This window comes from Apteryx mantelli, chromosome 9 (assembly GCF_036417845.1).
Source record: "Apteryx mantelli isolate bAptMan1 chromosome 9, bAptMan1.hap1, whole genome shotgun sequence".
In the NCBI taxonomy this organism is placed as follows: Eukaryota; Metazoa; Chordata; class Aves; order Apterygiformes; family Apterygidae; genus Apteryx; species Apteryx mantelli.
Genome location: NC_089986.1, coordinates 33,141,333 through 33,212,747, shown reverse-complemented (window position 1 = coordinate 33,212,747; position 71,415 = coordinate 33,141,333). Strand labels below are relative to the sequence as shown.

At 49.6% G+C, this 71,415-nt stretch overlaps 1 protein-coding gene across 1 annotated transcript; it reads right to left on the bottom strand.

Annotated features, from left to right (window-relative positions):
• Window positions 1-51,410: 51,410 nt before the first annotated feature.
• On the bottom strand, window positions 51,411-52,856 carry LOC136992616 (olfactory receptor 6C3-like). Its single transcript, XM_067301511.1, has 2 exons — window positions 52,732-52,856; window positions 51,411-52,239 (listed from the first exon to the last, which is right to left on the bottom strand). Exons 1-2 carry the CDS (start codon window positions 52,854-52,856, stop codon window positions 51,411-51,413), a joined length of 954 nt encoding a protein of 317 aa, XP_067157612.1.
• Window positions 52,857-71,415: the final 18,559 nt, after the last annotated feature.

Below are 71,415 nucleotides of genomic sequence, written 5' to 3'. Positions count from 1 at the left end.
GGAGCTGGGAGGTAAGGTTGAGGGGTGGCAGGACCCAGGAGCAGCCGTCCGAATAGCATGGGGAATGGAAGGATTTGGGGGATTTGGGTCTGCTACAGTATGAACGCGGTTGTGGATAAGTAAATTAGCCTACCAGGTAGAACTTTTAGCCAACGCCACGCGAGACAGCTTGTCCTTGATCAACACACAATTGCAAGCTACGACTAAGATGGCTCTCCAGAATCGCATGGCACTGGACCTGATGTTACTGCACCAAAATGTACTGTGTGGCTACCTCAATCTCTCAAGCACGGACTGCTGTGTTTACATTCCAAACGTCACACAGGACCTCAACACCCAACTAGAAACCATACGACAGGTGGCCAAAGATACTCGCGAGCTCCGAGAGTCGATGAACAACAGCTGGCTGTCGAAACTGTTCGGCTGGTTTGGACTCAGTGTCACCGGATGGATCCAAAGCTTGTTACAGACTGGGGTTATCATTATCATTGTGGTAATATTACTATGCATTACTGTTAGCTGCCTAAAAACCTTCATAAGCCGTGCCCTAGAGTTGCGTCCACTCACCACTTCCTATACCCCATTAGTGGAGGTCAGTCCAGAAACATACGCATCACCCTTCCAACAAGTTATCGATACACCTGTGACTGAGAGTGGGATGTGAAAGTGGCAGCAGCCACGGGGTGGATGATGTGGGAACAAGAGAGAATTCAGGGAGAAAGATAAGGGGGCACACGGGAAAAACAGTACGTGGCAGCCAAAGCACATCACCCTTTTGCAACATGAGTAACGAACTAGCTGGTGAAGGCCAGACAGTTTGTTCCAGCTGCATGGCGGAGGAGGGAGCGATACGGAGGTATCACGGTCCTCCCCTGACCACAAAGGGTTGCATCCCAAAAAATAATTGCTGCTCACAGGCTAACTGTTGACCTATAGTACCCCCAGCCTCATTATCCCTGCTTACCATATTAAAAATCACGTCCTTTGCTGCATAACGACACGTAAATAAGGGGGGCATACCCCCAACAACCGCGCAAATGGCAATCTGGCCAATGAAGTATGTCTGCCGCACTTCCACATCCCACCTTCAGCAACTATAAAACAGAGGATAGCTCACTAAAGTTTTTGGAAGGGAAGAAAACTGAACCGCCGACCTGTTCACCGGAGATTGCTGACGAGCAAGCCTCCTTCTCCCCTCCCCCAAACAGGGACGCCTCTTTGGTAAGACTTGCGCCTCCGACAAACGTCGGACGTTACCCGGGAAAATATATTATTATTGAAAGCGCTTAATTGTTAGTTTGAGCTCATAGAAAGAACATTTGTAGCAGCAAGTGCATTTATCAACGGCAATTCCGAACCTGTTGTATCTGTCGCTTTAATAAAATCTTATTCTTTTTACTTTGTGAAACTGACCCAGAGAAAGTCCTCAAACAGGGGGGCTCTGGCAGGCAAACGTAAATTATAAAGATAAGGAAGGGCCTTCCGCCCCTCCCTTTCACGCGACACTCTGTTACATATGTATGCATTAAATTTCCCAGAATGACTATACATATTCATTCTATTTCCTGGAACTAATTACCATATTTACATAGTCATTACGCATGCGGTCTGAGTCTCCGGGGGGCTTCTATGGGGGTATCTGGTGGTCCCTGGTGGTCTCTGGTGGTCCCTAGTGGTTGCTGAAGAGGTGCCTTTTCCATGAACTCTGAGCTCCTTTTCCATATATGGTCTCGGCTTGGCTCATTTCTTTGCTTGACAAAGCTGTCTTGTTCCTAACCTTGGTTTCTACTGGTTTCTGCTGGTTTATCTGTACTCCTTTTGGATGTATCAGTTACAGTTGTGAGAACTGTGTCCTTGGGTGCATTCTTGTCTGAAGCTCCTGGTAACAGTTCCCCCCTTTCCCTCCCGCTTTTGAAAACTGCTTGTCTGAGGCCCCTGGTAACACCAGGGCTGCCATGGGGAGGGGGCCGGGGCAGGAGGGGCAAGAGGACACCGCCCTGCCCTGGGGACGCTGTCCCCGAGCTCCGGCGCCCTGGCCATCCCCAGTGCCCCCAAGCCGGCACCAGGGCTGCCACCAGCACAGGCCCCAGCGCTGCCCCCCCATGCCCGTCACAGCCCCCAGGGTGGAGGGCAGTGAGCAGCACCGCGGGGCCCCTGCCGCAGAGCCCAGCCCAAACACGGCAGCGGCCGCGCCCTGGGGCCCCGCACTGCCCAGCCACAAGATGGCGCCCGACCACGGGAGGAGGGAGCAGAGCGGGCCGCCAGGGCAGGAGGGCCGATGTTGCCACGGCACCACCCCAGTGCAGCCTCGCATGAGGAGGCAATTGGCTGGCATGAGGAGGAGGGTGGGGCTGGATTTCACTGATGGCTCTGCCAAGCCAATTGGAGTCCACCATGGGGAAAAAAAAAAGACATGAAAGAGGTGAAAGAGGAGCAGGAGCAAAGCAGACGAGGAGCGAGCAGGGGAGAGAGAGAGAGGGTGCGAGTGGGTTTGGTGGGGGCTGCGGATGCGTTCAAATGCTGGCGGGTGCCCTCCTGCCAGGGCAGGGGCAGCGGTGCTGGCGACGGGGCTGCTTTCCTTCAGGAGCTGCAACAGGGGCTGGTGGGGCCGTGAGCACGGGACAGAGCGACCTGGGACAGAGGGGGGACCTGCCCTGCAAGCCATGTCCTTTCATGTGCCTTGAAAGTTGATGAATGACCAGTCCTTGCACTTGCCGTTGTTATTTCCAGACTCCTAGGTCAGGGTGAAGAGTTGCTAAATTGTGGCTCTGCTGGTTTCACCAAGTCAGGCCAGGATGCCCTGGCCTGAGTCCTTCCACGTGTCTCAAGCTGTCAGGGCATAAAATAGGAGAATGCTGGTTGCCCTTGATGCGTAGAGGATTTTCTGGGTTTGTTCAGCACTGGGGAAGGAGCTAGACTTCTGGGTTGCAGGAAGTCTTCTCCCTCTGCCTGGGACATGAGGCCCTGCTGTCTTCAGGCTCGTAATTGCTGCTCTCATGCAATCCTCCCACTAGAAAATGTTGCTAAGGATTACTTGTAGGCCTTTCTGCCATTCCTAAGTGTCCTAGGCTAGGTGTAGGTGTTACCTAGGCAAAAGCTAATCTTTTTGGGGGGTATTAACTGGTCTGCAATGGGTGTTTTGCTGCACTGTGAGCATTGAGAAGAGCACAAAGTGAATGAGGGTGGCCGTTCAGTAGGTGGCTCAGGCTTGGGGGAGGGCATGGGGAGCTACAGGTGGCAAGAGGCACATGGTCAGGGTGTGGGTAGTGAGGTCATGGGTGTCTACAAGAGCTATGCTAGAAAATCCCCAGTGTCAAATCAATTCTTTGTAAACTGCTGATAGGCCTGGAGGAGGCACATGACTCAGCCATTGCCGATGAGGTCACTTCTGTCAGAGTACCTGATAGGCCAGCTGGAGGAAGAAGGCTTGGCCGTTGATTGTGAGGTCCCTTCTGACTGCTGAACCGATTGGAGAGCAGCAGAGATGTGGCTGGAAAGGTGACTGTGAGGTGATCTCTACCTGAGCAGTTGATGGGGCAGCAGCAGGTCCATGGCTGGGATCTGTGTTTTTGAGCTTATTTCTGTGTGAGGTGCTGCTAAGGCAGGATTTGTCTCATGGCTGGGGAAGTTCTAGTGAGGTAATTTCTGTCTTAGAGGCTTCTAGGCCAGTGACAGAGACATGGCTATGAAGGTGACTGTGAGGTCATGCCTTTCTGAGTCCCTGCTAGGCCAGCAGCAGGCAGTTAGGCACAGGTGTTGATTGTGAGGTCTCTTTTGTCAGGGTACCTGGCAGGCCAGCAGCAGTTCATGGCTGGGGAAGTTACTTTGAGGAAACTTCTGCCTCTGAAGCCCATAGGCCAGCAGCAGGCACCTGGTGGGGGCATGCACTTGTGAGGTCACCTCGATGTGAGCAGCTGAGAGGTGAGGAGAAGACACATGGCTTGGATGCTGGTGGTGAGGTCACTTCTGGGTTTGCTGAGTGTGCTCAGAGGAGGGCTTGACCCCTGCAGAGCTCTACAGCAATACAGAAATGCACCTAATCAGTCAAGCAGGAGTAGATGTTTCACATCATCTGACACAAATTTTCTTCCACTCCTTCATCATGAGTTAGTACTGCTCCATTGAAAATGCGGCTGATGTTCTGTGGTGAACACGGGCATGGAGTTGGCCTTTCCACTTGTTGCTAAGTAGAAGCTTGCAGCCTCCTGCCGGTCAGCTCGGGAGTGCAAGTAGCCTTTTTCAGCTGCTAAATTCATCTAGTGCTTGTGTGAGCAGTGGTGTTAGTAATCTCTTATTGCCAGGGGGTGTGTGCTTTAGAAATTGCCCCTGTCAAAAGAGCAGGGAGCTTGTGAGATTTTCCTGCAAGGTCTGAATGCTGTGTCTGTCTTTGAGGTGTCCACCTGCTTTTATGACACATTTGGAACTGTAACACGTTAGAGGTCTCTGATTTTCTGTCCACGTACGCAGTCATTGGAGAATAAGTGCAAAGGCTGTTGGAGGAGACAGAAGGAACGTCACTCCACCAAAAATGGTATGTGCTATATGTTTTCCAAGAGATTTCTTGTCCAGAGAAGTTGAGGCACAAGCGAGAAGCAAGAGGTGGCCTGATGAGCTGCTGTGAGGGCACTTGTTCTCTGCTTCCTGGAGGTGGGAAGGGAGCAGGCCCCAGGCTGTGAGTGGATGTTCAGAGGTAGTGCCTGTTGCAAGGCCTTGGAGGCCTAGAAGGGAATGGGCGGGCTGGAGAGTTGGGCTTTGTGCGTTGTGGGGCGCTTGGGGTGCCCTGTGTGCTGCCATGTGTAGTGCTGTGGCCTGTGTGTCACTGATGCAGAGGCACGTGTTGGCTGCGAAGCCTCTGTGAGGTGCGGGGGTAGCGGCATGTTGCAGTGTGAGATGCCCTGTGGTGGAGCCAGGTGGTGGCACCAGTGTTTTGCTGCTCAGCATGGGAGGAGGTGGCTGGAGAGAGCAGTGCTCTGCTCCTGGAGCCCAGCATGCCATCACAGTGTCCTTCTGGGAGACGTGGGTGAGGACTGTTGGTGACCGTTTTCCCTCCTTGGAGCATGCTCGCAGTTTGGTGGTTTCTGTTAGGTGAGGTTCAGGCTTGCAGTTTCTGAAGGTGTTGATGCTTCCGCGAGTCTTTGGGATTTTACTGACTGCCCTGGAGAAAGTTCTCTTCTCCCTCCTTAAAGGCTTTCTGTTGAAGCTGGACCGTCATTGCATCTTCCCATCTCAGACCCTAATGCATTCCGATCCCTCAGAGAGATGGGTAGTTAATCAAAGCGGTCAGAGGCATTTCTGCAGTTTGTGTCTACGCAGAGCCTTGCCGAGAGAGATGCCACCTCACAAGAATTCAGGCCTCTGAGGGCGATGGGTGGCTCTGAGACAGCCGTCCTTGGTCAGCAGTGGAGGGGGCAGCTGCAGAGCCGCTGGCGCCTTTGGAAAGAGTCTCAGACTAGCAGATTCCTTGAGGCTGCAATGGGGGAGATGTGGAGGTAGGGATCCAATGCCCTGGTCAAAGCAGGTCGCAGTAGAGGAGGTATCTCTGGGCCTTTTCCAGTGCAGTTTTGATTACCTCCAGTCTTTGATTATCTTGGAGATCTGAGAAGCCTCTCTGGATCCCTGTGCCACAGTGCAGCCACCCTCCCAGAGAAAAGGGTTTCTTCTTAACATCGAAGAAGAATTTCCCATTGTGCAATTTGTCCCGGTTGCCTCTCATGCTATTAGTGTGCACCTCGAAGAAAATCTGTCTCCGTCTTCTCTCTACCCTCCTTAAGGTAGCTGTGCACAGCATGAAGATTCCCCTTGGCCTTCTCTTGTCTAGGCTGAACAAAGCCAGCACTCGCAGCCTCTCCTTGTGTGCCCCATGCTCCAGCCGCTGACCGTCTTGATGTCCCTGTGCTGGACTCCCTGCTGTGTATTAGTGCCTTTGCAGAACTGGAGGGCCCATACAGGAGCCGGTATACAGACATGGTCTCCCCTGTGCCAAAAAGTGGGGTAGACTGTCTCGGTGGCCCTGCTGGCTGTGCTCTCACCAATACAGCTCAGCATCGAGGGGAGACATTTGTCCCTGACTGTTGCGACTATGTAAGACCAGCAGAACTTATAGTAACACTCCAGTTCTCTCTCTCTCTCTTTCTCTCTCTCTCTTTCTCTCTCTCTCTCTTTCTAGGTTGCTGCACTCATGGAGGCTCCCAGTGCAGTCGTAGAGCCCCTGAGGCTGGAGGCAGGATGCCAGGATGTGTCTGTGTACCTGTCAACATCTTTGCCAGCATCGTGAGCCCTTTGTGAAAGCAGCTGCAAGTGAATGAGCTGAGGCTACGTGTGGATGCGAAGGCTTCCATAAATGCACCTGGCTTCCATGGGTGACTTGGGGTGTGGCTTCACCTCCTGGTACCTCTGCTGTGCTGCAAATTCCTCCTCCCACAACTGCTGTTCCTGCCAGCCCGCTCAGCAAATGCTCGTGCCCCCTCCTTTTCCTAGGAGGTTGCGGAGCCATACAGGACGAGTGCAAGACCCTTATAATAAATGCCAGCATATCTTGAGGGCCTTTGTGTGAGTGCCCCAAAGCGTCCGTAGCTTGACCTGAGGAAGTCTCAGAGCTCCTGGGCTCCTGGCTCAGCGAGGGGTGAAGATGTGGCCAGGGCCAGGTTGCCCGTGGCACCCAGGCCTCAGTGCTCTGTGAAGCCAGCTGTGGAGCCCGGAGGGCTACTGCAGAGCCTGCGCAGCCAGGACAGCTGTCATTTCAGCAGACCTGCTGTCTGGGGCAGTCTCATTGCTTGGGTCTCATGTCAAAGCCTCTGCACCCTTTTCCCCTTCAGAGGGGCTCCTTGTGCAAGTAACTAAAGGAAAGGAAGGGAGGGTACTTTGTGCTCAGGAGGTCTTCAGGACTCGCAAATGATTCTACATTGAATGTGTAACTTTTGCATTACTAAAGAGAATTCCCATCTGCCCATTCCTAGCTGGAGGTTCCTGAGGGGATGGAGGTGGAAAGCAGCAGCCTGCTGTGCCCAAAGAAAGCAGGATCCTTCCCTCTGAAAAGAGCAGCATCGTGCAAGGAGCCAGCTCTGTGCCTGATCTTGTGCTGCTCATTTGCACAGGCCTTGTGAGGCTAGAGTGCCTTGGCCACCTTGTGGTGTTACCGCAAGAGCCTGCCTGTGCGTCTGAGTTGAGGAGCCAATGGAAGGCAGCGAGCAGAGCAGTGCCTGGGGAGTGTGCAGGTGGCGGGTGTCCTGCATGCATCTCTTCGTGCTGGCACTTGGTTGTATCTATCAGAAGAGCCAGCTCTGTGGGGCAGAGACAGTGTGTTTGTAGACTAGCTGGCGCAGCAGCGGTCTGGCGTCAGGTTGATGGCTGTTGCGATGCTGAGCTGATCTGAGAGTGTCAGAAGCCCTTTCCCGTGGAGCTGCTCCCTCAGCTGGTCTCCGTACCTAGAAATGCAGTAGAAATGAAAGTGGCCTGCTGCTGTCATTGTGTAGGTGCTGCAGTGCAAAGGCTCCCAGCTCGGACTTGATGGTACTAAAGGAAAAGCAAGACCAATTGTTCCCTTTTGTGATTTGTGCGCAGGGCGACAGAGTGGCGCTGTGCCATGATCTGGAGAGAGTCTTGCCAGGAGATGAAAGCTGTTTTCAGAAGACTGTTCTGTACGGAGCGACAACAGCGTAATCAAGGGACGTGCGAGTGGCCCAGGTGAGCTTGTCCTCTGTGAAGGTTTGCACTTTTCAGATCCCTTGTGACTCGGTCCCAGATAGGGCAGCAGCAGGCACGTCGATGCCATTTGTGCTTGTGAGGTGAGTTGTGCCTCTGAATCTGGTAGGCCAACAGCATGCCCATAGCTTTGGTGATGCTGGTGAGGTCCCTTGTGTCTCAGTGCCTCATAAACTGGGAGCAGGCCCATTGCTGCTGTCTGTGTTTTTGTGGTCAGTTGTGCATCAGTATGTGACTGGCGATCAGCATGCACATTGCTGCTGTTTGTGCTTGTTTAGGTCAGTTGTGCCTCATTCCCGAAGAGGCCAGGAGCAGATATATGGCTTCATGGCTGCCTGTGAGGTCACTTCAGCCTCAGCACCTGACAGTCCGGCTCAATGCATATGGCTGCTGTTTGTGTTTGTGGAGTCATTCGGCCTCAGTATCTGCTAGGCCACGAGCAGCCACATTGCTGATTTTTGTACTTGTGAGGTGATTTTGCTTCAGCACCTGATTAGACAGCATCAAGCACATTGCTGCTTTTCTGCTTGTGAGGTCACTTGTGCCTCAGTGCCTGATAAGCCAGTTGATCATGTGGCTGCTGTTTGTGGTTGTGAGGTCACCTTTGCCTCTGTGCCTGATAGGCAGGTGCTGGTGATGGGGCTGCTGTTTGTGGTTGTGAGGTCACTTGTGCCTCTGTGCCTGATAGGCCAGTGCTGGTCATGTGGCTGCTGTTTGTGGTTGTGAGGTCACTTGTACTCCAGTGCCTGATAGGGCAGTGCTGGTCATGTGGCTGCTGATTGTTATTGTGAGGTCACTTGTGGCTCAGTGCCTGATAGGCCAGAGCTGGACTTGTGGCTGCTGTTTGTCATTGTCAGGTCACTTGTACCTCACTGCCTGATAGGCAAGGTGTTTTAAACTATCTTCTAGAATATTCTGGCATACAATTTATAAAGTTACCATCTAGATGGATGAACAACTAGATGGCTAAAGAACTGGTTGGATCATGAAGCTCAGAGGGCAGTGGTGAATGCTTAGTACTCTTCCTGGAGGCCAGGCAGAAACGGCGCACCACAGAGTCTCTTCAGGAACCTGTCCTGTTTAACATCTCTATTAGTACATGGAGGAGGCAATGCTTATCATGCTTGCTGAGGACTGCAAAGTGGAGGCACGGGACCAGACCAGCTTGAGGACTGCCATAAAGAGTGACATAGGCAGGCAGGAGGAATGGGCTGTCAGGAACCTCATGAAATTCAACTAGGACAAATGCATGGTCCTGTACCTGGGATAGACCCATACCCTGCAGTGTTGGAGGCTGGGGATTAAATGACCATGGAGCGGCTCTGAGGGAAAGGACCTAGGGATCATGGTGTACAGGAGGCCAAATATAAGCCCGCAGGGTGCCCTGGCAGCAAAGAAGGACAAAAGTGTCCAGAGTACAGCCAGGAGATAGAGAGAATGATTATCTGCTGTTCTTGGTATTTGGACAACAGATACCTCATGAAGATTTACAGGGAGAAGTGACAAGTCCTGCACCTTGGGAGGAATAACCCTATCCACAGGGGAGGCTAAAAGACCTGGCCCTCTTTAGCCTGGAGAAGAGAGGCTATGGGTAGTATAGTAGTAGCCTGTGGCTGCTTCAAGAGTGGTTTCAGAGATGATGGAGATTTTCTTGGTACAGTAGTGGGAAGCAGCATGAGAAGGGGAAACAGTCACAATCTTTAGACTGAGAGGTTCAGACTGGACTTTAAGAAGAGGAAATGCCGCTTGAAGGGTTATGTTGTGGTGACAGGTGGCCTGAAGAAAGTCTGTGGTGAACCCATGGCTTTGTGTTTAAAGGACCTGCCAGCGAGAACAAAGAGACATCAGTAAAGACTGGGAGATCCCGGTGTGAGAGCAAGGTGGGGAAGCAGGTTGGGTGTCCACAGGCTGCAGGGAGACAGGTGCAGGCATGGGACAGGATAGTGGTGGAGATGGCCAAAGGCACTGCCAAGGCTAAAAGCCTCCAACAGAACTGAGGTCTTTGTCCTCTTGGCTATGGCTGTTGTCTCTGCCACCAAGACCTATGAGAAGATGCCATATCCTTATGGCATCAGGACTTCATTGCTTCCGCATCCCCAGGGAGCCCAGGAGGTGCCATATTGTTTTCCTGCACTCACTGTTGCACACCCCCACCCTCACACTGCCTCCAGGAAGAGCGTGAGGGACAGGATCACCCTGTCCAGGGGCTGGGTGCCTGTGCTTGGCCGTTCTGCTTGATAAAACACATCAATGTTTACTTGGCATCAGAGACGTGCACATTGCCTTTGCCTACCTATAATCAGCGCCTCCAACTTCCTGCTCTAATTAGCCCCTGGGGAGGCTTTGTTGGTAATGGCCCTCAGTGGGACCCATTAGCGCACCAAGAAACTTTGGAATTTGCTTCTGACTTTAACTTCTTGAAAGGTTTGTTCAGTCTCCCCTCAGTATCTGAGGTTCATGGACTCAGCACCAAATACACCAGAGGGGCCATTAAAATGCAAAAAACCTGAACAAGCTATGTCACCCCCCCCTAATTTTCTTCAGTTCTTCAATTCTTGTATGGCTAATTGGAGAGGTTTCAAGAGTGTATTTACAAGAGGAAGATTTCAAAGAGCACCGAAAAAAAAAAAAGGATTTCTGCTGTCAAAGTTTTCTTTATTTTTCAGCTTACAGAATAAGTGATATCCACATTCTCTGACCTAGAGGGTCTCCTAATTAATCTTGATGTGTAAGAAAAGCAGTATTTTTGATAGGAGACTTTTATGGACAACTTTCCTCCTCACCTCCCCAACCCTGCCATTTCTCTCATCAGCCACTGGAGACTCTTGTTAAAATCTTACCTTTTTCCACTCGAGTCTGTAGCTGAATGTTACAGCTCCTATGCGTCAATTCCCACATGCTTTCCTCAGAGAACTACCTGCAAATAGACACAGAAAGATTTTTTTTTAATTGTGATTAAAAAAAACAGTTTAATGAAAAATAAAATACACCCCTCAGCTGTATGTCAAGTCCAAGCTGCCTCCAGTGAGGTCCACTTTCCACAAGGAGTAACCTTCCTTGAAATGCTTTAGACAGATAGATAGGAAATGATAGACAGAAACACTGTTAAGGAGTTGGCTAAAATGACAATTAGACCCCTGAAAGACAAGATAAGCTTTAGACTCCCTGAAGCTCAGAGCATCAACAAGACAGATGAGAGGGATGCGAGTGAATAAAGAGTAATGTTGTCCAATAATAAAGAGATGCTTTTAGAAATAATCAGTTTAATCAGGACATGGGGAAATATTTGAAAGATTACTGAGATTATATGCACAGCATAATAGAGCAGTAGTAATGTAAGTTTGAGGGCAGATAAATATTTTCTCTGCTAAGATTCATTCCCTTCCTGAAAATTTCCATTATTTCAACATGGGAAAACATGGACCTTTTTATTAAAAGTATTCAATCTTCTCAGCTGATGAAAATGTGCCCATGTTTTTTAAATGTTGAAAACAATTCTTCACCTTTCCAGGCAGAGCTCACGTATCTAACCACAAGCATCCAGTGGCACTTGTAGAGGTCCTGGTACATCTGCAGTACCTGCCTGGGCCTGGCAGCTCTCACGGGGACCTGTGGGAGACTGGAGCCCCCCAGAGCTGCAGACGGAGGCTGGGCAGAGGGGACCAGGGCACCTACAATGGCACCAGACATCTGTGACCCTGTGACTGCATTCCCTCTCCAGTTCTGAAAATTACTTTCCTTTTCAGACAAAAATATAACACATAATATGACCAACCAATAAACCTCTACAATGGAAGAAGGCTCAGAGAAGACGGGCAAGCCCATGAACCTCAACAATAGTGTAGGATGTGACTCACTAACCACAGCTGTTGCACAGAAAGCTGACTTTATCTCAACACAGAGGGGACTGGAGGGTGACCTTTGTTTTCAATAAGCAGCTATATCCATTGAGTGGATCAGCTGGTGCAAATGTTGCTCCCTGAGATAGCCAGACCAGCATGGGGGGAAGTGTATACGTGGCTCAGCCCAACATAGTGTATAAAACCTGAACAACTAACAAAAGAATTTCGAAGAGAGCAATGGGTTTGAGCTGCCTTCAACCCACGTATTCCTTCCCACAGAATCACAGAATTGCTGAGGTTGGAAGGGACCTCTGGACATCATCTAGTCCAACCCCCCATGCTCAAGCAGGGTCACCTAGAGCACGTTGCAGAGGATCGTGTCCAGTTTTGAATACCTCTAGAGAAGGAGACTCCACAACCTCTCTGGGCAACCTGTTCCAGTGCTCTGTCACCCTCACAGTGAAGAAGTTTTTTCTCATGTTCAGATGGAGTTGTCTGTGTTTCAGTTTGTGCCCGTTGCCTCACGTCCTGTCACTCGGCACCACTGAAGAGAATCTGGTCCCATCCTCTCGACACCCTCCCTTCAGATACTTGTACACATTGATAAGATCTCCTCTCAGCCTTCTCTTCTGCAGGCTAAACAGGCCCAGCTCTCTCAGCCTTTCCTCATAAGAGAGATGCTCCAGTCCCCTAATCATCTTTGTAGCCCTTCGCTGGACTTGCTCCAGTAGTGCCACATCCCTCTTGTACTGGGGAGCCCAGAACTGGACGCAGTACTCCAGATGTGGCCTCCCCAGGGCTGAGGAGAGGGGAGAATCACCTCCCTCGACCTGCTGGCAACACTTTTCCTGATGCACCCCAGGATACCATTGGCCTTCTTGGCCACAAGGGCACATTGCTGCCTCATGGTTAACTTGGTGTCCACCAGCACTCGCAGGTCCTTCTCCGCAGAGCTGCTTTCCAGCAGGTCAACCCCCAACCTGTACTGGTGCATGGGGTTATTCCTCCCCAGGTGCAGGACCCTGCACTTGCCTTTGTTGAACTTCATGAGGTTCCTCTCCGCCCAGCTCTCCAGCCTGTCCAGTTCCCTCTGAATGGCAGCACAGCCTCCTGGTGTATCGGCCACTCCTCCCAGTTTTGTATCATCAGCAAACTTGCTGAGGGTGCGCTCTATCCCTTCATCCAGGTCACTGATGAATAAGCTGAACAAGACTGGACCCAGTACTGACCCCTGGGGGACACCGCTAGCTACAGGCCTCCAACTGCTCTGCACTGCTGATCACAACCCTCTGAGCTCTGCCATTCCTCCCAAGTGGCCTGTCCCCCTTTCCACGTTCTGTATACTTCCTTCTTCTGGTTGAGTTTTTCCAGGAGCTCCTTGCTCATCCATGCAGGTCTCCTACCTCCTTTGCTTGACTTCCTACTCATAGGGATGCACTGCTCTTGAGCCTGGAGGAAGTGATGTTTGAATATTAACCAGCTCTCTTGAACGCCCCTTCCTTCTAAGGCCCTAACCCATGGGATTCCTCCAAGTAGGTCCCTGAAGAGGCCAAAGGTTGCTCTCCTGAAGTCCAGGGTTGTGATCCTGCTTAGTGCCCTGCTGCCTCCTCGCAGGATCCTGAACTCCACCATCTCATGGTCACTGCAGCCAAGGCTGCCCCCGACCTTCACATCTTCCACCAGTCCTTCTTTGTTTTTTAGTACGAGGTCCAGCAGCACACCCCTCCTCATTTGCTCCTCCACCACCTGTGTCAAGAAGTTGTCACCAATGCTCTGCAGGAACCTCCAGGACTGTTTGTGCCTAGCTGTGTTGTCTTTCCAGCAGATATCAGGGTGGTTGAAGTCCCCCATGAGGACCAGGGCCTGGGATCGTGAGGCTACTTCCAGCTGTCTGTAGAAGGCCTCATCAACTTCCTGTTCCTGATCAGGTGGCCTGTAGTAAACACCCACAACAGTGTCACCCATGCTAGTCTGCCCTTTAATCCTTACCCATAAGCTCTCAACTCGCTCTTCATCCACCCCTAGGCACAGCTCAATACATTCTCTCTCACATAAAGAGCAACTCCACCACCTCGCTTTCCTGGCCTGTCTTTCCTAAAAAGCACATAGCCATCCACAACAGCACTCCAGTCATGCGAGCTATCCCACCATGTCTCTGGGAATTTGGGAATAAATTTATCACAGGTATAACAAACAAAAGAAAAAAATGAAGAAACTTATTGTCATGGATGAGTGGTATAACGCACTTCACTCGTAAGAGAGAAGCAGCACTATGTTTATTGTGGTAAGATAGCAACTTAACAAAGTTCAATCATAAACAAGAATGATTTAACGAGGTTCAATTGGCAAGGTTCACTCAGTTATTTACTGCATGAAGGACAGAGTCAGATGCATGTGCAACGGAGACCCTCCTATTGAGTCACAAGGTTCAGAAAGGACCCCCTTGCTTTCTAAATTCCTTCTGAGAGGAGCCTAGGTGCAGCTGGATCCAATCCTAGTCCCAGACTTGGTCAACGGTTTCTGTACAAAGGAGTGTGTGCAAAGGAGATCCTGCCGTTGAGTCATGAGGTTCAGACTGGACGCCCTTGCTTTCTAAACTCCTTTCGAGAGGAGCCTAGGTGCAGCTGGATCCGATCCTAATTCCAGACTTGGTCAACGGTTTATGTCTAAGGGATTATGTGCACAATCAATCAGAGATATAATTCAGCAAAGTTTTGCAAAGTTCGCAAAAGTTCAGCATGCTATTAATCACTTACCAAGGATTTGTTGCGGGTAAGGAATCTCTCAACCTCGAGGAGTAACCTTGAGAGGCATCCCTGCTCAAGAGGAGGTTCTGCAGTGCAGCCTGCTGCCATGCAGGAGAGCTCAATGGGCTCTGGGCTGCCCTTATTTATGCAGGGGGGAGATGATTGACTCATAGTCATATTTGCATGCTAGATGAGTCTTAGCTGGCGCATGCTCAATTAGCCCTTGCATACGTGCTGTTTACAGGGAGGTCGTGTTGAGGGGGAGAGAGCACATTGGTGGGGGGAAGGAGCACACCGTCACACATATGAACAAAAGATAGGCTTGGCTTTTCCTGAGATACCTTGAGAGTCATTGAGGAAGATGCTGAAATACTGTGTATCCAAGTAGTTTCCTCAGCGCAGCCCTGAGCTCCTTTTTCCTCATGCTGTAGATGAGGGGGTTCACTGTTGGAGGCACCACCAAGTACAGAACTGCCATCACCAGATCCAGAACTGGGGAGGAGATGTAGGGGGGCTTCAGGTTGGCAAATATGATAGTGCTGACAAACAGGGAGACCACAGCCAGGTGAGGGAGGCATGTGGAAAAGGCTTTGTGCTGGCCCTGCGCAGAGGGGATTCTCAGCACAGCAGTGAAGATCTGCACATAGGACAGCACAATGAAAATGAAACACCCAAAGACTAAGCAGCCACTAACCACAGTAACTCCAGATTTCCTGAGGTAGGAGTCTGAGCAGGAGAGCTTGAGGATCTGGGGAAGCGCACAGTAAAACTGCTTCAGAACATTGCCTTGGCAGAGTGGTATTGAAAATGCATTAGCAATGTGCAGGAGAGCATTGAGAAAACCACTGACCCAGGCATTTGCTGCCATTTTGACACAGGCTCTGATACTCATGAGGGTCCCATAGTGTAGACGTCTGGAGATGGCAACAAAGCGGTCATAGGCTGTGACAGCAAAAAGAGAACACTCTGCTGAAAATAAGAAAAAGAGGAAAAAGATCTGTGCAGCACATCCCAAGTAGGAAATGGCTCTGGTGTCCCACAGATAATTGGCCATGGATTTGGGGACTGTGGTGGAGATGGAGTCAAGGACGAGGAGGGAGAGATTGAGAAGGAAGAGGTACATGGGAGTGTTGAGGTGGTGGTTGTAGGCTACAGCTGTGATGATGAGGCTGTTGCCCAGGAGGGCAGCCAAGTAGGTGCCCAGGAAGAGCGAGAAGTGCAAGAGCTGCAGCTCCTGCGTGTCTGCAAATGCCTGGAGGAGGAGCTCATTGAGGGAACTGCTGTTGGACATTTGCTCTGTCTTTTTTCAGGGCACTGTCCAAGGAAGAAAAGGCATTGACAAGTTAGAACAAGCTTTTCTGAGAAAAAATTTCCATTTTCAAAGAAATCCCCCACAAATATAAATACATTTCCTTTCTTCTTGTCAGGAGGACCTTTGTTCAACTCTTTAGCTTCAGCTCCAACTGAGTGTGCTGTAAGGAGCAGGGACATGTCCTGTTCTAAACTAGTGGGTACATGGGAACTGGTTTGTGACATCTCATCCTGGAGGCCATCCATCTCATCCTGGAGGCCATCTCCAAGCATGTGGAGGAAAAGAAGGTGATCAGGAGTAGTCAGCATGGCTTCACCAAGGGGAAATCATGCCTAACCAATCTGATAGCCTTCTATGATGGAATGACTGGCTGGGTAGACGAGGGGAGAGCGCTGGATGTTGTCTACCTTAACTTCAGCAAGGCTTTCAACACTGTCTCCCATAACATCCTCATAGGGAAGCTCAGGAAGTATGGGCTGGATGAGTGGACAGTGAGGTGGATTGAGAACTGGCTGAATGGCAGAGCTCAGAGGGTTGTGATCAGCGGTGCAGAGTAGTTGGAGGCCTGTAGCTAGCGGTGTCCCCCAGGGGTCAGTACTGGGTCCAGTCTTGTTCAGCTTATTCATCAGTGACCTGGATGAAGGGATAGAGCGCACCCTCAGCAAGTTTGCTGATGATACAAAACTGGGAGGAGTGGCTGATACACCAGGAGGCTGTGCTGCCATTCAGAGGGAACTGGACAGGCTGGAGAGCTGGGCGGAGAGGAACCTCATGAAGTTCAACAAAGGCAAGTGCAGGGTCCTGCACCTGGGGAGGAATAACCCCATGCACCAGTACAGGTTGGGGGTTGACCCGCTGGAAAGCAGCTCTGCTGAGAAGGACCTGCGAGTGCTGGTGGACACCAAGTTAACCATGAGGCAGCAATGTGCCCTTGTGGCCAAGAAGGCCAATGGTATCCTGGGGTACATGAGGAAGAGTGTTGCCAGCAGGTCGAGGGAGGTGATTCTCCCCCTCTCCTCAGCCCTGGGGAGGCCCCATCTGGAGTACTGCGTCCAGTTCTGGGCTCCCCAGTACAAGAGGGATGTGGCACTACTGGAGCAAGTCCAGCGAAGGGCTACAAAGATGATTAGGGGACTGGAGCATCTCTCTTATGAGGAAAGGCTGAGAGAGCTGGGCCTGTTTAGCCTGCAGAAGAGAAGGCTGAGAGGAGATCTTATCAACGTGTACAAGTATCTGAAGGGAGGGTGTCGAGAGGATGGGACCAGACTCTTTTCAGTGGTGCCGAGTGACAGGACGCGAGGCAACGGGCACAAACTGAAGCACAGACAATTCCATCTGAACATGAGAAAAAACTTTTTCACTGTGAGGGTGACAGAGCGCTGGAACAGGTTGCCCAGAGAGGTTGTGGAGTCTCCTTCTCTAGAGATATTCAAAACACGCCTGGACACGATCCTGTGCAATGTGCTCTAGGTGACCCTGCTTGAGCATGGGGGGGGTTGGACTAGATGATGTCCAGAGGTCCCTTCCAACCTCAGCGATTCTGTGGTTCTGTGATTCTGTGAAATGTTTATTAATTATTCATCCTGCTTCTTCTCCAGCATCTGCATTTTTGTTTTTTTTCTGACGTGAGTATCTCATGTAGATGGGAAACATGACTCACTGCATAATCAAACAAAATAAAGGAACAAGCAGAAAATCATTGGTATCGGCTCATGCCCATGCTAGCTTCTCTGGAGCACAGGAAGCAGCCCCAGCATGCAGAAATGGTTGAGGGGTGAAGAGTCCAGACAGGCCTAGAGAAGCAGTACCTGTGGCCCTCAGGGATGTTCCTCACTGCCCCGGTGGGCAGATCCTCTCCTCAGCCTTCAAGTAAAATCAAGTTGCTTTCCTCTAGCCCCATCCATTGACAGCAGGACAATTTGGTCTTTTCAGAGCTGTTCTCTTTTCACTTGTGCGCTGCCCTGTTGTGTCCTTGTACTTCCATCAGCCCTGAGGTTTCTTGTACCTTGGTGACAGTACTGCTGTATCTACAGTCACATTTCTGTCACTACAGGCAGGAACAGGCAATGTGAACCACTGTATCGGAGCTGACCTTCCTATGAGCACCACTGTAATTAAAAAGGGCTCTCCTCAGTGCAATGCCAGGAGGCTGGACTCCTTTTCCAAAGCTAGTGTCAAGGATACACCCAATAAATTGAACCCTAAAAGGGCCTCTTGCTTTTCTGGGTTTCTCCATGGGTTTAGGGGGATGAACTCCCAGTGTGATCCATTAGGGACCAGGAACTGTACTGAGAGCTTGCTTCTTGGTAGCCAGTGCCCAAGCAGAAAGCAAATGGTCTCTGGCCTATCTGCTTGGCACTGCCTCCCAGGTGCAACAGGGCTGATGGCAGATGCCCATCCTAGAGAGGAAACTGGAACTGCCATGAGGGTTTAGGGGATCTCGCAGAGTAGCCTGTGAACCTGGGTGGGTAGTGAGTGAAGCCTCACAAGATGAGAGACAGCCCAAGGTGGAGTTCCCCAAAGGAAAAGGGCTAACCTGAGGAATTCACAGGCTAAGGAGGGCTCTGCAATGCCAGGAGAGGCTGTGAAGACCCAGCATGCAAAGGGATGAAAGACTGGAGAATGATTCATGACACTGTCTTTGAAACATCACAGGCTGGATCTAGTGCAGCACCCAAATGCCTCTTGTGCCATTAATGACAGCCCATGGTCCATCCAAGCACTTTCCTTGGCCACAGACCCATCAGGCAGGGGATGAGAGAAAGGGGCTCAGGAACGGGGATCCAAGCCTGGCTGGGTCTGCTACCAGCACTGCCAGTGTGGAGTCACCCTGTGGCCCCACAGCCTGCTCACACTGCAGAGTAACACTGCCAGCCCAGACCCTGTGAGGAGCACAGGGAAGGGGTGCAGGAATGGCTGGCCAGGCCAGCATGGGCACACTCACCTGGGGAATGGCTCTCTAGGGAGCAGGGCCATCCAGGGGAGAAGTAGGGGTGCATGTATATGCAGGGGAGGAAGAGAAAGAGAAACCCTTCCTGTGTGCACCAGGTTGGGGCAAGCACCTTTGTTGCTGGGCAGCAGGGTCTGCCTGAGGAGCCTTGGGGCCAGGACTCTTGTGCTCTCCTGGGCAGGGGCCCACAGCCCATGGCATGGAGGGGCCACAGGTTTTCTGAGGTTGGGGATCTCACGGCCATGAGAGCAGAGCAGACAGAGAGTCACTGAACTCCATTTCCTTGTGCCATTGCTGGTCCCCAGATGTGGGGGTGATGGAGAGGCTGACACCCCATCTCCCCCCACCCCCAAGAGCCACTGTGCCCTTCAGAGGGGCTGAGGATGTGGGGTGGGTGCTCAGAGCTCTGCAGCACCCTGCAGCAGGCACTGCTGTGGGGCCACCCCCAGACTGGGCTGCTCTGCTGGGCTGGGCTGGAGAGAGAGCATGGGGAGGTGAGGAGAGCTGGGAAGGTGCTGGTCTGGTCTGGAAAGGGCCTGGGAGAGGAAAATATGAGCAGGAATCTCCTGAGCGTGAACGGGCAGTGTGGAAGCACATATCAGGTTTCTTGCAGGGCACAGGCAGGTCTCCTGGGAAAGGCACCAGGACATGGAGGGTGCAGAAGAGAAGAGCCCGCATTGTTCCCTGTGTTGTATGGACACCCTGGGGAAGCTGCCCCAGAGACATCGTCCCAGACCAGCTGCTCACGTCACCCATTTCCAGCACTGGTTTCTCAAACCAGCTGTGGAGTGGTCCGGGGCCAGCTGTGTCCTCCTGCAGGTCTCTGTATCCCAACAGAGGTGAAAAGGGCAGCCTTGTATGGCCTCTCTTCCACACCAGACCTCGGCAAATCCCAGAGCACAGCTGTCTGCTAACACCTACGTGGGGCACAGCCCAGGCTGGGCACAGGTCGGGTGCTCGGATCCCCCAGACTCTGCTGGGAGGGTTGGGGACCTAGGAGGCCTCAGGCAGAGCTTACCTATGAAAGCTGAGGCAAAAAGGCAGCCCTTTCCATGTCTGAGGTCACTAGGTCCCCTGCCCCACTGAGCAGTAGGCCCACATTTTCCTTAGCTGCCTTCCCTTTGCTGTGGATGTACTGACAGGAGGCCTTCTCATTGCCTTCCCCTTCCCTCACTGATTCCTGATCCAGCTGAGCTCTGGCTTTCTTCATCCATCCCTGCATGCACGGACAAGGTCCAACAAGGACGCATACCTGTCTACCTCCACCTCACCACCCTGAGCGCTGGTGCTTCTGCAAGGGCAGAGGTGGAGGTTCACTCGGAGCAGCTCTTCAGGGAGCTCCCCTGGGAAAAGCTGTGCCCAGTCCCAGTCTCAGCCCCAGCGTGGCAGAGGGGAGCTGCCCTCTCCCGACCCACCCTGACGGTGCCAGTCCCACCTATGCCCACTCCTGAAAGGCTTCAGCACAGCCCTCGAGGGAGCTGGAGCTGCCTCAGGCCCTGGGGCAGTCTGGCAGCAGGATGGTTTGACATGGGCACAGCAGCAGCAGTGCCGGGAGCAGGGGGGAGGAGCAGGGAAATTGGGGCGAAGACCCCTGCCCTTGGCTGCACAGCCAGAGCACTGGACAGTTGATGCCTCTTTGGCTGGCCAGGCTCCAGGTTCAGCATGGAGCACAGGGGTTTTCATGGGCTTCCAGTGCGACTTAGACTGTGGTGAAGGTAAGTGGGCAGACCCAGGCACAGGCAACTGCAAAGGCTGGGGGTGGAAACATCAGTGTGGGGCTGGTGAAGGTCCTCCCTCTCCTCCCCATGAGGAAGAGAGTCCCCAGGCAATGCTGGACTCCGCTTTGGCCGATGGGAGGGGAGCACAGAGCATGATGGAAGAGGCAGATGGACCATCTCGGGGTGTGTGAGGGAGTTTTCCAAAGCCCAGGGTTGAGCCAGGGACCTTTGGATCTTCCCCCTGACACTCTCCCAGCCAGGCTCGTTCTGCCCTGCCCTAGGCGCTCCTCAGTCCCATGCCAGCCATTCCAGAGCAGAGGCCGAGGAGCTGGAGGTGCCTCAGGCCAAGCTGTGCCAGCCCTGGGGAGCTGTCCCTGAGCACAGGGCAGACTGAGCCCCTCCTCACATGTCCCGTCCTTCTGGGAGGGCAGCATGGGGATGGGAAAACAGCCTGTGTCTGCCCAGGGCCAATGCAGGACCTTTTGCAAGGGAGGCAAACATGACAGCTGCCACACTCCAGCTCCCCGGCCCCCAGTCCTCCTCTCCTCTCCCCAAGCTGGGGATCCAGCCCCAGCCAGGCAGCAGGACACCCACTTCCCCCCAGGCCAGAGTCTTTCTATTCATGGAGTTGCAGAGGAGTTTTGGTGGGATCGGACCTCTGGAGGTCTCCAGTCCTATACTCCCGCATAAGGCAGGACTGGTCAGAGCCCTACAGTCTTGTCTGGCGATTGCTGGACTGTGCTTGAGCCCAGTTACCATCCCGAAACCTGCTCTGCTCCTCTTCTCTGGGCACTGCAGGATGGCACTTCTCGTTGGTGGGTCACTGCCCTGCCTGCCTTGCTGGCTCCCAACTCCCCCTCCTTTACAGAGCAGCCCTGCTCTTGCTGCTCCCGACAACACACTCTTTGTAGCAGGAACTCAGTCACAAATGGTGCATAACCAATTGACCTGAATACCTGCTCTCCGAACTACTCATCATAAAATCAGACCCAAGTGGCTGCCCTAGCTTTTTCTATCCAGCTAAGACTCTGCTTGCACTGTTACCTGGGCAGGGGGTTCAAATACGAAGCACTCCTTACACCTTTAAATTGGCTGTCAGGCAAGAGTTGCTGCTGTGCATATATGGTCACCGTTTGTACCTACAGCCTTCTCTAGGATCTGCTAAGATCCCAGCTTCCCTTGTCAAGGCTTTCTTGACTGTAGTGCGAGGCAGGTCTGAGGTAGAGATGGGGAGTCAGGTCATCAGGATGAGGACAGGGTCAGGTCATGACCCATGAGGTGCAGGGCCAGGTACAGGCATGTCCACAGCATAACTCAGGCCAGGCCCAAGGATAAGGGGAGCAGCTCCCTGGCAAGGGGGAGGAGGCCCCTCAGTGAGGCTGGCCACTCTCCGTCTCCCCTGCTCTTGTGTCCAGGAGATCCCCCTCCCTGTCTGCCTGCAGCCCCTCCATGCCCATCCCGCTCCGCAGGACAGCACAAGAGCCTTGGCCCTGCAGCCCCTCTGGCAGCTCCTGCTGCTCCAGGGACAGAGCAGCCTGCCCCGAACTGGTGCTCAGAGAAACCTGTTTCTCATTCTCATTTTCTATCTCTGAATGCTGCTCTGCTCTTCTCCTGGGACATTCCTGCTCCCCACAGAGCCTTTCCCCAGGACAGTGTGTCCATGCTGGCCTGACTGGCTGTTCCTGCACCCCTCTTCTGTGCTCCCTGCAGGGCCCTGGACTGGTGCTGTTCTCCAGTGCAAGCAGGCTGTGGGACCACAGGGCCAGAGTGTGACTCCTGACTCCTCACTGGCCATGCTGATTGGGGCAGGAAGCAGATCCAGCCAGATATGGCTCAATACTACTGACACTGCTGGCACATGTCTGTGCTCATGGATGATGCTCAGAGTGACCCCACGGTGTTTGCAATGGCAGGAGATGTGTCTGGGTGTGCACTGGCTCTAGTCTGTGGTGTTTCACTGTGGGTGCATGAATCACTCTCCAGTCCCCCTTCCCTGGGCCTCCTGGGTCCCCAATGCCTCTCTGGGGATTGCAGAGCACTCCTTTCCCTGTGCATATTTGGGTGTAGTGCTTTACCTTTGTGTGACTCCACCATGGACAGTTCCTCACTTCGTTAGGCTCCACTCTCTGCCCACCCCCAGGCACATGCTGTTCCTGGAGATCCCCTGAGCTCTCCTGGGGACTCAGATTCCCTTCCAGAAGGACAGGCATCTGTCATCAGCACCGTCACCGGTGGAACAGCCCCGGGCAGGCAATTCAGAGACCATTCACCATCTCTGCTGGCACTCGTCACCGAGAAATGAGCCCTGAATCCAGCCCTCAGTCTCTAACAGATCACACTGGGACTCTGAGCTCATCCCCTGGAGCCCACAGAGTTCACAAGCAGAACAACAGGTCCTTTTATGGTGCAACCCTTGGGCATATTTTTGATTCCCCTTTCTGAAGAAAGACAAGATTCCAAGCATATCAATGAGGAGATCCCCTTTTATTAAAGAAATGTTATTCTGAAGGCCAGGTCTGGCCTAAAGGTGCCCAAAGCCTGGTCCTGCCTGTGCTCACAGGAATGCACCACCACGTTAGGAGAGTGCTGAGGCCATATGCACACATCAGAAAACAGCTCTGAAATGATGGAGGAATGGTTAGGGGAATGGTTAAGTGAGAGAGGGCATGCTTTGATTGGGGTGAGCAATCCCCTCTTCAGGGTAGAGGAAGGAATCTAGGCCAAGGCAAGCAAGCCTGCTGAAGCCTGCTGAAAGCGGCCGTATAGCGGCCTTGAGCACTACAAAAGAAGGTATTCACGAAACTGGTAAACAAGTCTCGGAACTAGGTTCCATATATGAAAGTGGACCCCTCCTCGTCCTCATGGACACCTTGTGGACAGCAACCTTGCACCAATCATGTATCCGCTTTATGCGCATGGACAGAAACTGTAGCCAATCATGTAACTATTGTTAGTGCATGCTTATTGCTTATCCATATATATACTTTGTGTAAACTCTAATAAAGGGGGGAGAAAGATCATACTCATATTGAGACTCCGTCGTTACTCCGGGCCCGCCTCCCACTCCGGCGTCCTCCAACACTGAAAGGAGAAAGCCTTGCTGCTATTGATGGACATGTCTCCAGGAAAGCTGCAGACCCCCACAGGAAGGCTGCAGTGAGGAAATCCTTGCTGTGGTTGTTGGGGAATGGTCCTGAGGAGCACAGGTCTGTCTCCACAGGCTGCATCCAGACTCTCTTCTCTTCCACTCCTGCTCTGCTATGAGCATTGGGAGCACTGTAGAGGGAAGGGACCAGCCCACCGTGACAGCTGGCTGCCACCGTTGCACAAGAGGGATATGAGATCACACCCTGACTTTGGCCAGGGGAGCTGAGCTCTCTTAATGGACATAGGACCCATGGGCTCACCCTGTCTGTACCCATCCAAGCATGACTCTGTTCCCCTGAGCTCCCTTGGTGTCAGTGCCGAAAGAGACACTGCAAAGGGAAACTCTCCTCGTTGCACTGGGGGCATCCGAGGGAGCTCAGACCAGCTGGCTTTGAGGTTCCCCCATCTCTGCTGATGAAGGGGGAAGCCTGGCTTCCTGCTTTAACAAGGTCTCTGGGTCAGATTCAAATGAGAGATTCCTGAGGACAAGTAGCATATATATATTTTTCTTTTTACAAGAATGTATCAGAGAAAAGTAAGAAATAAATAAATAAACAACACATATCTTTGATGCCAAATACCCCGGGGAATGGGGAGTAGATGCACACGGGACAGTTATTGGTGCTGACATTGTACCCATTGGATCAGTTTTCTCCCTGCATCTTTGAGCTCCTTGTTCCTCATGCTGTAGATGAGGGGGTTCACTGCTGGAGGCACCACCAAGTACAGAACTGCCATCACCAGATCCAGAACTGGGGAGGAGATGTAGGGGGGCTTCAGGTTGGCAAATATGATAGTGCTGACAAACAGGGAGACCACAGCCAGGTGAGGGAGGCATGTGGAAAAGGCTTTGTGCCGGCCCTGCGCAGAGGGGATCCTCAGCACAGCAGTGAAGATCTGCACATAGGACAGCACAATGAAAATGAAACACCCAAAGACTAAGCAGCCACTAACCACAGTAACTCCAGATTTCCTGAGGTAGGAGCCTGAGCAGGAGAGCTTGAGGATCTGGGGAAGCGCACAGTAAAACTGCTTCAGAACATTGCCTTGGCAGAGTGGTATTGAAAATGCATTAGCAGTGTGCAGGAGAGCATTGAGAAAACCACTGCCCCAGGCAGTTGCTGCCATTTTTACACAAGCTCTGCTGTCCATGAGGGTCCCATAGTGCAGGGGTTTGCAGATGGCAACAAAGCGGTCATAGGCCATGACTGTGAGAAGAAAGTACTCAGCCAAAACAAAAAAGACAAGGAAAAAGACTTGGGCAGCACATCCTGAGTATGAAATGGCCCTGGTGTCCCACAGGGTATTGGCCATGGATTTGGGGACTGTGGTGGAGATGGAGCCAAGGTCAAGGAGGGAGAGGTTGAGGAGGAAGAAGTACATGGGAGTGTGGAGGTGGTGGTCACAAGTTACGGCTGTGATGATGAGGCCATTGCCCAGGAGGGCAGCCAGATAGATGCCCAGGAAGAGTGAGAACTGCAAGAGCTGCAGCTCCCGCATGTCTGTGAATGCCAGGAGGAGGAACTCATTGAAGGAGCTGCCATTAGACATTTGCTTCCTGTGGGCATGGAGGACCGTCCAAGGAGGGAAAGACATTGACAAGTTAGGACTACTTCTCTGAGCAAAACTTTCTATTTCTAACAACTCTGCCCTCCCCAAAAAGCAGACAATACCTCTTCCCATCTTGGCTTGCAGCCCAGCCAGACTCCCCAGAGTCAAATGGTGAAATATCCTATGGATGGGGTGTCCTGAAGAGAGATTTGGCTCATTCCCAGCCAGTCCCCCTCACACACACACCCCCCACTGCATTGCCCAGAGCCCCACAGGTCAGAGAGGGACTTGGGTACCTCATTGTCAAGGAGATATCTGCATGGCAGGTCCCACAGGTTTATGGTCTGAATTGCATCTGAAACCCCCTTGCCCAGACAGTCCAAGGGGAAGGACAAGAGCAGCACAGACAGATGGGAACACATGGAACAATACCATGATATTTCTGCCAAGGGAGGCAGGGACACAGAGAGACATGAGGGCACTCAGGAGTTTCTCCTCTGCATATCTGGCTGCTGAAGAAACAACTCATGCCCTAGACCCCACAGCCTTGAGGACTGAGAGTTGTGCTGGGTGGAAGAGGAGAGGAGGTGAAGTCTGTGGTTTCCACTCACACTTTGACCATGACTCTGTTGCCTGGAGCTGTCTCTGCAGGGAGCTGTTTCTCTGTCCCCGTGTCTCTCCCCTGTCAGTGCTCACAGACCCCATCCCACCCACTGGGCACTCAGGTCTGTCTTGCAGAAACCTCATGGGTGCAGGGCACTTGCACGGGGCACCTCCGTGTTTGCAGGGGCTAAGGAGCAAGTGAGACAAACCTTGATGAGGCTGGAAAGGTGATGCTGGTTCTGTCTGTAGGCTGAGGGGTGAATGAAGGGATTTGCTGAGTTCCTCCCAGAACTGTTCCTCTCTCACTGTTGCTGTTTTGGAGTCTCAATCCCCTGTTTAAACCTGACAGATCCAATAACATTTCATTCCACCCAAAGAGAATAAAACTGAAAGCAGAGACTCATGAAAGCTCCTTCCCTTTCAGGTATCCCTGCCTTGATCTTCCTTTTGGAAATCCCCCTCCAGAAATGTTCTCAGGATGAGGTGGAGCTGTGAACAGCCCTGACTCACACAGCACCCTCTCAACAGGAGAATGAACCTGCCCTGACGGGGGTTGATCCTTCCAACCAGAGCTTCTTCCCGCAGTGTCACGGGGAGCTCCCCAGGCAGGCTAAGTGCTGACCCTCACAGGCAGCACAGTCAATGCCCCAGGCAAAGGGCACCCTGGGGGGCAGGGACACTGCTCTGGCTCACAGCTCTAGGCAGACCTGTGTGTATACACTAGATTCATCCCCCTACAGTGTCCCTGGGAGAAAGTAGCAAGACACCCTGTCCCTCTGACGATGTGGCAGTGAATTCCTGTTCTGAAGCATCTCCTCCTCCTCTGCACTGGAGAAGCTGGGAGAATGATCCTTAAAAAAACAGTCATGGAATGGGATGGGTTTAGAAGACTCCTCCAGGAACCGCAGTAGCATTGCTCCACAGCCAGAGACTTACCGTGTCAAGGGCTGTGAAGATTTCTCCCACCATGAGCTCTCCTCCGTTCTCCCACTCCAGACTGCCTTTCACTTCTCTCTGTCTTCTGTCATCTTATGTCAGCAAGAGCAGGCAGTGCCTGGAGCCCTGCTGCTCTTTGCAGAGGAGCTGCTCCTGGACAGAGCTGTCTCTGCACAGTGCTGCCAGGTTGCCATGAGCTCCCTCCATCCCAGGAGCCTGGCAGAGGCTGTGCTGAAGCGTAAATTTCTCTCTCCCTTGTGCTCCCTTCTCCTGGGAAATGTTCACTGAGGTAGACCTATGGTCTCTCTCTAAACAGTGGAGAGAGACTGATTCCAGCATTGCAATTTGTTACATCAGGGGATGGTTATCTACAAGACATGGAAATGTCCCACTCTGGAAGCCCCTATTCCCATCTCTTAGCTACACAGGACACCTAGACAGGGACATGAAGGGACTCATTTTCCCATGGTTCAGGTATCGCTTCAGATGAGTCAGCCTGGGCATGTCATGCCAGTTTAGAAGCTCCTGGGGTGGAGTGGGATTCAGCTCCCTCCCATGAACTCCACAGACAAACAGGAGGTGGGATTCCCCTTGCCAAAGCAGAAGTGTGCTCAACAGAGATGTCTGCATGCAAGCTCCTTGTCTAAGCTCCCATTATAATCAGTGGAGATGGAGGATAGGAGCCAGTTGCCCACACAAACACCTGGTGACCTTTGAAGAGACAGGGTGGTCCCAGACATGTGCCAGTATCTGCTTGCTCTGATGCAGCAAGTGTGAGACCTACATTCTTCTAGAGCATCAGGTGGAGGCCAGGTGGGAAATTTCTTTGGCCATCTGAAATGATTCTAGAGGTCTACTGCTACTACTACAGCTCCATTCACTACAAAGCTGAGACACAGGCAGACTCCTACAGTGCAAATAGCTTATGTAATTCAGTGCAGACACTTGATTCAGTGACATAAAAATAGGTCCTCAGGGCCATGTCAGATGCCTGGGGTGTCCAGCAAAACCACAGGTCTCTAGCAGATACAGCATGGGACCTATAGGAAAACCATTCCCTTCTTGGGTGGTTGCTGGGCAAGTGCCCCAGGGCAAGTGCCCCAGGGCCTCTCAGGTTTCCTACCTGTGCGCAAACAACCGAATTCCACCACTGTCTTTAGGCAAAGTCCATCCCATCTACAGCCAAGCATGCTGCATAAATGGGAGGCACATCACACCAAGGCCTACACTGTAGTTTCTACACTCTCAAACACTTCTTGCTCCTCTCCTCCTGAACCTATTCTCACCCACAGATGGTATGAACAGGGACTGTGCTAATGATGTCCACAGGGTGACTGGATCACAGGCTGTCCAGGCCCAGGGACTTCTTCAGTGGCACCTTGTCCTTCCTGGAGATTGGTTCACCTCTGCCACAGGGCCCAAGGTGCTGTAAAGTCAGTTCAGGCAGCAACCCCTCTCCTGCCATTTCTGCACAGCCCAGCTCTGTTTCTCCCTGGCCACAGGTACTGCAGTGTTTGCTCTGTCAGTGGGAATCTCATTTCATTATCATATTGCCACTTGCTATCTATGCCAGTATGTCACTGCTCTGAAGTGTGGGCATTGCACACACGGCATCCTTGGCCCTTGGTAACAGGTTTCACCATGACCGGTCCGCACTCTGTGCCACAGCAGAGGCTCTACAGCCCATATGTTCATAAGTGAGTGCAGCTTGGAGCACAAACAGTAGCAGATGGAGATGCACAAGCTGTCACAGGACTGAATCATTCTCAAAATAACTGAGATGTGGTGGGATCACTCACACAACTGGAGAGTTGTGACAGCACAGCACAAGCTCTTCAGGAAAGATTGTCAGGGAAGATGAGGAGGAGGGATGCCCTTTGTGCGAAGGGGAAGCTCAAATGTGTGGAGTTCTTCACTGGGACAGAGAAGGGGCTGGGTGAGAGCTTGTGGGTGAGCATCAGAGTAATGGTGGCATTGTGATGGGAGCTACAGACTACCTGATCAGAGTGAGGAGGTGGACACAGTCTTCTTTAAGCAGTCTGAGGAAATCTGTGGGTCACAGGCACTGGTTCTTATGGGGAGACCTAAATGTCTCTGATATTCAGTGGAAGGGCAGACAGCAGGATGCAAGGAGTCCAGGAGGTTTTTGGAAGGTGTCAGGGACAAATTCTTAGCACATCTGCCAGATGGGCCAATAAGGGTGATGCTTTCCTGGATGTGGAAATTGCAAACAAGGAGGAACTGACCAGGGATGGGATAGCCAGTATCAGCCTTGCCTACAGTGGCCATGAAACAGTGAAGTCCCAGATCCTGAAGGGAGTGAGGAAGGACAGATGCAGAGTACAGACCCTGGCCTTCAGAGGAGCAGACTTGGGCCTGTCCAGTGGACTGGTGAGGGATCCCATGGGAGGCAACTCTCTGAAGGGCACAGGAGCTCTGGAAAGCCAGTAGGTCTTTACGGACAGCACCTGCCAAGCACAAGAATGGTCCATCCTGATACTCAGTACAAACAGTAGATATGTCAGGGGACCAGCTTGACTAAACAGGGAACTCATGCCTGAGCTCCAGGGCAATAAGACAGTGCACGGGAGGGGGAAGGAGGGAAGGCTGCACAGCAGGAATTTAGAAATATTGTCTGGCGACATAGGCATGGTGTTAGGGAAGCCGAAGCTCACTAGGACTGACACTGGCAGGAGATGTTAAGGGCATGAGGATGAGCTGCTACTGCTTCAGTAAGAGTAAAAAGGAAAAGGTGGGCTGCCTGCTGAATGGGGCAGGGATCAGGAGATGCAGATAGGTCTGAAGAAATCAATGCCTTGTTAGCTTCAGTTTTCACACACAAGGTCTCCCAGGCTGTTGTGCCTTACTTTAGGTCTCCTGAGGAGAAAAACAACCAACAGTGGATGACGTTAGTGAGAACTCAAACTATACAAGTCAGTGGGGTTGGATGGGCTGCATATGAGGATGCTATGAGAGCTGACTGCTGTCATAGCAAGGCCACTCGCTATCATCTTTGAAAGGCTGTGGAGACTGGGCGAGGTCCCAATGATTTGAGAAAGGCAGATGTTACATCCATCTTCAAAAAAGGCCAACAGGACAACCTGGGGAGCTGCAGGCAGTTCAGCCCCACTTTGGTAAGAAGCATGTCATGGAGCGAATCCCCTTGGATCACATTTCTGGGCACATGAAGGAGAAGAAAGTGATAGAGAACTGTCAGCATGGATTTACCCAGGGTAAATTGTGCCTCACCAACATGACTGACTTCTGTGATTAAATAACTGTATTTGTGGCTGGAGAAGAGTAAATGTCTTTTATCTGGACTTTAGCAAGGTGCTTGACACTGTTTTCAACGATATTCTTGTATGCAAGTTGGAACGTTACTGTCTAGAGGGGTAGACAACCAGATGGGTAAAAGCTGCTCAGATGATCAGCTCAGAGGATAGCGGTGAATGGGTAGTGCTCTTCCTGGAGGCCAGAGAGCAGTGGAGCACCACTGATCTCTCCAGGAACCTGTCCTGTTTATCATCTTGCTTAGCGACATGGAGGAGGCAACACTCACCATGCTTGTAGATTGCCCCAAACTGGAAGGGGCAGACCAGTCCTGTGCGTGAGGGCTGCCATTCAGAGGGACCTAGACAGGCAGGAGCAATGAGCATCAGAAACCTCACTAAATTCAGCAAGGACAAATGCCAGGTCTTGCACCTGGCATAGACCAACACCCCACAGTGTTACAGTCTGGGGCCTGAGTGCCTGGGGAGTGGCTCTGCAGAAAAGGACATGAGGGTCTTGGTGGACAGAAGGCAAAATATGAGCCAGCAGCATTCCATGGCAGCAAAGAAGGCCAAAAAGTACTGTGGGTTGCATGAACAGGAGCATAGCCAGGAGGTAGAAGTAAATGATGATGCTCCTCTAGTCAGCATTCATTAGACCACATCTAGAATACTACATCCAGTTTAGGTCCCCAGAAAAAGAGAGAGAGGTTGGTATCTGGGAGCGATTTTGGCAGAGAGACCTCAAGACAGTTGGGGAGCTGGAGCACTATGCAGATATGGGGCTTGTTCAACCTGGAGAAGAGATGGCTTTGGATGGACCTCATAGCAGCCTATCAATAGCTACAAGGAGGTCACCAAGAAGATGGAGCTAGGCTCTTCACCATGGTGCATGGTGGGAGGACAAGCAACAATGGGCATAAGTTGGAAGAAGAGGTGTTCATGCAGGAGGTAAGGAAAAGCTTTTCCACTATGAGGATGGTCAAGCATTGGAACTGGTTGCCCAGAGAGGCTATGCAGTCTCCCCACTTGGAGGTTTCCAAGACCACACTGGATCAAGATCAGAGCAACATGGCTGACCCCAGAGCTGACCCTGCTGTGAGCACGGAGATTGGACTAGAGAGCTCCTGAGGTCCCTTCCACCCTGATGGAGTTGGTGATTCTTCCCCCTCTGGGTCTTAGCTTGTTGATGTCAGGGAAAGCACACAGGTTCCCCGTGACAGTGGAAGTAGGTCAGCTTGATTCTCCTCCTCCAGTCAGAATGGTTCAGATGCAGGGCTTCTTGGCAGGAATCCCCAAATGGTCTTGCTCAATCCTTTGCTTCACTTTTAATTTCTTTTTTTTTTTCTTTTCCCCCTTCTAAGCTTGTGTCTTCCACCATCCTTACCCCCTCCCATAAAATCAGCCCACACCTGCTTAGCCTTTCCCCATTGGTGCTGCTTTGTGTTTGTTTTTTTGACACAGAAAAACTTCAGTCCTGAACTACCTTGAGAAACTTCGGTGATTTGGACAACAGGCACCTCATGAAGATTTACAAGAGAAACGTCAAGTCCTGCGACTAGGGGGGAATAACTGCGCTCTTGAGGAGAGGTTGAGGGACCTGGGCTTCTTTATCCTGCTGAAGTGGAGGCAAAGGGCAGTAGAGTAGTAGCCTGTGAGTCCTTGAAAGGTGTTTTCAGAGATGATAGAGATTTTCTTGGTAGTGGGAAACAGCATGAGAAGGGGAAACAGCCACAAACAGCAGCTTGTGGGGTTCAGATGTGACTTCAGGAAAAGGAAATGTCACTTGAAGGGCAGTGCTGTGGTGCTACAGGTCACCCAGAGGGAGTCTGTGATTAGACCCTGCCTTTGTGTTTCAAGGAAAATCAAGTGAGGATAGAGAGACATGAGTAGGGGTAGGGAGATCCCAGGGTGAGAGCAAGGTGGCAAAGCAGGTTGGCTGTCTGCAGTCTGCAGGGAAACAGGCATAGGCGTGGGACAGCACAGGACAGCCTGTGGTGGAGACAGCCGAGGGCACTGCCAAGGCTGAAAGCTGCCTACAAAACTGAGGTCTTTGTCCTTTTGGCTATGGCTGTTGACTCTGCCACTGAGGCCCTCAAGAAGATGTTTCCTTAAAGCACTGTGACCTTGCTGCCTTCTCGTTCCTGGGGACTCAGGAGGTGCTGTATGGCTGTCCTGCACTTGGTGTTGCATCCTCCCACCCTCACACTGCCCCCAGGAAGAGCCCTGAGCAAAGCATGAGGGAAAGGATCACCCTAACCAGCGGCTGGGTCTCAGTGCCTGGCCATTCTGTTTGATAAAACATGTCAAGGTTTACTTGGCATCAGAGCCACCTGCACATTGCCTTTGCCTAGCTGCAATCAGAGCCTCCAACTTTCTGCTCTCATCAGCCCCTGGGGAGCCTTCTTTGGTAACGACTCTCAGTGGGACCCATTAACACTCCAAGAAACTTTGGGATTTACTTCCAACTTTAATTTCTTGAGAGGTTTGTTCAATCTCCTCTCAGTATTTGAGGTTCACAGGCTCAGCACCAAATACACCTGAGGGGCCATTAAAATGCCAAAAGCCCTAACAAGGCATGTCACTCCCCCTAATTTTCTTCCATTCTTCAATTCTTGTGTGGCTAATTGGAGAGGATTCAGGAGTGTATTTACAGGAGCAAGATTTCCATGAGCACCTGAACAAGAAAGGATTTCTCCTTTTTAAGCTGTCTTTATTTTTCAGGTTACAGAATAAGTGATAGCCACATACCCCAATTCATACTGACCCAGTGTGTCTCCTAATGAAGTCCGGACATGTAGGAAAAGCAGTATTTTCGATATGAGACCTTTATGGACAACTTTCCTCCTCACCTCCCCAACCCTGCCATTTCTCTCATCAGCCACTGGGGACTCTTGTTAAAATCTTACCTTTTTCCACTTGAGTCTGTAGCTGAATATTACAGCTCCTACACACCAATTCCCACCAGTCTTCCTTAGAGAACTACTTGCAGAAACAGGAGGATTTTTCTTAATTGCAAGCAAACAAAAATTAAATGTGATACAGTTTAATAAAAAGTAAAATACACTCCTCAACTGTACGATTAAGTCCAAGCTACCTTCAGTGAGGTCCACTTTCCACAAGGAATAACCCTCCTTGCAATGCTTTTGACAGATAGTTAGGAAAGGATAGATAGAAACAGAACTAAGGAGTTGGCTAAAGAAACAGACTCCTGAAAGACGAGGCAAGCTTCAGACTCCCTGAAGCTCAGAGCAGCAACTAGAGAGTTCAGAGGTATCTGATGGATAAAGAGCAAGAGGAAGAAGAAAACTGTAAAGAAATAGAAAGTGCATACGCCCAGATAGTCTGATGCAAAGGGAACTTTAGAAATGATCAATTTAATCAGGACATGTGAAAATATGTGAGAAATTACTGAGACTATATCCACAGCGTAAGAGACAGAGCAGTGGTAACACAAGTTGAGGGGCCTATCAATATTTCTTTTCCTGAGATTCATACCCTGCCTGCCTGAACATTTCCACTATTTTATCACGAGAAAAGTGGACATTAAAATTAGTCATTCATTTTAGCTGATGATAGTGTGTTCATATTTTTTAAATGTTGAAAACTCTTCTTCACCTTTCCAGGCAGAGCTCACGTGTCTAACCACAAGCATCCAGTGACACTTGGAAAGGTCTCGGTGTGTCTGAGGTACCTGCCTGGGCCTGGCAGTTCTCACAGGGGACCTGCGGGAGACTGGAGCCCCTCGGAGCTGCAGATGGAGGCTGGGCAGAGGGGTACCAGGGCAACTACACTGGCACCAGACATCTGTGACCCTGTGATTGCATCCCACTCCAATTCTGGAAATTGCTTTCCTTTTCCAAAAAAAAAAAAAAAAAGACCAGTATATTAAAAAAAAAAAAAGACAACAAAGCAAAGAAAGACAATAAGAACACAAAATTTTTTAAAATTTAAAAGCTAGAAAGTGTAGCAAAACATTTCTTCTCTTTAGAACATTTTCTTAATTTCTTTCTTGTTTGATTTTTTTATTGACATTTTCTAAATATCTCTGGTATTATCAGGCCTGCACCATTAAAAAATATATTTATGTGGCTCACACAGAGTCCAGTGGCCCAAAACCACTCACAGCCCAGGGCTGTCCATGCCACTCCTCTCTCTCTCTGTACAGAGTGAGTTGCAGCCACCAGAGACAGGAATGACCACAAAACCAACATCCTAGCCCTGTGCCTGTTGGTGGCCTGTCAGGTACTCAGGAAGGCATGACCTCACAACTTCTTACCCCAGACAGGAGTCAAGTGCTGGCCTATCAGCTTCAACCATAGAAGTGACCTCACAGCCACTTTCCCACCCATGTGTCTGCTCCTGGTCCATCACCTGCAGAGACAGAAGTGATCCCACTTTCACTGTTATGGTCATGGGCCTCCTACTATCCAAGGAGCTTCTTAGAAACAATTAATCTCATAAAAATGTCCCCAGCCATCAGCTTCCTGGTGGCCTATCAGCTGACCAGATACAACTGACCTCATAATCACCTGCCAAGCCAATGGGCCTGCTGCTGGTCTTTTACCTTGCCTTATGGAAATCACCTCAGCATGTTTTTGGCGTCCATCCAGTCAGGTATTCATGCAGCAATGACCTCACAATCATCACCTGAGCCATGTGCCTGCTGCTCGCCTATCAGAGGGTGAGATAGAAATGATCTCATAGTCACTATCCAAACCATGTAACTGTTTCTGGCCTATCAGCTACTCAGTTCTGAATGACCTCACAATCAACATCCTAGCCCTGTGCCTTTTGAAGACCTATCACATCCTCAGGCAGAAGTGACCTCACAAACAATTACCTTAGGCATAAGCCAAAGGCTGACCTATCAGCTGCTCTGATAGAGGTGACCTTACAATCATCTACCAAGCTCACATGGCTGCTGATGGCCTTTCAGGTTCTCTGATGGACAAGGTTTGTGTTTTTGCTTGGGAGGTCACTTCTGTCTCAGCCTCTGATAGGCTAGCAGCAACCTCATGGTTGGGGCATGTGCATGTGAGGTTACTCCTGCCTTAGCAGCTGATAGACCAGCAGCAGGCACATGGCTTGGATGATGATGGTGAGGTTAGTTGTATGATCAGCTGAAAGCAGGGGTTTAGTTAGCATCCTGGCAGGAGATCCTGGCAAGAACTGCAGAAACTGCAGGCCTCAACCAACCTAGTGACACATTGCAAAATGTGCTCAGCTTCCTGGACAGTAGCTACTCAAGCTTAGCACAGCTGAGATAAGGGAATAGTTCTAGTAGATGTAAGGGGACCTTAGGATACAACAAGCTGAGTCCCGCCTGGGGGTCTGACTTGTGCGTCCAGCAGCCTCTCATCATCAACCCTTCCACATGGCTCCTGGGGCTCCCTGTGCCATTTGGAGTGCAAGTCCTTCATTAAATCTACTCTGTTTAACCCCTTATGAACCTTGAGTGTCTCTTTACACCAGTATCCAATCCTTCCTTTCCCACCCTGCAGTCACACATCGCCAGTTGATCCACTCAACTGATATAGCTGTTTATCTAAAACAAGGGCCACCCTCCAGTCCCCTTTGCACTGAGATAAATCCAGCTTTCTTTGCAACACTGTGGTCAATCATGGCAGTGCTAGGGGCCTGATACTTGCAGCTCTGTACCCTTACACTGAAGCCATTGAAGCAGTGTTTTCCAGAGACTCTATGGCAGTATTTTTTTCTTCTCATGTTTTTTTGTTGTTGTTTTCATGGTTTTGCACCTGAAAACCCTAACATACGAGGAACATGACAAGCCTTGGCCAACCTGCAAACCAGTGCCAAGGTCTTCACAGCCCCTGGGCAGTGTTTTTCCTAACACCATTTTAAAAGGGCAATGGAATAATAAGCATGGTGTTCCCTGCATCCCAAGATTCCTGTGCCTGGGATGGTGAAGCACAGCCTTCTGAAATGACTGCATCTTCAGCTGTTTCAGTTTGAAGCGAGTTCTCAGCACCTCAAAATTGAGACCTACAGCCTCTCAAAGAACAAGTTAACCTCTTCTGAGGAGACTGTGTTGGCCACCAGAATTATTCACTCCAGCTTATCTGGCATCCTGAAAAGGTACAGCTTTGAAACCTCAGCATATACAGATGCCAAAAGGGTGATCATCAGCAGAGAGTCTGAGTGTCATGGTCAGGAGAGAACATATCAACCACCAGGATGAAGGGTCATTGGGAGAAACATTGTCTTCAGTCACATATACACCCCTGCAGATGGAGACAACTGCCAAAGGGTTTTACAGGAGATCAAAATAACAAGCACTGAGATGAGCCACAAATCCCCCTCTGCTGAGGTACCACATGGCTTCACAGAAGACATAGGTGCTGAACTTTTATCTCCGTTTCCCCCACCACCCTGCAACACATCTTCCTCTGCAGAATTTATCTTAATTCACATGAAGGCTGTGAGCACTGCCCTGAGAGCTCCCTCAAGCATGTGCACCAGGTCCCCAAGACAAGGTGTGTTTGGGTACAGACAGCGATGACGTTACTGAGAATGCTGCACACTTTGGCTGGGCAAAGCTTTCGGCACAGGTTTGGTCACAACCAACAGTGCAGCAATGTATAAAGAGCAGGTGCATGGTTCTCTCTGAGGCCATAACCATGTTATGTTTTGAAGTCATGTTTTGAAGGAGCTCACCAGAGACTGGCTACAGACCTGTGTGGAGAATTATTGCCTCAGCACCGGAAAACAGGGCAGAGGAAATGCTGTGAGACCTCACCAACCCCTCCAGGCTCCCAAGCCTTCACAACAAGATATCAGGAACCTCTTTCCTCCTCACTTAAACACTTGCAGTCAAACTTGTAGCTACATTTTAGTCCCTAATTGCCAATTTCCCTTCCCGCAAATTTTTCACAACTTGTTGGCTATAGTAGCGCAGTCCTTTTTGCACATCAGAGATCCTCCCCTCATTCGCTTTCTGTCATGCCAGCAATTGCTTTCTTCTCCTTGGGCAGCATGCTGTCTAATCCATGATATACAGGTTATGGAGGAGGGCCTACATAACTTTTGATTTTCAGCACTGTTAAAAATAGAGAAAATAGTCTTTGCAACCCTCAAATCCCAATGCTTAGGGAAGGCTTCTTGGCTTCATGGGTGAAAAGTTTAAGGAGCCTATGAAGCATATACTCAGGCTGGGAACTTCTATGTATATGACACCCTGGGAAATTAGTGTCAGGTCCTTTTTTTTTTTCAGAAGTTGACTAACAACAAAGGGGCCATCACAGCCTTTGGCATTATCTGCTATGAGGGGGTGGCTCTGAACTTTTGTGTTCATAAACAGCCCAAGAAAGTCCATGAGACTCATGACCTTTTCAAACTCCCATTCTCACTGAGCTTTCCTTTCCACCTCTTCTTCATCCCATACTACTTTCAGTGCTGACTCCAAGAGAGAAATATGATTTGGGGCATTTGTTCCAGTTTCCTGCGTATGTTATATATCATAGAAAATACAGCCCTTCCCTATTTCTGGGTGTTTGACCACAGGTGTGAAAAACTGGTGCTGGCTGTGAACACTGGTTCAAGATCTTTTCACGATATGAACTGCATTCCCAGCTTTTACATTTGTGATGCTTTTCCATGTAGACTGTGCACCTCTCACAAAATCATGGACAAACCATTTAAAGATTAATAGCCAGGGCCTTGTGCTGGTACAGATCTACACATAAGCTTGCAGTTAGGACTTCTTATTCCTGTGCCCATGTTATCTGCCATCTCGCAGCATGCAGAAATAGCAATAATGCAGCTATGGAGATGTTTGTGCTATGCCTGACAAAGCTCAAACAAGTTTCTCAATCCAAATACCTTCCTACCATCCTTAACATGAGAGTAATGTTTGTTGTGTAAAAGGAGAAAACAGGTCTTGAGATATTTGAGATTGTTACTTGGATTAAATGTCCCCCAGCTTTTTTTTACCCTTGGACATGATGAAGATGTGTACAGTAATGTGTAACAGATCCTCAGACAATGGAGTTTTACTCAGCACAATTGTCCTGTTCACAGAAGAGCAACAAAACAGTGGCCATTGCCCCTGCTGTTTAGCTTGACTAAATAGTGCTACTTTCTGTGGATGGTTTTGAAATGGAGGTTAGATCATATGGCACTGCCTGTCCAACCCCAGCCACTTTTATGATAAAGGTTGGCAGAGGGAAAGTTTTATCAGAAAACAAAAGACAAAAAAAATCCCTTTGACTCTAGGGGATCGCTGACCCAAACACTTATAAAATCTCTGCATTTGTATTGCTTAAATTAATAGTGGGGAAATAGAAGGATGTGTGCCAAAGCTGGTCCTTCATGCTGCAACCCCAAGCCTAAGCCTCTGTGCCCTCTGGGAACCACAAGGTGATGGAGAAGTGGGACCTCGACATCATGATCAAGTGGCTGCAGCACCTCCAAGGTCTGCACTGTTAAAGAAAGCAGGACCCAGTGGATTTCTGAATAAAGGGATTCCTCCTTTCTGGTCCACTGGAAGGGAGACTACTGCAGTTCCCTGGTCCTGCCAGCAGCAAGGCTGGGCATGTACTTCCAAGAGGCATACACACATTCTGTACGAACATGGTCGACCACTAAAAAATCAACTCAGGCAGGGGCACAGTACCTTTACAGGCACCACAGAGACACAAGTAGCACTCAAACAGAAACGATACGAATGGCCTGGTCCTGTTCTTGCTCACCAGCTAATCAGATTCAAAGCTTGCAGGAGACCTCACACGCACCCTCACACAGGTATCTCGGGTAGCTGGCTGCCTTGATACCTGCAAGCCTTCCACACATGCACTCATGCAGAACAGTGAGCACGCTGACACAGAAAATAGCTAGGAATAGGATTTAATACAATGATAGGCTACACCGTAGAGACCAGGTATGCAGTTTGGTCAGAGAAGTGTACTTGCCAGCAGCTTGCTTACACACGATTGGTCCCTTTTATTCCCTCTGCCTCCATTTTCCCATGCTTTTTCTTTAATGATCTAGCTTGATCCCTCCCTTTCTCCAGTTTTATCCTCTTTGAAATAAACAGCCTGTGGGGGATCTTGGGAAACTGCGTAGACAAAGATATTTGCATGAGAAGCGGTAGAGCAGGCGTAGCGGAAGATCACGTGGTGTGACGCGCAGACTAGGGGTGGGAACAAAATGCAACTGTATGTAAGCTTGAGTGCAGCTCACAATAAACACCATTTTAGCATCTCTCACATTGAGGTCTGTGCTTGTGGCCCTGCAGCAGGAAGCTGCAGTGCTCCCCTGGTGGCGCCATGGGACCAAGCGAGAGCGCAGCAACAAATGGTGACGCCGACATGACTCGGCAGGACCGACGCGTCTCGCCGTGAGACCCAGGGGGTGCGGGCCATCTCCAGAGGGAGAGCGGCGGCTGACACGGCGAGCAGCGGGCGATAGCCGAGAGTCCGGCCGGACGACATGGAGGCCTTAATAAAGGTAGTTGCATTACTAGCTAAGGAATGGGGAGCTTCTGTGAAGCCGAAAAATATTATACTATGTGTAGAGCGGCTCCAGAAAGAAGGAGCCATAAATAGGCCGGGGGACTGCTTGCAGCCGGAATTCTGGCCACGATGCACTACGGTGCTGGCGGAGCGAGCTATGTCCACAAACACGGCCAAAGATCTCAAGACGTGGGGAATTATACTCCGTCTTCTGAAGCAGTCGTGGGAGGAAATGGAGACTTGGAAGGCCACCCGCGACGCGTTGTTTCATCAGGAGGAGGCTGAGACGGAAACGGAGGAGAAGTCTAGCGATGGGGGGGGTGAAAGAACGGGAGAGCGGGGGCGAGGAGGCCCCAGCGAAAGAACGGGAGAGCGGGGGCGGGGAGGTTCCAGTGATCCTACCGGTGGAATCCCAGGAACCGCCTCCGGTGTACCCCTGGCAAGATCTCGCACAAGCCGGAGAGGGCTGGGGGGGTCGATGGGACCGACCCCGAGGATTGCGTGCCTGGCACAGTTTTGAGGAAGGCGCTTAGTGAGGAAGATAAGACCCTGCTGCCGTGGGCCCCAGTAGAGGAGGGTGCTGTAGGCAGGGAGAGTCAGGCAGTGCAGCGAAGGAGAAAGGGTAACGGCCAATCGGAGTGGAGAGACCAGAGTACGACCTTAAAAGGAGAAAGGAAAGTTCGGGTGAGATCGCCAATTAAGGAGGAGAGCAGAGAAGATAGTGACGAGGAAGGCGGGGGCTTGCGGGAAGTTACGTGCAGGCTGCGGGGGTGTGTATTAGGAGAAACGCCTGCAAAAGGGAGGCCGAAGGGCGGAGAGGAAGTAACAACATCCCCGGTCGACACCCTATTGCGTGCATTAGAGGAAATAAGGCGGGAGATCGAGAAACAGAAGGACCTGCTCAGCAGAGCTAAAAGGGAAGCAGCCCCTGCCAAGTCCATACCGCTCACTGACTGGCGGCTAATAGCCAATTCGTGTGCCCTTCAGGGGCTACGGTTCGAGCAAGCGCCGCAAGTCTGCCCCGTAAGGGCAGTACCAGGGGGAGGGGTCCAGTGGATGGCGCTCGAGCCCAAGATAGTACAGGGACTGATGACCTCGGTGAAGGAGAATGGGCTGAAACATCAGCAAACTCAGATGCTGTTGGACAGCGTGCATGCCCAGGCGTGTACGCCTTACAACCTACGGCAGCTGGCGAGGGCGATACTGTTGCCCACGCATTGGATACTGTGGAAGGAGGCATGGCAAGGCCGTTGTGCCGCCCTCGCTGCAGCTGCCGCTGGGGACCCGAACCACCCCCTAGCAGGTACCACGCTGGATCGCTTGGTGGGGCGGGGTGCAAACCTTGCATCCCCGAACCAGCAAGCAGCAACTCTCAGAGGCCGGGAGGTCATGGCCACAACAGAGGCTTCGCGGGCTGCCTATGAGGAACTCGGGAAGCTAGTAAAGGTAGAGCCCCCCTGGACAAAGATAAAACAGACACACGCAGAGAGCTTCACTGAATTCTGTGAGAGGCTCCAACGGGCCATTGCAGAGTCAGACTTGCCCCCTGAGGCCCAGGGTCCGGTCATGATGGAGTGCCTCTGGCAGCAGAGTAACGCCATGACGCAGGACATTATGAAGACGATCCCTAAAGGAACCACCACAGCAGAGGGGATTGCCCCACGGAGCCAGTGAGGAGACATTGGGGGCACCTACCACCCTCGACGGGTCCAGGTGTGAAGGTCCGCTTCCCAGGGGAAGGGGAGTGGGAGACAGGATGGGAACTGATATCACAGGGAAGAGGGTATGCCGCGATAAAACGGGAGGAGCAGATAAGATGGGTTCCAATGAAATGCATAAGACCTGACTTAAATGCGCGGATGGAAGGGTCTGGGGCGTAACTAATCATTCTCGGTGAGATTCCATCCTGAACAGGGCAACGCCAGACGGGGACGCTGCTGCCTGATTGGATTGATGTTTATCGCCGGCTTCATGATTCCGGGGGCCGTGTTATAGGTAAACACGACAAATTGACAACCACTCGGGCCGGGTTGCATAAATTCCAATTTATAAAATAATTGAGCAAGTCACAAGTAAGCAAAACAGCGCTGGGCGGCCGGGGAAGTCTCCTGCTCCACCAACGGCGCGCACACCCCCCCCCCTCACAGTCTCCTTATATGCGATTCCAGTTCCGGGTATACGGGGCACCTCCTGTAATTTCTGCGGTTGCACCGGCTGTTGCTAGGGGGTCTTCTTCAGCCCTCTGGTGATCGTAGGGATGAAGGCTGGAGTCTTCCTCTGCATTGTGTGCCATATTAGGCTATCTAAACTAACATTGCCGCTTCTCTAGCTCAACTCAATTTTCTCAGGCGAGGTACATGCCCCCCCCACCACAGGATGTTCCCACAGATGTTCCCAAGGCTGTTTCTCGCTGATGTAACAAATTAGTACATACCACAATACAAGATGTTCCCAAGGCTGTTTCTCACTTTGATGCAACAAATTAGCACATATCACAATCCCCCCTTTTTGTTTTGGTCCCTTCTAACTTGTTCATCAAATCGAGCAACAGCCTCCTGTGCCAGGGAGAGCATAGGGTTATGCTTACTCTCATCTTCATTTAGTTGTTTATATTGACTTTTTATCAACAGTAGGTGGGCAGCTTCGAGTCTGCTTTTTGCTAAGTTAATAATTTTATTTACTATACAGGGCCCAAAGGTCAACACAAGTACTAGTAAAGCTAATGGACCCGCTATTGCAGACAATAAGGTTGTTAGCCAGGGAGAACGACTGAACCATGATTCATACCACCCTTGCTGGGCTTCTCTTTCATTTTTACGCCTTTCAAGGCCTTCTCTCAGTTTCGCCATAGTATCCCTGACAACTCCTGTATGATTCGTGTAAAAACAACATTCTTCTCCTAGGGCTGCACACAATCCTCTCTGTTGCAAAAATAAGAGGTCCATCCCTCTTCTGTTCTGTAACACCACTTCTGATAGTGATGTTAATGACTTTTCTAAGGCGGTGATGGATTTTTCTACCATTTAAAGGGTTGGTGTATGTTATGTTCCCCTTTGATTCGTCTTCCTAATAAGCCCAGCACAATCATCTTCCAGAGGAGTAGTGGACCCATGGCTTGGTTAACGGATACTTTACAAACCCTTAATGCCTTGGAGGGGCGATCCGTGATGCCAGGTGTCTCTGGGACTTTAAAGAGTCTGGGTCTTATAACTTTAGGTATTCCTGCTTAGGAGGTGGCTTGTCGGGCTCAATCCCCACAGTTTCTATACGTCTCTGTCTCCTCTGCCTACTCTTTTTCTCAGAGCAGCAGGGTGTACCTGTCTTCTCGACAGCAGCCGTATTCTTCAGGGGAACCTCCTTTATGTGCCTTTCTGATTTGAAAGGCTTCCCAGTTTTTCAAGAGACACCCAACATACGGCATGGTCCACCTACAATTGGTGTTTTTAATGTTGGCCTTTTAACAAAGGCTTCCCACCATTCTACCGATCTTTTCTTATGATCTCTTAATGTCCAATAAGTCAATTTTGTCATAACAAAGGCGGCAGATGCCGCTAGGGAGATACCCGTACTAACAATGAGTCCACTACTTCCCTTCACAAACCCTACATGCATAACACACAAAGGGATAACAAATACAATGTGGGGTTATAACAAATACTATGTTAGGTTTTACAAAATGTGGTCTCACTTATCGAGGATTCCAGGTTTCTTCTTAAAGGTTACTTTTAAATTGTCCGGATTTCCAAAGGCTTCCCACGATGATTCTGAAATCGGTCCTTTAATTCTGCTAGCGTGTGTCCACCCTCGCTCTGCGGTACGAATAGCAGTGTCTGTGGTAAGTAAGACAAGAAAAGGTCCCTCCCAGCGGGGAGTCAAGGACGAGTCTTTCCAGGTTTTAATTAAAACCTTGTCTCCAGGGTTAACTCGGTGAATAGCTACATCTAGTGGAGGTCTTTGTACTATTAGTCCTTTCTTTATCAATTCTTGTCTTCTCTTCATAAGCTCTGTAATATATTTCTGTAATAATCTCTCTTCTACTTTAGAATGTTCTTTCGGTATTTCTAAATCGTATGGCATCCCATATAACATTTCAAAAGGGGAGACTCCTGTGTCAGTTCTGGGCTGAGTTCGTATATTCAACAAAGCTAAAGGTAAACACTTGATCCAATTCATCTGGGTTTCCATCATTAGCTTCGTTAACTGTTTTTTTATTTCCCCATTCATCCTTTCTACCTTTCCCGAACTTTGAGGATGCCAAGGAGTGTGATACTCCCACTTGATTCCTAAAGGATCTAATGTTTCTTTAATGACTTTGGATGTAAAATGTGGCCCCCTGTCTGAGTCTATGACCAATACATTCCCATACCGGGGTATGATATTTTCTAACAATATTTTGGCTACCGATTTCGCAGTTGCTCGGGCTACGGGAAAGGCTTCTACAAAGTAAGTTAAATGATCTACTATAACTAATAGGTATTTATACCTGCCCACTTTCGGGAGCTCTGTAAAGTCAACCTGTATTTTCTCAAACGGCCTTCTGGCTATTGATCGTCCCCCTGGGACCTTTTCTCTGAGGTGCTGCTTGTTAACCTTCTGACAGGTCAAATATTCTTCCACTAGTCTTTTTGCTATGTCATATATTCCAATGCACATATACTTGGTTCCAAACTGGTCTACTAATGCTTGCACTCCCCAATGAGTCTGTCGGTGGAATTCTTTCATGATTCTCCAGGCTACACCTTTGGATACAATTTCTCTATCATCGGGCAGCACCCATTTACCTTCTTTTTCTATGGCTCCTATCTGTCGTAATTTATCTATTTCCTGTTTAGTAAAACTCATCCTGGTATCGAGCTTATCGTGGCCCTCTTTTCCTTCAGACAATAGGTGTAAAGCTGCCTTTCTTGCCTCTTCATCTGCCAGATTATTTCCCCTTATGTGGTAAGATGTGCCCTTTTGATGGCCCCTAACGTGTACTACCGTGATTCTCCGAGGTCCCCTCAGAGCTTCTAAAGTTTTTCTAATTAATTTTTCGTGCACTAAATTCTTCCCTTGTGAATTAACCAGTCCTCTTTCTTCCCATATTTTCCCAAATGTATGTACTACTCCATAAGCGTATTTAGGGTCAGTGTATATAGTCCCTATTTTGCCTTTTAAAATTTCTAAGGCTCTAAAAACCGCATACAATTCACAAGCCTGGGCCGACCAAGTTTTGTCCAGGAACCCTGATTCTATTAACTCTAGAGACATCCCATCTACAATAGCGTACCCTGATCTGCGTTTTCCTTCAACTACGCGAGGGGATCCGTCCACAAAGAATTTAGTCCCCTCTGGTAACTCTTCTTCTTCTAAATCCTCCCTTATTTTAGTTTGGTATTCTATTAGACGTATACAATCATGTCTTAATTGACCACTGGGTTCCCCATACAGGAACTGGGCTGGATTCTGCAAGCTTGTAGTCTCAATTTCCAACTTTGGAGAATGGATTAAAATGCCCTCGTATTTTAATAGTCTGGCATCGGTTATCCATTTTTCAGCTTTTTGTTGTAGTACTCCTCGTATATTATGAGGGGTATATACTTTTAATTCTCCTCCAAAGGTTATCTTTTTAGCCTCTTCTACTAATAAGGCTGTAGCTACAATGGCTTGTAGGCAAGTGGGCCATCCCCGACTAACGGGGTCTAACAATTTTGAAAAATACCCTATAGGTTTCTTTTTCCCTGCCCATTCCTGTGTTAGGACTCCAAAGGCTGTCCCTTCCTGTGTATTGATAAACATGTAGAACGGTCTCTTAATATCTGGTAAACTCAAAACAGGCGCATTCACCAAGTCGGCCTTTAAATCTTCGAGGCTTTGATCATCGGTTTGAGTCCATTTTATCAGCCCATCTACTATTAGTTTTTGATATAAAAATTTTACTTTATTGCTATAATCTTCAATCCATTGTCTGCAATACCCTAATAGCCCCAGCAATTGTCGGACCTGTCTTTTGCTCTTCGGGGGTCTTATTGACAGTATACCATTTACCCTTTCAGGGTCCAATTTTTTTGTGCCCTTGCTAAGCCAATGTCCCAAATACTTCACCTCTTCTTCCGTAAATTGCAACTTTGATTTCGATACTTTCAATCCCTTTAAACTTAGGAAATTTAACAACTTAATACTCTCACATCTAACTTACTCCTGGGTTTTTCCTGCTAAAAGCAAATCATCCACATATTGTGTTAAAGTAATTTGAGGATTAGTTTCGTAAGTACTTAGAACCTGCTCCAGGGCTTGCCCAAACAAATTAGGGGATTCTGTAAACCCTTGTGGCAAAACAATCCATCGGAGTTGTTGTTTCCTATGGGTATCTGGGTCTTCCCACTCGAAGGCAAAAAAGTCTCTACATTCTTCCTTAAGGGGGCATGCCCAAAATGCATCTTTCAGGTCTATAACCGTATACCATTTAGCCTCAGGTGACAGCTGACTAAGTATGGTATAGGGATTAGCTACAATTGGGAACCTGGTAATTGTTCTTTTCTTTATTTCTCTTAAATCTTGTGCCAGTCTATAAGTACCGTCGGATTTCTTTACGGGTAGTATGGGGGTATTATGGGGAGACATACAAGGCTCCAGTAACCTTTGATTTATTAGCCTCTGGATTACTGGTCAGAGTCCTTGCCTCCCTTCCTGTGATATTGGATATTGCTTGACTCTAACAGGGATTTCTGGATTTTGTGTACTCACTTCAAAGGAAGCAATATCTAGTCTCCCTACTGATTCTGGGGTATAACAAACTTCAGGGTTGATTTTGGCCTCATCTTCAATAGTAAGGGTGCATAATTTTATAACTAATTCTTGATTCTCTACTTCTAAATTGACTCCTAATTCAACCATCATATCTCGGCCCAGTAAATTATATTCAGCTTCGGGAACTAATAAAAAGGATCCAACACTTAATCAAGATTCTGATTCTATTTCCACATTTTTAATTACTGGGACCTTAAAGGGTTCTCCCTTAGCTCCTATCACTTGTAATTTCTCTGGGGATGGTTTACACCCCCAGGGTACCGTTTGGACAGTAGATCTTTCTGCCCCAGAATCCACAAGGAATTCTACTTCTTGTCGCTGGGGACCCAATTTCAGTTTTATCAAGGGCTCAGTTCCTTTATGAGTCCCCAGCAGATAGAGCCCCTGACCCCCCAATCTTCTTGGAACATTTGCTCATCCTGCATTCGCTTCTTACAATTCCTCTTCAGATGCCCTTTTTTCTGGCAATAAAAACACTCAACCTGCCTCAAGTCCCTCATCACAACTTCTCTGGGTTGTCCTTCTTGGTGAAGTGGCTTTCTTTTAGGTCTGTTATACGACCTAGAGGGTTGTGCCTGGATTCCTCTCTGTCCTTCTCGGACTGCTGCCACCAGAATCTTTGCCTGCCGCCGATGGGTTTCCTCCTCCCTTTGCACATACACTTTCTGAGCTTCCCTCAGCAATTCGTCCAGCCCCCTATCCTGCCAATCATCTAACTTCTCTAGCTTTCTTCTGATACCTGGAAAGGCCTTTGCTACAAACTGTGTTTTCAATAGAGCCTGTCCCACAGGGGTACTGGGGTCTACCCCGGAATAAAGTTGCAGATTTTTTCTAAGTCTTTCGAGCCATTCTGTTGGTGTCTCATCCTTCCTTTGTTGTTCCATGAAGGCCTTATTAATATTTTGCCCCCTGGGAACAGATTCCCTGATTCCCTGAACTATTATGGTTCTCAGATCGGACATATGTGTCCGATGCTCAGCATTCTGATTGTCCCAGTCCGGCCGTTGAGTGGGCCGTTTAATATCTGCTGCGGGACCTTGCTGGTGTTGTTGATCCCAAATCTGCATCCCAGCCCTACGGATCATTTCCCTTTCTTCCACTGTAAATAATATGCTTAAGATGGATTGTAATTCCTCCCATGTATAAAGGCTAGGACCTAGAAACTGATCTAATTTTTCAGCCACCCCTAAAGGGTCTTCTAATAAATTCCCCATTTCTTTCTTAAAATCCCGTACATCCCCTGAACTCAGGGGCATAGACACAAATCCCATCCCTGGCTGCGGTCCTCCCATAGGGAGTTCTCGCAAGGGATACAGCTGATCAGATCGCCCACCTCCCCTCGTTTGACTCCTTGTGACCCTTCAGGTTTCTTCTGGGGAACTAGGAGGGTCTAGATCCCGGTCTGGGGTCGTTGGAGAGGGGCTACGAGGAGGGGCTGGTGTTGGGTTTTGAGCCGGAGCTGAGGGAATACAGGGGGGAGAAGAAACGAGAAGTTCCTCCAGTATTTTGCTTTTCTTCCTCGGACCTTCCTCTTTCAGGGTAAATATCATGGTCCGAGTATCTGGTCTTATCCATAAACTAGCATAATCACTTTCTTCTAAACTAAAGGGCTCCTTTGAATTCACATATATAGTTAGAGCCTGACATATCCAATTTTCAAAAGACCCGTATACTGGCCAAAAAAGGTGGTCTCTTCTAATCTGCTTCCCACCCCATACTTGCATACAATAATATACCATTTTTTCTCGGCTTTTGCCTTTTCTGGAGGGCCAATCATTCCAATATTTAATCATTAATCCTAAAGGGCTATCGGGCGGTATATCCGGTAACCGTACCGTAAAGCCCTCTATGGGATCAGAAGACTTGCTCTTTTTCTGTCCCATCTTCCGGAGCACCGACCTCAGTCACTTTCTTTTACAACTCTCTTTCTCTCCGCAGGGGACCGCACTCACACTACTCAAGTCTCTACTGCTAGGACAGTTGTCCCTTCGCAGAGGGCAGCCCAGTCAGCTGTCGGGTGCCCCTTTTCGGTCCCCCGCTACACAAGGACCCCCTCTCCTGGAGGATCCGCACCAAGGACCCCCTCTCCTGGAGGGTCCGCACTCACACCGTCCCCTGTTACACAAGGACCCCCTCTCCTGGAGGGTCCGCACTAAGGACCCCCTCTCCTGGAGGGTCCGCGCTCACTCCGTTCCCTGGGGACGTCTCACGTGCTCCGGGTATCCCACCCCAACCGAACGGAACCGCATACATATACTCACTCAGTCCTGAGTCTTCGTTCGGATCTTCGTGCACAAAGTTTACGGGGTACTGCAGTTCTTTTGCTTACTTGTCCTGATTTAGGGTTTGGAAATACGGGTTATGGTAGGGGAACTACCCACTCAGGGGCCATCCGAAAACGGGATGGGGCGCCTCCCCTGAGTCAGAGTCCCGAAACCAGGGAAGCCTGTATCCGAGTCACGGCACCAAAATTGTTATAGGTAAACGCGACAAATTGACAACCACTCGGGCCGGGTTGCATAAATTCCAATTTATAAAATAATTGAGCAAGTCACAAGTAAGCAAAACAGCGCTGGGCGGCCGGGGAAGTCTCCTGCTCCACCAACGGCGCGCACACCCCCCCCACACACAGTCTCCTTATATGCGATTCCAGTTCCGGGTATACGGGGCACCTCCTGTAACTTCTGCAGTTGCACTGGCTGTTGCTAGGGGGTCTTCTTCAGCCCTCTGGTGGTCGTAGGGATGAAGGCTGGAGTCTTCCTCTACATTGTGTGCCATATTAGGCTATCTAAACTAACATTGCCGCTTCGCTAGCTCAACTCAATTTTCTCAGGCGAGGTACGTGCCCCCCCCACCACAGGATGTTCCCACAGATGTTCCCAAGGCTGTTTCTCGCTGATGTAACAAATTAGTACATACCACAATACAAGATGTTCCCAAGGCTGTTTCTCACTTTGATGCAACAAATTAGCACATATCACAGCCGCAGAGTCATACTGGAGGAGGTGAGCACAGGCGCACGGAGCAGCGCACTACTGCATCCCGCTCAACCCCGAGGCCGGGCCGGCAGAGACCCTAGCGTGCCTGGTGTTCTGGCCACTATGGGTTAACACCAGTACTATGCCGACCGTCCCGATGATCGTCGACTCCAACCTGACCCTGGAGGCTAAGGGAAAAATGGGAGCTACGTCAGACCCTTCATGACAGGGAACAGGTCAACACAGGGGCGTGGATCTTGTCATGGTTTGATTGAAAATGGCTTATAATGCTGAGCTTGGTAGCACTCACAGTAGTGATAGCAATATGCTGCGGCTTACTAATTCTGAATTATTGCTTACGGCATGTATGGGCTTAACTGCTTGATAGACATGAGCGCAGAGCATATCAATTAATGGTACAGGAAAAGAGGTTCTAAAAAGGGGGGAGATGTGGGGGATCTTGGGAAACTGCGTAGACAAAGATATTTGCATGAGAAGCGGTAGAGTAGGCGTAGCGGAAGATCACGCGGTGTGACGCGCAGACTAGGGGTGGGAACGAAATGCAACTGTATGTAAGCTTGAGTGCAGCTCACAATAAACGCCATTTTAGCATCTCTCACATTGAGGTCTGTGCTTGTGGCCCTGCAGCAGGAAGCTGCAGTGCTCCCCTGGTGGCGCCATGGGACCAAGCGAGAGCGCAGCAACAACAGTCCATCTCTAAATTTTTTTTTTCATGGTCCCAGTTTTACTACCTATGTACTCAATTTTAATATTTCTGAGGCAACCTCTGGCTCATATGGTGCTTCTGATACCATTACCTCAGTACTGCTGGTGCTGCAAGAGTCCACTCCCCAAAGGATCCCCAATATGCCAGTTATGTGTGAAGCTTGTCCTTGTCTCATATAACTCTCCCTTAACCAGCACTGAAATCCAGCCATCCCTCACAGTGCTGTCTGTAACTTGGCAGGGTCTCATTGTGCTACCTGCAGTGCCCAATGACTTCTCATAGCCACTAGTTTTGCATGCTGTGATCAGTTAGCTCAAACCTGAGCCACAGCCTATTTGTCTGGCTGCATACCCTAACCCCACATTGCTGGTGGAGCTGTGGGCCCAAATGGAAAGACCCAGGGCCACCACATCCTTCTCTGTGGTGCAGAAGGACCCAGCCCAGAGCAAGATGACCAAGGTGCCCAAGTGCTCTGCTAGGCTGAGCTTTGGTCACCCAAAATGCCATAGCTTCCCTGGGGTCCCACATGAGGAGATGGATTTTGCTATAAAGATTTCACCCTTGTAGAATTCCCTTTGGAAATGGGATGCTCACACACAAAATTTAAAAGAGCTGTTAAGGGCAAATCTGCCCCTCAGAAGCCCTAACAAAATAAAATGCTGATTAGAAAAAAACTGCAAAGGAGTAAAGCAATGACAATGTTTTTCCTTCCTCTGTGCTTTTTTTTCCCTGTAGAATGCAAAGAAAAAAAAAAGGAGAAAAGGGATCTCCGTGTGTTGGTTATATCTCTAAAATATGTTTCCTTTTATCAATTGTATATGCTTCTGCCCATCTCTTTGCCATGTAAAGATATGGGTGGAGACAGAAGAGTAAAATAAGGGGGGAATGGGGAGAATATATAATTTGTTTGATGGACAAGAAGAAGAAAGTGTGATAGAAGCATGCATAGTTTATTTGAAATAATTTTCGATCATGAAATACTCCTTCAGCAAAGAAAAAGATGGCAGAAAATGCCTAATTATCCAAGAAGAAATATGATTTTTTTTTCCTTCAGAAGAATGCATCCTAGAGTCATCAGTGGAAATAAAGCAGGGCTTTTAACAGTGAACATGCTGGCAGTATGTTACGAAAATATGAATTTTTAAGAAATCTCCCTCCAAAGTGAATAAATAAAGCTATTGTCTGCATGCTATCACTGGCAAATCAGTGAGGCTGTCTTCATCACAGTAATGAAACTAAGAAGTGTTTTATGGATTTGAATCCAATGAATTTGAACCCATTGTAATGTCTGAGCTTAATTTTCATGCTTAGCATCTTCTGTTATTCAGGGAGAGAAGATGTTTTGAGCTTTTCTCAACAGCCCTTGGACATTGTCCCCAGAGTTTTCAGCTAAATTTCCTGAGGTGACTTATGAAAACTTCCATGTGTCAGCATGTACTGCCAGTCTGTGTCCCAGTCCTCTGTGTGTTCGATATTTTATTAATACTTTTTAGATTTTTGTTTATAATAGCTCTCTGTAACCAAGACTCATAATTCACATTCCTTCCTTTCAACACTACAATCCAATGAGAAAATAAATCTCCTGGGGCACTCATATTTAATAGCTATACATATGTGTGTGTGATATAATACATGATACATAATTAGAATTGCTGTCATGAAAAGCATCATGACTGGGGAAAAAGCCAAACCTTTGCACAGCCGATGGCTTCCTTCAGGGCCAGTTTCACAGTCTTGTTTCTGAGACTGTAGATGAAGGGGTTTAGGAATGGGTACAGGACAGTGTTCAGCAAAGCTACAATTCTGTTGGTCTCCAAGGAAACACATTTCGAGGGCCGTGCATAGAGAACAATGCAGCTTCCATATACGATGGCCAAGGCAGTGAGATGGGAAGAACATGTAGCAAAAGCTTTCTTCCTCCCAGACACTGCTGTCATGTGCAGAATACAGCAGAAGATGCACATGTAAGAAAGCAGGATTAAACATAAGGAACCCAGCAATGGAAACAATATCAAAATGGGGTCTGCTTTCCAAAGCAGGCTGGTGTCAGAGCAGGACAGTGTGAATAAGGGGGAGCTGTCACAAAAAAAATGGTGGATCTTGTTGGGGCCACAGAAAGTCAGCTTTGAGAGCAGGACCAGGTGGTAACTCGAGAGCGCAAAGCCTATGACCCACGCAGCAACAACCAACCGGATGCAGAGCTTCCGCTTCATGATGGCAGTGTAATGCAAAGGTTGGCAGATGGCAACGTAGCGATCAAAGGACATGACAACAAGGAGAGCGAACGCTATAAAACCCAGGGCAAAATAGAAATAGGATTGGGCAAAGCAGCTGCTTAATGAGATTGTTCTCGTGCCAGAGCTCAGAATCACCAACAATGTGATAGTTGTGGAGGATGTAAACCAGATTTCCAGGAATGCCAGATTGCTGATGAAAAAGTACATGGGGGTTTGCAGGCGGTGATCCACACGCACAAGGAAAATGATTGTTGTGTTATGTCGCGGTCCGCGGGAGTGACGGGAAAGAATCATACGCATTCACAGAATGCAGGTTCAATTCCATCTTTATTCAGCAATTTGCCTATTTTATAAGTACAAGTATTCGGTGCTCTGGCCCTTGATTTGTGGTTCATACAGATTATGTCACAGGTAGCCAATCATTGCACCGATCACGCACACAGCGGTCATGCCTCGTACCTTGCTACTTGTTTAGCAAAGCTGTCTAGCCCTTAACCTTGGTTCCCACTGGCTTCTGCTAGTTTATCTGTACTTTCTCAGGATGTATCATTCCCAGCTGCACCAGTGTCCTTGGTAAACTACTTCAAAGCACATAGCAGCGGCTACAGTCTGAGGCCTAAGGCTTCAGCAAATTTAGCTACTTATGCTAAGCAAGTTGTGCTAAGCAACTAATCCTAAACAGTGTAGTTCCATAATCTATATTTCATATAGATTGTTGTTCTGAAGTACCGCAAGGGCCCCAACAGTGTTCCCCATCACTGTTGTCAGGTATATGAGTAGAAGGATCAGGGAGAGAAGGAGCTGTAGTCTTTGGTCAAGCCCCGAGAAACCCTCTAGGATGAACTCAGCAACTGCAGTTTCATTTCCTGGTCCCATGGCCAATTTCAGTACATCCTGCTGAGACAGGAGCATGAAGAAGCAAGTGTGAGAATTTCAGTCTCGACGGGAGGGTATATCCTTCCTTCTTTGCTCCCTTGCTTTCTTCCTATGTAGCACAGACAGAAATATTCCTCTCAGCCATTCATCGCACCCTGATTTCTCTGCTTCACATTTACAGTCCTCAGAGATTTTACTGTGTTCTTTCTACCTTCTCCAAATGCTCACAAAGGATTCTTGCTCACAAGCACAGTATTGTAAAGAGGTTGTGAACTATTTCATGCCATGCCTGGGAAATTCCCTGTTCACTTCGACCTATTGCAAACATCCATCACATCTGTGCTTCAAAAGCCAACCTAATCTCCCAGCAAAAGTACTTACTATTATCTGCAGATGCCAGTCCGTCCATTTAGATAAGTATTTTGAAAGTTATTCCTTCTACTTTTCAGTACTTTCCTTTTTTGACTTGAAACATCTGTGAGGCTGTTGATTTCAAAACAAGTTAATATCGAGTATCTCTTTTGTAATCCCCTGCTTTCTTCCACATCTTCTTCCTCTCTGTTTCTCCAGAAACATTGAGGAAACATTGTTATTAAATGTCCTGACCTAAATGCCTTGCTTTCCCTTTAGGGGAAGGGGGAAATTTTATCATCTTAATGAACTTAAAGGCTGTCCTTTTGATTATTTGAAATGGGAAGCATCTGGAACAACAACAAAAAAATACTAAGTAGGGTTATATTTTAGATGCCTAAAAGTTAGGCACTTCAGTTCGAGCAAGTTAGCTTACTCCCATCTTGTCAATGCAGAGAGAGAGAAGAGTGTCTGGAAGACTGGTAACACTTCTTTCACCTGCTGATTATAGTCTGGGAGGATCCAGCCTCTAGAGCTCTCTCTTTGCCTCCGTTGACTATATAGGGACCAAGAGAAAACAAGTACAGACACCAGCTGCTCACAGACACCTCTAATGAAGTCAATGAAACTCACTATTTCAGTCTCAAACCTCTTAATTGATTTAGTAGCTAATTTCTTTTTCAAACCAAAGAACATGTCTAAAGAAATATGCCCAAGGAAAACATAGGCAATAAATACTGACATTTTTCCCTCCACCTTTGCATTTGGTCTTAGACATATAAAGGAAAGGAGTAGATGACTCCACAAATAAGATGCCTCAAAAATGCAAGGCAGAGGGAAGAGGAGATGATGGGTTTTAAGCAGTGAAACAGAGGTCGTCCACAGACTCTGTTGTCCCTATAGACCCTGTCTCAGAGCATAACGGATGGCTCTTATACAGAGAATAAAACAGGAAGCTCAGTAGTGGGCAATACCAGTAGTGGGCTGTTTTAACCAGGAGCTCAGGTTAGTACTAGATGCCAAATGCCCTGTCTTGCTCTCTGCTTCTAGTCTGGTATAGGTGAATCTCTGGACTGGGTTCATCTGGAAGATATGCTGAAATTGAACCACTGGCTGTAATTATTTGAGCAAAAGTTCAAGCCCAGTCACCTACAGCAATATCACTGTAGCCTCAGTGAATCAGAGGTTACAGTCTCAGCTCCCCATTTTCTGGGTAAGTTCCAACACTCAAAGGGTTGTGTCTTCTTACACTGCTGCATGTCACTTAAAATCATACTTCTCCTGAATGTACTTTCTTAGAGGAACCTGCAAAGCTGCTGAGAGCTTGCAGCAAAGCAGCTTCTCTGCTCACCATGGAGGTAACCCTCTGTTGAACCCTTTTATCAGGTTTTGGTTGGTGCAAAGGATTTGCTGTACTCAGGCCCCATGTAGCCAAACATGGAACTACCATATGCAATAGTGACTATGTCAGTATGAGATATGCAGGTGAAGAAGGCTTCTTATGGCTTTCCCAGAGGATATTCCCAGGATAGTGCATCTAGTGCAGGCATAAGACACAGAGGTTAGGATGAAGGAGCTCGCAACACAGCAGAGGAGAGTGCAAAGCTCATGTCTGAAGATAGCTGGGGCCCATGCAGGCTGCTCTCATCAAAGGGATGAGGACACAGAAGAAAGAGTCTCTTTACTGGGAACAGAGGGTACCTTGGTATATAAGATGCGGGGCTGAGCAAGGATAGAGATGCCATCACCCAGTGGGTAAAGATGAGCATGGAGCCCAGCCAGGGCTTCATAAAAATGGTGCAGTGCGACAGGTTGCAAATGGCCCCGCAGCAGTTGAAAGACATCACAACAAGCAGGCTGAACTCAGCTGTGCCCAGGAAGATGGAAAGGAAGGTCTGGAACTGGCAAGCATCCGTGGGATGGTCTTAATCTCCAAGATGAGGCTGACAAATCTTTCAGGGGCAAAGGGAACCAAATATCTAGGAAGGAGAAGCTGCTGGGGAAGTGATACACTAGGGGTGGAACTAGCTGTTGAACCAAATGATGGATATCATGGCCATATTCCACAAGGCAGTGAGCAGATAAATCACCAGTGGCAGTGTGAAGAAGGGGATTTGCATTTCATGAGTGATTGAAAAGGCCTTCAGGAAGAATTTGCTCACTGTGGTATGGTTGGGATGATCCATTTCAGAACCCGGTCAGTTGAAAGTGTGACAAGAGTAACTAATGTCATGCATGGTGAAATTTGTCTTGCTGCCTTCATCAACTTTCCCTTCCCTTTTCCCAGGCCTACTTTTCCTTCTTGAGGTGGGAGACCAGAACTGCACAAGGGATTCTCATTTTCTCTTTGTTTATATCAAATGCCATGAAATAAAGGTTGATTCATCCCACCTATCTTTAGACACAGTAAATAACTCTCCTGCCTCACTTGCTTGCAGAGGTAGTCCGGACTGCTAGCTATAAATCAGTATTTGGGGCAAAAGCTATGGAAATCAAGTTCCACATATGAAATTCAGGTTTCTTTTACAGTTATAATTGTGGCATGGGTGGGTAACAGGCTGTCAGGCCTGTGCCTGTAGGTACACTCAGAGCACTCAAGTCATTAATCCTCTGAGTGGTCCAGGAACTCCCCCATCTAGTAATCCACACAGATGAGCTGATGGGCAGGTTTGAGACAGGGGATGGACTTGAAACTAGGAGATTGACTGAACTCCTACCACCTTCCAAATTAAGTGTTGGACTGACTGGTGCAGGACCTCTCCAAGTGCGCATTTGGGACAGTTCTAGAGATTTCCAGAGTCAGATCCTGCTCTGCCTGGACCAATTCCTGTGCTTAATGATTATCATCACAGGTGGAGTATCTGGCTGTTTCAGAGATCCCCACAGTGGCTCCAGCTGCAGAACTGATTCAATTGTAAATACTTAAGACCCTTGAAAATTGACAGTAGAAACCGCTCCTGCAAATGAAGAAGCAGCCATGTAGGACAGTCTTTTGTGCATTATTAGGAGAGTTAGGAGATGCTTTGGTATGTAGTTTAAGGTAATCAATAACAATGGATCATGCATATGCTGGAGAGGTCACACAGGACCACAAGCCAGCTGGATTATAAAAATTCCCCAGAAGAACAGTTTGGGGAGTCTCATCTGATCCAGTGGAAACCACTGCTGGAAGGACCCTGGCAAAGGAGACTGCCGCCGCCATCTGGACAGTAACCGACCTCCTGTTCAAGAGATTTGATGCCCCTTGTGACTGTTACCTGTGACGTGCCAATAGAGGGGCGTCCAGGATTCTTTTGGATTTCAGGGTTAGCTGCACTGAAATCGAGAGATCATCATTTGTCAAGTATGAGAATTTATTAGAGATAAGAGGTTGTAACAAAAAAAACTAGAAATATAACAGAACTGAAAATATATATACATATTAGAGCTTTACAGTTCAATCACAGGTGCATGGTACAACGACTGCTCTTGCCCTTTATGGGCCACCCTTCCGGTATAGTTTTCCCTGGTTTCTCAAACAATGGGTGCACAGTACAGCGACTGATCTTGCCCTTTATTGGCCATCCTTCTGGCACAGTTTTGCCCGGATTCTCCTCACCACACTTTTGACATCAGGGGCATCCCTGCTGATGGGTGGATCCCCAGGTCCACAGGCTAGCTGATGATTGGTCAGAGTACACACCAACTTATGTGGCTTACTCTCTTTTATAGGCTGTCAAAACAATGCCAGCCCACAGTTACACAAAGGCTGTATGGCCTCAGTCAATAGCAGTGTGCATATCAACGGGTAACCTAGTGATCATCTCACAACACTGCTCAGTTGGTAACAATATGCCCATTAACAGATTGTTCTGTGGGTAATTCCACAGCATCTAGATATTTATGGTGTGAGTCTGTGGTGTCACTTCTCCTTCGTCTGGACTTGTTAATCATGGGGTCGTTAGAGGGTGTGACCCCAGGCTGCAGCAGCCCTCCCAGTGTGGTGGCTCCAGCCATGGTGCAGCTTGGGTGTGTTAGCTCTTGGGGAGCATCCCAGAGCAAACCCCTCTTCTCTGGGCTGCACTATGTAGAGTCCCACGCTTGCCTGTGTGACATCTGCCACCTCACAAGCGCAAACCTGCTCTAGGTGCCTGCTGCTGGCCTATGGACTTCAGAGGCAGAAGTTTCCTCAAAGTAACTTCCCCAGCCATGAACTGCTGCTGGCCTGCCAGGTACCCTGACAAAAGAGACCTCACAATCAACACCTGTGCCTAACTGCCTGCTGCTGGCCTAGCAGGGACTCAGAAAGGCATGACCTCACAGTCACCTTCATAGCCATGTCTCTGTCACTGGCCTAGAAGCCTCTAAGACAGAAATTACCTCACTAGAACTTCCCCAGCCATGAGACAAATCCTGCCTTAGCAGCACCTCACACAGAAATAAGCTCAAAAACACAGATCCCAGCCATGGACCTGCTGCTGCCCCATCAACTGCTCAGGTAGAGATCACCTCACAGTCACCTTTCCAGCCACATCTCTGCTGCTCTCCAATCGGTTCAGCAGTCAGAAGGGACCTCACAATCAACGGCCAAGCCTTCTTCCTCCAGCTGGCCTATCAGGTACTCTGACAGAAGTGACCTCATCGGCAATGGCTGAGTCATGTGCCTCCTCCAGGCCTATCAGCAGTTTACAAAGAATTGATTTGACACTGGGGATTTTCTAGCATAGCTCTTGTAGACACCCATGACCTCACTACCCACACCCTGACCATGTGCCTCTTGCCACCTGTAGCTCCCCATGCCCTCCCCCAAGCCTGAGCCACCTACTGAACGGCCACCCTCATTCACTTTGTGCTCTTCTCAATGCTCACAGTGCAGCAAAACACCCATTGCAGACCAGTTAATACCCCAAAAAAAGATTAGCTTTTGCCTAGGTAACACCTACACCTAGCCTAGGACACTTAGGAATGGCAGAAAGGCCTACAAGTAATCCTTAGCAATATTTTCTAGTGGGAGGATTGCATGAGAGCAGCAATTACGAGCCTGAAGACAGCAGGGCCTCATGTCCCAGGCAGAGGGAGAAGACTTCCTGCAACCCAGAAGTCTAGCTCCTTCCCCAGTGCTGAACAAACCCAGAAAATCCTCTACGCATCAAGGGCAACCAGCATTCTCCTATTTTATGCCCTGACAGCTTGAGACACGTGGAAGGACTCAGGCCAGGGCATCCTGGCCTGACTTGGTGAAACCAGCAGAGCCACAATTTAGCAACTCTTCACCCTGACCTAGGAGTCTGGAAATAACAACAGCAAGTGCAAGGACTGGTCATTCATCAACTTTCAAGGCACATGAAAGGACATGGCTTGCAGGGCAGGTCCCCCCTCTGTCCCAGGTCGCTCTGTCCCGTGCTCACGGCCCCACCAGCCCCTGCTGCAGCTCCTGAAGGAAAGCAGCCCCGTCGCCAGCACCGCTGCCCCTGCCCTGGCAGGAGGGCACCCGCCAGCATTTGAACGCATCCGCAGCCCCCACCAAACCCACTCGCACCCTCTCTCTCTCTCCCCTGCTCGCTCCTCGTCTGCTTTGCTCCTGCTCCTCTTTCACCTCTTTCATGTCTTTTTTTTTTTCCCATGGTGGTCTCCAATTGGCTTGGCAGAGCCATCAGTGAAATCCAGCCCCACCCTCCTCCTCATGCCAGCCAATTGCCTCCTCATGCCAGGCTGCACTGGGGTGGTGCCATGGCAACATCGGCCCTCCTGCCCTGGCGGCCCGCTCTGCTCCCTCCTCCCGTGGTCGGGCGCCATCTTGTGGCCGGGCAGTGTGGGGCCCTGGGGTGCTGCGGGGCCTGGGGGCAGCACAGCTCCATGTGGCCGGGCAGTGCGGGGCCCCGGGGCATGGCCGCTGCCGTGCCGGGGCTGGGCTCTGCGGCAGGGGCCCCGCGGGGCTGCTCACTGCCCTGTGCCCTGGGGAGCATGGCGGGCATGGGGGGGCAGTGCTGGGGCCTGTGCTGGTGGCAGCCCTCGCGCCGGCATGGGGGCCCTGGGGATAGCCGGGGTGCCAGAGCCTGTGGCAGCGTCCTGCTGCCCCCAGGGCAGGGCAGTGTCCTCTCGCCCCTCCTGCCCCACTTGGGGGCAGGACTTATTACAAGGTAAAGGATCCCTTTCCAACAAAGGCATTTGCAGCAGGCTCTGGAGAGCCCCACTGGAGCTGCAGGACACCCCAGCCTCTGGGACGCAGGCCCCTTTCCTCCCAGAGCCAGACCCTGAAGAGGGACCCACTCCCAGGGAAACCTGACTATGGATTGCCCCCATCGCCACAGAAGCCTTGGGGCTCAGGGCAGCCCCAGCCCCACAACCCAGGAGTCCTGGCTGCCGCATCGTCCCCCGAGCCAGAGGGGACCCTCAGGCAGGGCTCTCGCAGCAGCCCCCAGCCCTGTCCAGCCACCCCCACAGCCTGGGAACCACAGCAGTTTTTGCAGTTAACAGTCTCTGTGCGACACCTCGGGAAGGAGCTCCCGAAGCCCTTACCCTTGGTGGAGAGCCATACGAGCACTAGGAACAAGGAACTGTGGTCCAGGCTGACGGTGTCCATCCAGCAACCTTCCATCTCGCTTGCCCCCTTACCCTCAGATCACCTCTCCAGCCACGGAGGAGGGACACGCTTCCCGTCTCGTCACCCCAAACTCCTTTCCATCGTGCTCCTGCTCCTCTGCCTTTTGACGAGGGGCCCCAATGTGGCCCTGCTGCCTCCTGTCCCCCTTCCTTGCCATGGAGCTGCTATGAAGGGCAGTGGTGGGGAGTGCGTGAGCAGTGCCCAGCAGCACCTGGGCCTCACAGGGAAGTTAGCCCTCCCCCCCGACACGACACGACACGACACTGGGGAGACCTCCCTGTGATGGGGCACATCCCGCTGTGACCTCAGCTTATGTCATCTGGGGGCTCAATAGGTCACTGCCATGGAGATGGTACAGCCAGGGAGAGAGCAGAGAGATTTCCCAGTATCTCCTGGAAAGCAGTCTCCTCCCTTCACTGCAGTTGTTTTCCAAACTTTTCTGATAAATTCTTCAGGAATGTCTCCAGATTGTGCCAAAGGCTGTGATGTATCTCAAATGGGGCACAGGAGAAGCCACTTCTGCACTCCTGCACTGACAGGTTGCTGCAGTGGGCAGATCTGTGCAGGAATCTGGGAGTTGGAGGTTGGTTTGGGGTTTGGCATTTTTGCAGGCTCCAAGTCATGTGGGATGAAACAGCACAAAGTGTGGCCACAGGCTGAGATGCTTTGGTGAGCCTCAAAAGGGATTTCTTCTGCAGGTCGCTCTTTTTATAGAAGCAGGATGTAGGACAATGTGGGACACCACAGAGTCTTTCTCCTTTAGGCACCAAAGCAGGCTCTTTGCTTTTAGAAGTCCTCAGCAAGGTTCCTCTGTCTGTGGTGCTTAAGGTAGAGATGATATGCCAGAAAAGAGCAAACGTGCCCTTAACACACATCTTTGGGAGGACTTTGCCCAGGACCCTGGTCCCTGGCAGGCTCCAAAGCCATGGGCCAGGCCAGGTAGCAAATCTGGGGAAGTTTTCCCATTTCTCACAAAATTTGCCCAGCTTTCCTTCTGGCTGAGTCTGGGGAAAGGCATTTCTCATCACTGGGCCTCATTTGGTCCTTGGGCTTTTCCGTGTCACCTTGGGGCTGTGCTTCTCCCCTGGGTACGCTCCTCAGCCCCCTGCCCTCCCCCCCGTCGACAGCCTAGCTCTCCCGGGGTCTGTACAGCCCTGGCATCCTGGATCTCCCACATTTTATGACTGGGCTTCTCGGGACATGCCCACACACTGCAGTGCTGCTGTCCAGGCTCCAGTGCAGAGCCTGGAAGGCAGTGCAATGCCTCAGGACCTGCATTTGGGTTCATTCAGAAGTTGGCGAGATGACCAGCTCCTACCTCTGCAGCTGCTGAAGCTTGAGAGCGTCCCTACAAGCAACCTTCCTGCTCTTCCTCGTCTCTGCACAGTCCTGGGGCAAATCTTGCAGAAGGGAGACTCCATCTGCCTTGAATGCTGTCAGAGATGTGGCTTTCCAAATCACTGCAGAAGGAGCTGGTTTGCTTATTCCGCCTGTGGCACCTCAGCTGTGACACTGGGAGCCCCAGCTCTGCACGCTGCCGTCTCTGCCCTTTCTGCCCCTTGTCTCCTGTCTTCAAGTCTTCTCTAAGCACCAGGGGCATGGGAAGTGTTGCTTTAGAGTGCTCACTTGAAGCTGTGACATGTTGTGGAGCTGAAGGCCTGATGGAGGCAAGTCTGGGATGTGGCTGTGCCCCCATGCCCCCTCCTGCTCCCAGCCTGAGGGTGAAGAAAGGTCTCTGGGAAGAGCAGTGAGTTTGATATGGGTGGGATGGGTTTCCCTTGACATTCCTGGGTCCTGCATGGGTTGCTTTGAGTGCCCAGGAGAATCCCTCTTCCCTATGGGCTTGCCTCAAAGGTTCTCCAGACTTTTGTACAGAAACACAGCATGGCCCAAGATCCCCAAGAGCAGCAGAGCCCCCTGGCACAGCCCGGGACTCCCGGAGCTATACATCTCTTGCTCCCATTTCCACATGTCCTGATTAAATTGACAATGTCTACCATCACCTTTACAGCACATTATCTGGACATTGTAACATTGTAACTCCTCCTGTTACTCTTTGTTCATTCCCATACCAAGCTGCCGGTTTGCACTTCAGGGTGTTTAAAGTTTGCTCCCTCTTTCAGTACTGTGTCCCTTTAGCCAAGTCCGAAATTCTGCTCACATCTAGCCTTTCCTATCTATCCAAAAAGTTTCCAGTAAGACTATCCCTTGTGGAAAGTGGACCTCATTGGAAGCAGCTTGGACTTAGCATGCAGTTGAAGAGTGTCATTATTTTTTATGAAACTCTATCATGCTTTATTTTTTGTTTCTTTGCAAATAAGAAAAATCCTTCTGTGTCTATTTGCAGCTAATTCGCTAAGGAAAGCAGGTGGGAAGTGGGGCATAGGAGCTGTAACATTCAGTTGCAGACTTCAGTGGAATAAGGGTAGCTTTTAACGGAAGTGATGTAAAGCTCCAGGTGGCTGATGAGCAAAATGGCAGGGGTGGGGAGATGGGGAGGAAGATTGTCCATACAGTGTCTGACCTCTGGGACACTGCTTTTCCTACATGTCCAGACTTCATTAGGAGACACTCTGGATTGATATTAATTGGAGAATGTTGCTGTCACTTATTCTGAAAGCTGAATAATGATCACAGAATCACAGAATCACAGAATCACTGAGGTTGGAAGGGACCTCTGGAGATCATCTAGTCCAACCCCCCCATGCTCAAGCAGGGTCACCTAGAGCACATTGCACAGGATTGCATCCAGGCGGCTTTTGAATATCTCCAGAGAAGGAGACTCCACCACCTCTCGGGGCAACCTGTTCCAGTGCTCTGTCACCCTCACAGTGAAAAAGTTTTTCCTCATGTTAAGATGGAAGTGTCTGTGTTTCAGTTTGTGCCCATTGCCTCGCGTCCTGTTGCTCGGCACCACTGAAAAGAGTCTGGCCCCATCCTCTCGACACCCTCCCTTCAGATACTTGTACACATTGATAAGATCTCCTCTCAGCCTTCTCTTCTCCAAGCTAAACAGGCCAAGCTCTCTCAGCCTTTCCTCATAAGAGAGATGCTCCAGTCCCCTAATCATCTTTGTGGCCCTTCGCTGGACTTGCTCCAGTAGTGCCACATCCCTCTTGTACTGGGGAGCCCAGAACTGGACGCAGTACTCCAGATGTGGCCTCACCAGGGCTGAGTAGAGGGGGAGAATCACTTCCCTCGACCTGCTGGCAACACTCTTTCTGATGCAGCCCAGGATACCATTGGCCTTCTTGGCCACAAGGGCACATTGCTGCCTCATACTTAACTTGGTGTCCACCAGCACTCCCAGGTCCTTCTCAGCAGAGCTGCTTTCCAGCAGGTCAACCCCCAGCCTGTACTGGTGCATGGGGTTATTCCTCCCCAGGTGCAGGACCCTGCACTTCCCTTTGTTGAATTTCATGAGGTTCCTCTCTGCCCACCTCTCCAGCCTGTCCAAGTCTCTTTGAATGGCAGCACAGCCCTCTGGCGTATCGGCCACTCCTCCCAGTTTTGTATCATCAGCAAACTTGCTGAGTGTGCACTCTGTGCCTTCATCCAGGTCATTGATGAAGAAGTTGAACAAGACTGGACCCAGTACTGACCCCTGGGGGACACCGCTAGCTACAGGCCTCCAACTAGACTCTGTGCCACTGATCACAACTCTCTGAGCTCTGCCATTCAGCCAGGTCTCAATCCACCTCACTGTCCACTCATCTAACCCACACTTCCTGAGCTTGTCTATGAGGATGCTATGGGAGACAGTGTCAAAAGCCTTGCTGAAGTCTAGGTAGACAACATCCACTGCTCTCCCCTCATCTACCCAGCTAGTCATGATGATAATAATAATACCCTTGAAAAGCAGAAATACTTGTATATTATTGAAATCTGCACCTTTCAACTACACGCCAGAAACTTCTCATATTAGCTGTACAAGACTTGAAGAAAATTATAGTCAGAGACCCAGTTCATCAGGGCTTTTTGTATTTTAATGAGCCCCATGGTGTATTTGATGCCAAATCCATGAATTGCACCTACTGAGAGGAGAGTGAACAAAACATTCAAGATGTCCAAGTCAGAAGCAAACCCCAAAGTTTCATAGAGCATGAATGGATGCCACTGAGGGCCCCTAGCAACAAATTAGAGCAGAAAATTGTAATCACTGATTACAGGTAGGCAAAGACAATGTGCAGGTGGCTCTGATGCCATGTAAAGCCTTCATGTGTTTTATCAAGCAAAAAAGCCAAGCGCTGACACCAAGCCCCTGGGAAAGGAGACCCTTTCCTCCATGCGTTGCCCAAGGCTCCTCCTGAGGGCAGTGTGAGGGTGGGGATGTGCAGTGCCAAGTTCAGGACGATATGACACCTCTCAGGGCCCCCTGGGGGGCCAGGGGTCAGTGAGGCCCCCCCAGTGTGTACTCGTAGGCCTCGGTGGCAGAGACAGCAGCCATAGCCAAGGGGACAAAGTCTTCAGTTCTGTCAGGTCCCTTCAGCCTTGGCAGTGCCCTTTGGCCGTCTTCACTCCCCCACTGCCTGGCCCCTAGCCCTCCCCAAACATTGTATCCATCTTCAAGAAGGACAGAAAAGAGGATCTGGGGAATGACAGGCTGGTCAGCATCACCTCAGTCCCTGGGAAGCAAATCCTCCCAGAAGCTAGTTCCAGCCACATGAAGGGGTTGGGAACAGGCAGCAGGAAGTCATCAAGGACAAGTTGTGCCTGACCAACCTGACTGCCTTCTGTGATGGGATGACTCCAGAAATGGGGACATAAGGGGCTGAAGGGAAATCTCTCTGCTCTTTCTCTGGACCTGCCATCTTCATGGCAGTGACCTACTGAGCCCCCAGATGGCACGAGCTGAGGTCACAGTGGGATGTGCTGCATCACAGGGAGGTCTCCCTGCTGCTGCGGTGATGCCCTCTCTTCCCACAGCTGCCCTTTGGAGCTGCTCCATGGCAAGCAGTGGGGACAGGAGGCAGCAGGGCCACATTGGGGCCCCTCACCAACACACACAGCAGCAGGAGCATGTCTGAGAGCAGTTTTGGGTGACGAGATGGGAAGAGCATCCTTCTTCCCCAGCTGGAGAGGCAAGACAAGGGCAAAGGGGCAAGCAAGATGGAGGACTGCTGAACCCATACCATCAGCCTGGACAGCAGTTCCTTGTTGCCAGCATTCCTGCAGCTCTCCACTGAGGGTCAGGTCTTTGGGAGCTCCTTCTTGAGGTGTTGCACAGAGACTGTTAACTGCAAAAACTACTGTGGATCGTGGGCCATGGGGGTGGCTGGACAGGGCTGGGGGCTGCTGCAAGAGCCCTGCCTGAGGGTCTATCTGGCTCAGGAGAAAACATGGAAGCCAGGACTCCTAGGTCGTGGGGCTGGGGCTGCTCTGAGCCCCAAGGCTTCTGTGGCAATGGGGGCAATCCATAGCCAGGTTTCCCTGGGAGTGGGTCCCCCTTTGGGATCTGGTTCTGAGAGGAATGCGTCCTGCATCGCAGAGGCTGGAGTGTTTTGCAGCTCCATGGGGCTCTCCAGAGCCTGCTGGAAATGCTTTTGCTGGAAATGGATCCTACACCTTGAAATAAATCCAAGTTGTACTTGTTTGGAGGAATCTCTGATCCTTTCCCCTGGATCCTCTTATGCCTCCAGCTTGGCAAAGCATGTTTTGGGCTCAGAGATGCCATCCTGAGATGGCCAGAGCCCCTGTCCTCCTGCAAATTGGGCTCAAACGTCTACAGCCAAAAGACAGCATGTTTGGGAGAGCAGCTTGTAAACAGGTGAGGGATGCCATCGCAACCTAGCAAGTGCTGGCTGACCCCAAGGATTTTTCTCTGAGCCATCATAGGCAGTGCTGGGGTGAGTCCAACATGGCCATCTACTCCAGTCCTCCTCCCCAGCTTACACCACTGTTTCCCAGCACAGGCAGGCTGAGAACTGGTCTCCACATTGCTGCCCCATGCAGCTTCCCAGACCTCTGGAGCGAACTGCCTATTGGCTGGCATATGGAGGAGTCCAGGGCTGGATATGACTGATGGCTCTGTCATCCAACTGGAGTCCACCATGTGGAAGGGAAAAAGATAGGAAAGAAAGACCTGAAAGAGGCGAGGGAGAAAAGCAGGAGAGAAGAAAACAGGAGAGACCAGTTGCAAGTGTATTTGGTGGGGGCTGCACGTGCATTAAAATGCCAGTGAGTGCCCTCACGCTGGGGCAGGGGCAGCGGTGCTGGCGAGGGGCTGCTTTCCTCCAGGGAGCTCCAGAAGGTGCTAGTGGGACTGTGACCACGGGACAAAGCGATCTGGGCCAGAGCGGGGAGCTGCCCTGTGAGCCAGACATGCCGGCCTGCCCCCAACCAGCTCGGCCAGGGTGGCTTGGTGGGATGTTTGGTGTAGGAAACTTTGCCCCTGTGGTGGGTCTGGGATCCATGTTAAAGCATTTCCCTGAGCTGCTGCTGCCAGCGCAGCCCCCAGGTGCTGCTCAGAGCTGTGTCTGGGAGCTGCTGGGCAAAGTCTGAGCAGGTTGCTTGTGTCCTTGTGAGGTGCCCTTCCCAGTGATACCTTTTGTTCTGAAAACTGCATTTCCGAGGGGCTCTGAGAGAGGCTGTCCCCGCATGCCATGCCGTGCCCTAGCTGTTGTTTTTGCTCCAGGCCTCTTGCTTTGCCCTGAGACCTGTAACCCTGGAAGTATCCTGAAGGGTGTTTCCAGAAGAGCTCTGTAAGTGTGAGTTGTTTTGCTTTTCATGTGCCTTGAAAGTTGATGAACGACCAGTCCTTGCACTTGCTGTTGTTATTTCCATACTCCTAGGTCAGGGTGAAGAGTTGCTAAATTGTGGCTCTGCTGGTTTCACGAATTGAAATGCCCTGGCCTGAGTCCTTCCACGTGTCTCAAATTGTCAGTGTCTAAATTAGGAGAATACTTGTTGTCCTTGAAGTGTAGAGGATTTACTGGGTTTGTTCAGCATTGGGGAAGGAATCAGACTTCTGAGTTGTGGGAAGGCTTCTCCCTCTGCCTGGGACATGAGGCCCTGCTGTCTTCAGGTTCGTAATTGCTGCTCTCATGCAATCCTCCCACTAGAAAATGTTGCTAAGAATTATTTGCAGGCCTTTCTGCCATTCCTAAGTGTCCTAGGCTAGGTGTAGTGTTACCTAGGCAAAAGCTAATCTTTTTTTGGGGTATTAACTGGTCCGTAATGGGTGTTTTGCTGCACTGTGAGCACTGTGAGGAGCACAACGTGAATCAGGGAGGCTGTTCAGTAGCTAGCTCAGCCTTAGGGGAGGGCAGGGGGAGGTGCAGGTGGCAACAGCTGCATGATGTGGGTAGTGAGGTCGCTAGTGTCTAAGGGAGCTATGCCAGAAAATCCCCAGTGTCAAATCAATTCTTTGTGAGTAGCTGATGGGCCAGCAGGAGGCACATGGCTCAGATGTTGATTCTGAGCTCACTTCTGCTGGAGTACCTGATCAGCCAGTACCAGGAACAAGGCTTGCATGTTGCTTATGAGGTCACTTTTGACTGATGAACTGGTTGGATAGCAGCAGCCATGTGACTGGAAAGGTGATTGTGAGATCACTTCTACTTGAGCAGTTGGTAGGGCAGCAGCAGGTACATGGCTGGGATATGTGCTTTTGAGATCACTTCTGCCTGAGCAGCTGATAGGTCAGCATTTATCTCACAGCTGTGGAAGTTATAGTGAGGTAACTTCTGTCTCAGAGGTCACTTTTGGCATGTGGCTGCTGTTTGTGGTTATGCATCCCTTGTGCCTCAGTGCCTGACAGGCCAGTGCTAGGTAAATGGCTGCTGTTTGTGGTTGTGAGGTCACTTTTTCCTCAGTGCCTGATAGGCCAGTGCTGGTCATGTGGCTGCTGTTTGTGGTTCTGAGGTCACTTTTTCCTCACTGCCTGATAGGCCAGTGCTGGTCATGTGGCTGCTGTTTGTGGCTGTGAGGTCATTTGAGCCTCAGTGCCTGATGGGCCTGTGCTGGTCCTGTGGCTGCTATTTATGGTTGTGAGGTCACTTGTGCCTCAGGTCCTGATAGGCCAGTGCTGGTCATCTGTCTGCAGTCTGTGGTTGTGAGGTCACTTGTGCCTCAGTCCCTGATAGGCCAGTTCTGGTCACGTGGCTAATGTTTGTCGTTGTTAATGTTATGGAAAATTAGGCTCGCTGGCCACCATAACAGTGTCCCACGCTAGGTTCCTGCTGAGGCAGAAAATCAAAGTCAGATTGGAGCAAAATAAATTTTAATGATGCACATGCAGTAATTACAGCTCGAGCTGGGTGTCTCCAAAGCGGGACACTGAACAAAGAAATCCCTGGGCCCTTATACCCTTACAGTCTAAATTCCCACTCTCATGCGATAGTTCGAACCAGTAATATTTAGACCTGGGGTCTTCCCCTTCTTCATTGTCTCTTAGGCAGGTTGCCTCTTATCTTATTTTCAAGGTTGCAGCTTCTGCTGTTGGTCATAACGTCTCTGTCTTTCCAGCCCGAACCAGCTCTGGGGCCCTCCTCTATTTAACTAGGTAGAAGTTCATCATATGACCTAAGTGCGGCCTAAGGCTTCAGCAAATTTAGCTATTCATGCTAAGCAAGTTTATATAGGTAGTTTTAACTCATGCTTACATCAGCTTATGTTTGCATAAGTAAGAAGGATTCATCTCTAATACACTTCTACTGCCTAATGCTAGCAATTATCCCTGAAAAAGTCCAGTCCAGTATTCTCTAATAGTCCTCCCTTTGTTTTTATCGAGCATCCCTGCTAATATGTTAAGCAGAGTTCTCTCAGCCTTTCGAAGCATACTATCACTCTTCATAATCTTATGTGCAATACCGTTGTAAGTAATAGGCATAACACAGCTATACTTAACACAACTACTACTGGGTGCAATATGTGATTATAAATCCCTGTTGCAGTTGGTGACCATCCTAGAAGAGTCTCCCACCAGTGATGTTCTCCATCCTTCTTCACTCTTTCCAAGAGGTGGTGTATCTCTTCTGTATCATGATGAACAGCGATTAGAGTTTTTTGTCCGTTGTGTCGGATGCGTTTTAGCAGTTGACGCAGGTCGTCATGCCATAGCAGTTTTTCCACCAGTGTCAGGTTCATTCTGATGAGAGTAGGCAATAAGTCTTGATGTAATGTATAATTAGATTGTATTAATTGATATGACACAACAGGAGCTGAATAATTAAAATCACACTCCATAATTTTAGTAAAATTACAAACACAAATATTTGAGTGATTACTTGTGTCTACAGTAATGTTATCCACAAATATGAGATCACAGAGGGTTCTTCTACAAACACGTCCTTTTCCAATATATACAAGTATGGTTTCAGGGGTTTCATCGGGATGTATTTCAAAATGACAAACATTTTGTTCAGTATCAAGACAAATGTCTTGGGCTTTGATGGTATTACTCTCACAAATAAATCCTTGTTGTTCCTGGACAACGCATGTGTAAACATCAACAATTTGCCGTTTGTTTGTTTTGTTGGGCCCACGCTCTTTGTTGTAATGGATAGAGTATAGCTCCATTATGATTTAATTCCAGCACAATGATTGGGTTTATGGTGTATACTGAAGCATTGCATATCGTTAAGACAAAAGCTATAGCCTTATTGTTGATGGAGTCATAAGTAAAATTGACTAGACGCCAAGAGTGGAATTCCTTTTCAGATTTAGTTGCACTGTCCCAAATTACCTTTTGAATTTCAGTGGGTAAGGTGCCCTCTTCACCTTCTCTGATAATTGCCACTACCATAGATTGCATCCACAGCTGAGCTTGGATACAACTAAGAGCTAGAGAAACATTATATTGGGCTACACCAAGTACATTTACAATTAATTGGTGGTCTCTTTCATTAATTCCTTCCCATTGAGGTGATATATCAGATATGAGCCATTGGTTAGTTCCTAATGCTAATAAAGAGGAACGCAATGGATGTTCTAATTTGTGCAAATCACTTGTCGCTGTACTTAGTTTATTCATGAGCACTTTGGCATCAACTCTATTTAAAACTCCTAATCCTGCCCCTCTGATACTGGTCACATCCCTCCTCGTTCGTTTTGGAGAGGTGAGGGTTTGCCTATGCAACCATGCTGACCATCCCGCATAGGAGGTACTTAGAAATGGTGAACAGGCTGGTTTGATTGTATAGATGTTAATTTGCATCAATAGTTCTACCCGTTTAACAGACCAAGATGGATTAAATAACACTCGTTGTTGGCCTGTATTTTTAACTACATATGGTCCTGCCTTTACTATTAGGGGAGACATTTTACTCGAGGGAGTAGTTCTTGATTTGATCCAGGGGGGTCGGTTTTGATTGATCCAAGCTAATGCAGGAGACCCGGGCTTCTATTTCTCTCTTGACAGACACAGATATACAACACTTTTGGTCAGCTTTACACTGTTTTTTACAGCATTTGCTTTTAGTTTCTGTCAATACTGTTTCATGTAAATTTGCTGACATACAGCAAAAGGTTAAATTGAATTCACTCACTCCTATCCCTGAATAATTAAACCAAATTTGGTTTCCTTTGGTATTGTTTTCAGTATAACTTTGTGTATCATAGTTATCTCGTATACTTATCCATCCGGAACCTGTGGTTAGAAACAATATTAGGCACATCCAGGGAGCATGTGTGGTTGTCTTCATTGCTCCATAGTGACACATGCCATACTCACTTCTTGGTCCGCTATTTGTTTCACGTGTGAGTGGTGAATCCAGTTCTCTTTTCCTAAAACTTTAACAGCAAATTAAAAACTTAACAATACAGTGTAGGCTCCTTCCCATTTTGGTTCCAACTTAGTTTTTCATGAGAATACTTTTACCAATACTTCACCTCCAGGTTGTATATCATGCACTTGTATTTCAGGTGGTCTGGACTGATACCACTGAGCATATTTTTTAAGATTTTCAAACTTTTTTTGCATACCTAGAGCATATTGGGTTAGCCGTTCATCTCCATCCAACAGGCTGGTCTTAGCCAGGATAGAAGTCCCTGGTATGGCTAAATGTCTCCCGAAGAGAATTTCTGCTGGCGTTAGTCCTATGGGTTGTCACGGAGCATTTCGAACATCCCATAGGACTAAATTTAGGGCTTCAGGCCATTTTAGGTTAGTGTGTGTGCATACTTTTGCTATTTTTTCTTTTAGTGTTCCGTTCATCCTTTCTACCTGTCCTGAAGACTGTGGGTGGTAAGGGGTATGTAGGTTTTTCTCTGTTCCCAGTGATTTATATAACTGGTTGATTATGTTTGCTGTAAAATGGGTGCCCCTGTCTGAATCAATGGCTTCTGGAACCCCATACCGGGGTATGATTTCTTTTAGTAAGGCTTTTACTACCCCTCCTGCGTCAGCCTTTCTTGTTGGGAAAGCCTTTACCCAGCCTGATAATTGATCTACTCTCACTAACAAATGTTTGTACCCATTGGCGGCCGGCATATCTGTGTAATCTATTTGTAGCCTTTGAAAAAGGAAGTAGGCCCATGGTCGTCCCCCTAACTCTGAGCCTAGTCTGCTGCTGGAGAACTTTTGGCAGGTTGGGCAGCTGTTGGTTATCCTTTTCGCAGCAGCATAAATTCCTGGAGCTGCACATATTTTTTGTACCTGGTTAGCTACCGCCTCTGCTCCCCCAT

Coding starts and splice junctions, on each gene's coding strand:
- LOC136992616 (XM_067301511.1), bottom strand. CDS start 52,856: ATGGGACCAGGAAATGAAACTGCAGTTGCTGAGTTCATCCTAGAGGGT. Junction 52,240..52,731: donor TACCTGACAACAGTGATGGG/GAACACTGTTGG, acceptor CGGACCGCGACA/TAACACAACAATCATTTTCC.